At 38.9% G+C, this 72089-nt stretch overlaps 2 protein-coding genes across 2 annotated transcripts; one reads left to right on the top strand and one right to left on the bottom strand.

Moving 5' to 3' along the window:
* Positions 1-13454: 13454 nt before the first annotated feature.
* On the top strand, positions 13455-20249 carry LOC148873594 (uncharacterized). The gene is made up of 4 exons (XM_088963767.1): positions 13455-14399; positions 16585-17252; positions 18082-18770; positions 19934-20249. Exons 2-3 carry the CDS (start codon positions 16642-16644, stop codon positions 18767-18769), a joined length of 1299 nt encoding a protein of 432 aa, XP_088819893.1. The 5' UTR covers positions 13455-14399; positions 16585-16641; the 3' UTR covers position 18770; positions 19934-20249.
* Positions 14820-16112, bottom strand: LOC148873595 (NDR1/HIN1-like protein 12). Its single transcript, XM_088963768.1, has one exon. The coding sequence runs from the start codon at positions 15596-15598 to the stop codon at positions 14960-14962; it is 639 nt and encodes a 212-aa protein (XP_088819894.1). The 5' UTR covers positions 15599-16112; the 3' UTR covers positions 14820-14959.
* Positions 20250-72089: the final 51840 nt, after the last annotated feature.

Below are 72089 nucleotides of genomic sequence, written 5' to 3' on the forward strand. Positions count from 1 at the left end.
TTTTTTTTTTTTATTGGAATCGGAAAAACGACCGATGCACCTCTATTTCTCTCTCCTTAGTTTCCTGATGTGATGCAAACGATACATTACATTATTTTTATTACTTACTTGACTCGACATAGTACACGTCTTCTTCACCCAACGCTGCTACAGTGCTTACAAATTGCAGATTCCGTGAGAGAGAGAAGGAAAAAAAAAGTGCATACCTTAAAGGTTCTAGGTTGCCAATGTGATTACGTGCAATGTTTGAAACCAAAAGTGCAGAAATGGAAACATTAACAAATAATTTTTGTAGTTAACAAAAACATGTTCCAAAACTAAGAATGGGGCGGAGACCCTATTTTGTCATCCAAAACCGAAACAGAATTGTACCTCCTCCACCTCTGTTTTGTGTCCAAACCTAAAAGAAACGATGGGAATATTATCATGCTCTGCTCTTGTTTTGTCACTCAAAACTGAGAGAGAAGGGATCAATAAGAGGGCAAAGCCTCTCTTTTCATGTGTGTAAGAAAAACGAAATAAGTACCTAATGAAGATGAGGAAACTGATGATAGGGAAGATAATTTTTTTGGAAATTTTACTAATTTTATTCTACTAGTAAAACTGCATGCACATTATACATGACAATATCAAATGATGATGATGATGATAATACTTAACAACCAAATAACCTTACTGGTTAAACCATTAGCCTATTTAACCAGTAAAATGGACTATGATTAAGACATTAATTCATTTTTTCCTTGTATTTTTACAATCTTTATTTTTACTAACAATAATTCTTATTTTTCAAAGATATTTTTGTTTAATATGAATAATATATAATATTAAATGTTGATTTTTTTTTTCATAAAATTTATAAAAAATTCTATATTTTTATTTTTATTATTTAATTTATGAGATAATAAAACTTACTTATTTACCAAGAGGAAATACAATTCCAATATATTGTTTGAATATTGGTTTTTAATATTGTGGTCAAATCAATTATATATATATATATATTTCTTGTTTGCATTTTTGTAAACTTCTTATGATGAAAATAGTTGAAAAATACTTATGTTTTTTGTTTTTCTTTATTTCAACTGTTATATTTTCTTTTCCTTTTAATAATTTATGGTTTTTTAAATTAAATCGAATTGTATCAAATTTGGATATCTAACTTCTTGATCGAATTCAGATTCGAATCAATATTTATGAGATCCAATAAGATCTTTGGATCGAATCAAATTTAATCCCTACCAAACCACTTGCCTATTTTGACCTAGATAATTAAATCATTGAACCATTTGACATTGTTAGTGGGGTTATGTGTTAAATACTAATGCTTTGCATTTTTTATCCTAATTTTTATCTCATTTCTATCATTAATGAAAATAATTCTCATTAATCAATTTTTTTATATGATGAATATATAATATTATAGAAAGTATCCAAAACTACCTACAAATTTTTACATTTTTCTAGAATTTTATGTATTTTTATTATTTAATAATAACATTATGTGTTGATCCATTTTATATGGATAATTGAACCACTAACCCACCACTTAGATGGAAAAACCATTTTTTCATTTTTGGTTGATTTTAAATCATGTATTACATTTTCATCATCAATAAAAGTAATTCTTATTTTCCCATTTATTTTTGCACGTGACAATATCAAATGATGATGATGATAATAATCAGTAACCAAATGACTTTACTGGTTTAACCGTTAACCTATTTATCCATGAAAATGGACTATGATTAAGACATTAATTCATTTTTTCTTTGTATTTTAGCCATTTCTATCTTTACTAACAATAATTCATATTTTTTCAAACACATTTTTGTTTAATATGAAGAATATATAATATTAATGTATGTTCAATTTTTTTAAAATTCTATATTTTTATTTTTTTATTATTTAGTTTATGAGATAATAAAAATTACTTATTTACCAAGAGGAAATGCAAATCTAATATATTGTTTGAACATTGGTTTTTAATATTGTGGTCAAATCAATTATTTATATATAATATATATGTTATTTATTATTTATTTATAAATATGTTATTTATATTGCATTTTTGTAAACTTTTTATATGATGGAAATAGTTGAAAAATACTTATATTTTTTGTTTTTTATTTCAACTGCTATATTTTCTTTTTCTTTTAATAATTTATTATTTTTAAAAATAAATTAGATTGTATCAGATTCGTATATTCGACATCTTGATCAAATCCAGATTCAAATCAATATCTATGAGATCTAGTCGAATCTTTGGGTCAGATCAAATTTGAATATACCCTGATTCAAATATGACATGATCTGTTTGCATTCCTACCAATCTACTTGTCTACGTTGAACTAGCTAATTAAATTATTGAACCATTTGACATGGTTAGTCGGGTCATGTGTTTGACATAAATGCTCTTTATTTTTTATCTTAATTTTTATCCCATTTCTATCATTAATGAAAATAATTCTCGTTAATCACATTTTTTATATGATGAATATATAATATTATAGAATGTACCCAAAATTATTGACAAATTTCTACATTTTCTAGAATTTTATATATTTAATTATTTAATAATAGCATCATGTGTTGGTCCATTTGACATGAATAATTTAACCACTAACCCAATACTTGGATGAAAATAATTCTTATTTTCACATTTATTTTGTTTAATATGGTGAATATATAACAATAGAACTGTATAAAAATGTTTTATACAAAGCTTATATTTTTCTTTGAGTTTATATATATATATATTTAATATTCATTACTTGGTTTTAAATTTTGCATTTCATTTATATCATTGATAAAATAATTATTATATATCATGTTGATTTATGTTTATATTATTAGTATATAATATTATAGATGTGCCCAAAGTTGTTTCCTATTTTTTTGTACTATTCTATTTAATAAAAATTATTTTTAATTATACATCATGGGTTAACCTATTTGACCTGAAAGGTTGAACCACTAACCCACTCCTAGATAGGAAAATGGTTTAATTTCCCATTGGTTTTAAGTTGTATATTTGATTTTTATCAATAATAAAATTATATTTATTTTATCATACTTATTTTTTAATATGAGAAATCTATAATAATAGAAACACGTCCAATTTTTTAAAATTTCTTTTTTTCTATATTTTTATATTTCTAAATTTGTATTATTTATTTATGACATCATGAAATTATCCATTTAACCCAAATGGTTGAATTACTTACCCACGACCTAGATGGACAAATATGATTTCATTTCTAGGTTTATTTTAAAAATATAAAATTTTATTGTATTAACAATTATTGTGTATGGATTTATTAGCCGAATTTAATAATGATAAATAAAAGTATAAATGTTGGATTCAATGAGAGAGAATGTGATTTATTTAATGACTTAAATGTGAGAATTAATGAGAGGTAATTGAATGTACTTAATGGTATTCTTTTAATTACATTTTTTGTGATTTCAATGGAGATGAACTGAATTCAAGAGGAGGGGTATTTTAGTAAAGAAAAATTTCAGAAGCCAATACCTCCTTATTCGCACTTTTATAAGTAGTATATATTAGTGATAATTATTAATAACCATATTTATTTGGTAATATATTAAGTGTATTAATTAAAAGTATTTAATAGTATTAATTAATTCTAATAACAATAATTAATCAATCATATTTACTTGGCAATATTTTAGCAGTATTTATTCGGTAATATATTAATAGTATTTGTTAACCATATTTAACAGTATTAATTAATGCTAATTAATACCATAATTAGTAGCAGATCGGATATGGGTCGGTTTACGCTCAAATTCGCGCTAAATCCGATCCATTTAATTTAAGCCATATCATAGTCATCACTTAAGTTAAACGGACCGGGTAGAATAGTACAAACCCGATATGTATCCGTTTTAACATCATCTTCTTCACCCGGTTAGCATGCATAGTGTTTACTCGAAAAGAGCGAATACAGTAGATGTAAATTGGCTATGAGCATGTACAAATGGATTTTAAACATCACCAAAATACAGAAAGAAGAATAACCAATTATAATATAAGCCAAAGAGAGAAAATATGGGAGAAAAAAGGGAGGAAAAAATTGAGCATACTTGTTTTTACGATGCAAATGGGAGAAAAACTAGAGAGAAGAGTGTGTGTTGAACCAAAGAGAAGAGTGCGACCAGAGAGAAGATTGTGCGCCAATCCAAAGAGAAGAGTCGTTTTGATTTTTGGATCTGGTTTTTCAACCAAAATGTGACTTAGTGTTAGGAAAGTGGAAAAGACAAAACAGGAGTAGAAAACAGGGATGTAAATCGGTTATAAACACCACCGAATATAATAGAAACCAGGGAGAAAAAATTGAGGATAATTAAGGTGCATATGGGAGAAACCAGGGGTAGAAGATGGGAAGATAGTAAAAGTTAGAGAAGGCTAGTGAAATGTGAATGGAGTGAAGAATACTAGAATAGTGATAGGGAAGATATGAAAGCAAGAAGAGTTAGAGAAAGATAGGAATCTTTAGAGATCCATGACCTGGGTTGGGCTTGCTGGGGTGTCAATATGAGAGAGGGAGAAGGGAGTGATGAGGTGGCTTTATAAGAGACCAAGGAAGGCTAAAATGAAGAGGGTTGTTTGAGAGTTCTCTGTTGGGTTAAGGGGGAAAGTTGGGGATCAGACATGGTATGTTTTTACTTTAGTAAGTTATTACATAATTTTATTATAATATTTAAATAATTCTTAAATTTTATAATTCAAACTTTCTTTGATAGATATAAATGAAAAGTGGGGGAGAGGATAAATAGGAATTGGAGATGATTTAGGAGATAAATAGAAATTACAGATAATTTAGAAGAAAATGGGGGATAGTGGTGCCACTTGTATAAATTAGATTAGATTTTGGTAGAGAGATTTTAAGAATAGTTTTAGGAAAGAATATCTAAAGGGATAAATATAGAGAAAAGAGGGGTGGGGTTGGCATGATGGAGTGTCATTATGAGAGAAGGAGAAGGGAGTAATGATGTAGCTTCATGAGAGAGAAAGGAAGACTAAAATGAGAGGGGTTGAGAGTTCTTCGTTGTGGTAATAGAGGAAGTTCAGGCCATGACGTGTCATCATTCTATTTTAGTATATATAGATAAATAGATAGATTAATAAAAGAAAGTGATAGGTTAAGGAAAAAATGATACAACTTACGGGTGGTGTAGCACCAAGGGAACAATGTCCTTCCTAGTAATTAATGTGTCAATGTTGTAACAATTTCAATTTATTGCAAGATATCGCTCAAAATAATTAATTGATTCAATGAGAGATATGGAGACCACATGACACCACAAGATATCGCTCAAAATAATTAATTGATTCTAGAATTTATTTTTGTAACATTTTTGGTAGTCGATCATGAGATATGGAGACCACATGACACCATAACTCTCCATGTTTTCCCAAAATCCATGGTGCATCTCTCTTCTTGTAGATGATTGCAGAAGTTTGATGACTTCCTTTGTTGACTGTACACTTTCTCCTTCACCCTTAGCAGAGGTGTTCATGAGTCGGGTTGGGTTGGTAGTAGGTTTTTTGCTCAACTAAACCGATTTTGTCGATTTGATAAACAAATAACTTGAAACCGACCGATTATAAGAGAAAACCGACCCAAAGAAAATAAATTGCTCCACTAGAACTTAGTGTGCACTTAGTTGAGCTGTTAGTGGAGCAATTTATTTTCTTGATAAGAGTATTATGCATTTTTCTAATATTTTTCTTTTAGTTCTTAGATAATTGGTTCAGTGCAATGCTAGCAATTGGGATTAAAAAAATGCCAAATGTTGGGTTTGTATCCAGTTCACCTCTCCCAAGATCCCAGGACTCACATTGGGTAATGGTAATTTCTATTTTTACTCTTAAAAAGTCATGTCAAAGAGCCATTCTACCACTTCTATTTATGATTCATGAGAGGAATGAGACAAAAAAAAAAAAAAAAAAGGCAGGAAACAAAGTTGAGGAAATCCAGCCGGCATAATGCATTTAATTGTTCACGGGGATTATGTTACTAGAATCAGTGCATTATGTTGGTACTAGGTTTGGTCTGCATAACTAGTACATCAACCTGTAATAAGTATCTGGTATCATACTGTCCAACAATTTGTTAATGATTTCTAGATATTCTTGTTGGAACACATTTGGAAAATTTATTGGGTTTCATTTTATCACATATTGATGTGGGCAGCTTACTAGTTACTTCCCATGAAATTTGAGTATTTGAAGATGAATTGACATTAGGGTTTAGAGATTTTATTTTGAAAATATACTAGAGCGGTAGAGCCCTATGCGCACGGGCTGGTGTTAAAAAGATGACCATATTTTACATGCTAATAAAAATGAAACTGAATGGGTTATAATTAGCCCATGTTTTATTTTATATTTTTAATTAAAAAACCATAAAATTCTAAGGTAGATAAGGAAGCAATTATGTGAATTGCAATGTATTGCTCCTTTGAATTGCAATTATGTGAATGCCGCATGTATTGATACTTTCAAAACTTTCTTTGTACTGACTTATTGGGTCTTCTTCTTCTAGCTCTTTTAGAACCCTAAACTTACAATGGATTACTTATTATTCATACTAAAAAGTTCATAGAATTACATCACTCTTCCATATATAATTAACCTGGCCAGCAGTTTGTCCAAGTCCATCGGTTACTGAACTTAGGGTTGATCCCACATCATGTTTCTGCCTACCAAAATCTCCATGTTAACAAGTTTTAAATTACTGATTGGGATTGAAACTTCAGAAGTCCAAACAAAACAAGGCACATCCCACTAATTGATCTTTCCTCTGCTAAATGGGATCAGTAAATCCTTAAATATCTTCCATTGGAACCTAGGTGCTTTTGCTTTTCTACTTTTTACGATCTCCCACGAGTCTATATACATGAGCTTGGATGAGTGACATGAAAAGAAATCTTTCATTGTCACATCCCACCATCTATTCCAACCAAACACATCATTCCTGAGAAAACATGCTTACTATCTGATGGGTCATGTTGTACCAATTCAAAATCCTCTAGAGTAAGAATGGAAATGGTCCATTTCCGTTGTCTGTTTGGTTCAGACAGGAAGAATGGAAATAGAAATTGAAATCAGTAGGAATAGGATTTCATTCCCAAGGAAGAAACAGGAAATGGTCATCTCCTCAGATGGAGGAATGCCATTCCAACAGGAATGAGAATGGAATTTCAATTCCACCCAACTAAACGGTTAGAATCGAAATCCAATTCCAAACCCTTGTTCCTGTGAATCAAACAGGGCCTCAATTTGTCTTACTGTCTTAACTATTTTTTGAATCAAAATATTAGAAACCAATCAATTGGTTGGACCAGATAACCAGCAACATACTGGGTGTCTGCAGAACCCCAGACCGAGTCGGGAGAAGCCTCAAAGATTGCAATATTCAGCTTGGACTTATATAGTATCAGGGGTCATTTGGTAAGAGATTAAGTTGCTTAACTGAAAGTGTTATTGCTTTGTCTTTTAAATACTGTTAAAATAATTAATTAAGTAATAAAATTTTCAAAGATATAGTGATCAAACAAAATTCAGTTTCAGCCATTAAATATATAAGCTTTTCAGTTCAGCATCTTTAGCTGCTGTTATCAAGCGGCCGCTTAATGTTGTTATTTATTGCATGCATGAGCTGATATCAATGGGTCTGCCGGTTCAGTAACCCGGGCTTTATTAAAAGTCGGCAGGTTATTCATGTACGTGGGCCATAAAGAATAGAAGGGAAAAAAATTATATTCCTGGCCATATCTCTGTATAGGGAAAAAACTCACAACCATAGCTAGGTTACAAAAGAAAACATCATCTACATGGGATATTATATCAACCGTGATGTCAAAATTAAGTAATGAAAATTTAAAAATTAAGTAATGTGGGTGTATGTTAAAATTAAGTAATGAATTTTTTTGGTCAAATATATCAACCGTGATGTCAAAATTAAGTAATGAAGATTTAAAAAACAAAACTACAAAAATTACAAAAATACAAAAAAAGTTGTAAAAATAATGTAGGTGTATGTTAGATATTATATATTTATTATATTAAATAAAAATAAGCATGATAAATAAGGATTATTTTATACACATAGGAAATATTAAAAAATTATAAAAATTTTATGCCACATATTATTGCTATCATCATCATCTAAAATTGCCACGTGCAAAGTATGTATACATTTTCTAGTATATGTATTAGTAATCTAGAAAGTGAGAATAAATGCTTGGATGGATAGATTGTAAAACTAGAGAGGATAAGGTTAAAAATTATCAATCGTGATGCATTGAAACCTAGGAATAGCTCCAATAGGTGATAAAATGAGAGAAAGTAGATTAATGGGGTATTCTATAGTGTGGATGAAAAATTGGTGGGTATGAACTGGTCCACACCACATCCAGCGGCAAGGAACATCCATACCACACCACAGTCCATAGTTGTTCTAAATTGTGGATAGATTATGTGTACTAGTCTTGTGTGGACCGAACCAGTCCACACCCACGGTGGCGTTCTGTAGGTATGGTGTGAATTGGTCCATACCATACTTTTTGATTCCATATATCTTATATATATTTTATGGGAGATCTACACAATCGGTTGTAAATGTCTAATTTTTGTATTTTATATGGTAAATAAATTGAAAAAATGCATCAATAAATTCATATGTAGGCAACAATTGCATTTTTTTAAATAATTAAAAAATATTATTTTAAATGTTAAAAAATTAATATTTTAAATATTATTTTACTGATAAAAATATTAAAAAAATAATATTTAAATAATGAAAAAAAGAGTGGAGAAGGAGAACCATCAGACTTGTTCTAGATTTAACATTAAAAAATATTAAAAATTATTAAAAGATTAAATAAAACGAGAGTAATTGGACTAATATAACATAGGTGCATTAGACTGAAACCTTTCCACAAACTATCCACACCATAGTATGGGCAATCCACGAGAAAATACTGTAGACGATAAATTAGGGTGTGGCCCATCCCTGTCCATGCTATTTTGTGGACGGGGATTGTCCACACATATCAAAACACCATATTTTACTGTGGACAAGACCAAAACGGTCCCGTCCATGATATTTACACGCTACCAAATGCCACATAAGAAGATTTGATCACATGCATAAAAGACAATCTATAAGACTTATTTGAAAAAGTGATCTCTTGAAGAGGCCAAAAGAGTTGGGGGAAGCTGGTAGATATAAATGACTTGGGTGAAAATAATAAGGAATGACTTAAGCATCTGCATAATTTAACAAGAGATATGTCATAAAACAGAATTCATGTGGTCAGCCCCATAATACCTATTTTCTTGTGGTATACCTGTGATATTATCATATGATACATATGTTTCAATTTAACAAATATACAAGCATCTTTAATTGATAGAATTATTAATAAGAACTTAGGAGTTGAACATAGTTTGCTGTTAATATAGTATAGATCTTCTTTAACATTTCATCAAGGAAGATCCAATAAATCAAAATTCAAATTTAAGGAGTCTTGAAAACTCACCTAGTTCACAAATCACTAGCTAAGCTTTCAATAAGACTCTCTCTCTCTCTCTCTCTCTCTCTCTCTCTCTCGCATTTGGGGAATCCCATGTGATCAATATCTGATAATCAAGGAATGCTGGCCAATACAATGTTTTTCTAGGGTGTTAAGTTGACCCATGAGATCTTTCATTTTGTTCATTCCCCATAGAGGGTACTATTAAGAGAACTGAGAATCTACCTTCCTACATTGATTAGTTTAGTGCAACTTGTTTCTAATTTTTTTGTTAACAGTAGCATCTTTTCCCTCTCTTTTATTCCTATTTATTTTCCATTTATTGTACATATGGGAAAATATTAGGCAAAAGTAAGAAAATTTCACTAAGGTAAGGAAGGAGCTTGTTTCTCATTTGACTAGAGAAAAAGACCATGAGGATTCTAGCCTACTGAGTCTATCTCTATGACATTTATTCTCTCTTAACTATATATGAGGTGATTGAATTATTCCCAATTCCAAATTGTGGAGATTTATCTTTTGAATTTAAATTTCTTTGAGTGTTTGATTGATAAATTACATGGTTGCATGCATGCATCTTTTTAAGTCATTCAATTGTGTGGCTAGCTGTGAAGCCAAAAGTAATTTTGCTTGCAATTTTTACAACAAAACTTGCACAAACACGACAATATGCCTTGGAAGCTTTTCATGGTGACTATCTAGAATATATAAAATGGATGTGTATTGAACCCTTTTTATACATAATTTGTCACACAAAATTATGTCTCTCAGTTTGAATTATTACTGTCTCATAAAAGTTTTCATTCGAAATTCTTCAACTTTGATGATTGCAGTTTTTTTTTAATTATTGTATCTTGGAAACAAATTTATCTACAACTCAACAATGAACTTGATTACTTGAGTAGGGGCAAATAATATTTTAAGGTTAGTATTTTTAGATATGCCTCACCTCTAATTTCCTGAAATTACATCTCCAACACAAAATTCATTTGATGTTTGTTAATCTATCAAATATTATCTATTTCTGATTTCTCCAACTGCTTCAAGTACTTCTCCCTTCACTTTGAATGTGTTCGGTTGCAGTGCAATTTTATTTGTACTAGTAAAAATACATGAAAGTGCAAATGAAAATTGAAAATTTTCATTTAATTTTGTTTTGTGTTTTACTTTATTATGATTTAGGTCTTAATTTAGTTCATTTATACCACTATCAAACAAAATAAGTTAAAATTTAAAACAAAAATTGATCACAATTTACATTCAAATCATTTTCACTATCATAATTTTGCATCAATACAAATTTATTTGCATTGCAACCAAATACAGCCTAAGTGTAATCCAAACATCCAATTAATTGGTAAAGAACACCTTTTCCATTCAAGCTGTTGGATGGAGGATAATTTATGGGTAAAAAGCGAAATATTATATTTATGATATACTTTTTTTTTTCTAATTTTTCACTTATTGAAATAATTTATTTATTTTTGGATTTAACATCGGGAAAAGCAATTGAATTGCATGTTCTATGACTAGTACCATATAAATGGTATCTAGGTGGGTTGAATAAGTCAATAATTGACAACTTTTTAGAGCATCAAGATCTACCTCTCAATGGATCTCACCTAGTTCTTTAACCAGGCCAAGAATCAGATTGAACAGACCATATAGACTGTTTTTCTTGGACTATTTGAACTATTGAAGATGCAAAAGTTCTGGTAAAGCTCAAGAAAATATTCAAAAAAGTTCAGTACTACTCAGATGGTAAAAGGTCAGTTGATTGTGCTAATTCTTGTACATGGGGACCAGTTTATGTGGGTCCCCACCTTAAGCTTGACACATGAAGGGTCATGGTCCTAGGCTCCTAGACCTGAGACGCTTCAGTGTACTTAATTAGTTGAGAGCGACTTGGTTCTGCAGCCACAGGGCCCAATCAGTAAATAATGGGTCCATAAACCTTCATAACTTACCCCATCAAGTTGGGACCCACTCCTAGATGGGTCCAGGAATGTGTCTAGTCCAGATATCAGCATGATAGGTTGATCTTTGACCATCTAATTGATACATCACTTTCTCAGCTTTCTAACATCTTCTATGTAACTTTTTCCATAGTCCAGTCATGTACAGTAGAGTAAACACTTGCACCTGCATTCTATATTTCGATTTGATTTTTGGCCCATCTTATGTCCATGGAGGGGACCCATTAATATATGACGAGTGACAAGTTTTATGGGTCCCACATTTGATCGGTGCTGGAATGGAGGAATTCATCAGTGGGTCTGGTTAAGTCGTAAATCCGTATTGACTCAACTCTATCGGGTTAGGGTAGGACAGCCTTAATCAGGTTTCGGGTTGGTATTAGTTTTTTATGTTAAAAGCCTAAAACTAGGGGTGCTTATAAAAAATTGAGGCTTCGTTTGGAAAGGAGTACAAATGTAATTATACAGAGTGCAAAACTTTGTATTTTGTGTTCTTTTATTTGTATTTGTATTGTATGAATTTGTATTTATACTCTTTTCAAACTGAGCCTGAAGAACTGAATCGAATTGAAAAATGTAGTTAACCAAATTGGTCAATTAGGTTTTGGTTCTATATTTTTGAAAAAATCGAAAGATTGGTTTAATATACCTCACATATTATCTATATATTATATATATGTATTATATATAAACATATACATATATTATATTTATAATTATTTTATTTATATTTATCTATTTAAAACATATAATATATTATAAATATATTACATATATTTGTAGCATTTATAATATAATATACATATTTATAATATATTATATGTCATTTATTATTTATAATATAATATTATATATATTTATAATATATGTTATAAATATAAAAAATAAAAAAACTAAAAAACCAAGCGGTCAAAAATCAAAATTGATCAATCGGTTAATTGGTGGTATCAATTCGACTTTGGTTTGGGGATATGGAAAAACTGATAGGATCGGTTAACTGAACAGTGAGTACCCCTACCTAAAACCGATCTATTTATAGTAGCAACCAAGGTTTTTAAAATGGAACCGGATAACAAACCGATAAGGGGTTTGGTTCCCAAGTCAAATGGTCCATCGTTTGAACCAAATAAACTACCTCTTCTAACAAAAAAAATTATAAAAGGCCAAAATCATTGAATGGTTCAACCGCCTGGATCAGCAATTTCCTTACCAAGTCAATGGTTTTTAGTGAAATAACAATTATGGGGTAAAAAAGGAACCGGTCACCTGATCTGGTTTATCCGATCCGATCCGGTTTTGAAAACCATAATAGCAACATTGAAATCGGGTCGGGCGGAGGTTGTTCTGGATCAGGTTCTACTGATCCTGGGGCTGGGGTATCATTTCTTGGGCAGTTCACAGTTGGGTCAGTCCTGGTCAACTAATGGCACCATAGTAAATTTCCACAAGATCATGGCTTTTTGATGCACGCAAGTTGAGGAACATATTTATGGTGGCAGATATGTTAGGTACCTAAGCATGAAGAAGCATGAAGAAGCATCAACAAACAACAATTCCTAAAGCCAGGTCACGAGGGCATTGTAATAATAACACAATAATTAAAATTAATTAACACATAAATGACGATTACATTGGACGGTCAAGATCATCTGATCAAAACATACTTACTCAGTTGGCGGTCTGGCCTCTTCCCATAAAAGAAGCCCACGTTTGAACGTTGAACTTTGAACGTTTCTAATTCGAACTAAAAACCGCATGAGGCATGATCGCTAAGTGACTACCGGAAACCGGGAAGAGGCGGTGACCACCGGTCACGGACCTTGGATTGGGCGCCGAATCGTCATTGGATCTCCGCACCCGAGCTTTCGGAGTATTCACAACTTCCCATTTGAAGCCCTCCCACCTCTTCCTCTCATCTTTTTCTCCCAGAAAAGAAAGGAGACTGGAGACAGCCTCTGACACCGTCAGATCGGAATAAGTTGCAGTTGCAGAAGGTCAGTGCTGGTGCCGGGTCCCAGAGACCCGGCCCCACAACAGCCCCACCCCGTCGGGGACGAACGAAACAATGTAGTCGCCAACGCCACCTGGTCCACCCCCACCCAGCCCTGAGCCCTCTGTCTGGTAGCGGAGCCGTGACACGAGAAGTTCGATTACAGCTGTATTCGATTTCCTCGGCCTGTCTCTGTTATTCCCTTTTCTGTTTGATTTTGATTAATTAATGCAAATGTTTATTTACTTTTTAATAATTTCTGGTTATCCCTTCTCCTTTTAATATTTCACGTTCGAGGCTTTTCCTTCGTCATCGACGTCGTCGTCTCCTCCCCTACGTTCTCTCTTCCTCTCTCTCTCCCTCTCTTTCTCGCTTTCTGGGGTTCGTTCCTTTTTTCCGTAAATGCGAAGCTTTTAGGGTTTCGAGGGGGATTCCGGGGTGCAGTCGGGAGTTTGAGTATAACTATAGGGTTTACTGATCTTTCGGTCAGTGGATTTGGGTTGAATTCTTCGAGATATCCGATGGTTTCAGAGCTCAAAATTTGGATTTTGGGGGAGGAAGCTGTGTTCACGTGAACGTCGTTGTTGTCTTTTCGGTTTTTCAGAGGGTTTTGGGGGAGTAAGCTGCGACTCTGCCATCTCCACTTGATTTTACTGAAAAAAAGCGTTCCTTTTATTCCTTTACTCTCTCCTTCTCGAGAATTGCAGTTGCCTATATTCTTCTTTTCATTTCTTTTTTCTTCTCTTTTTGGGGAATTCTCAGCTGGGTTTCTAGCGATTTGAGCTCAGTCTTTGCTAGTGTGCGCCAGGGTGGCGTTAATTTGAGACAGTGAGAAAGAGAGAGAGAGAGAGCTTCATGTAAAGGTTCTATTCTTCTCACCTTTACTCTCTATGTATATTTATTATTAATATCAATTCTTTTTCTGCCATTTCCCTTTCTTTGTTGCAGTTTACAATTTGTGTATGATGGGTTACTTAAGTTATTACGCTTGCCTTTGCTTTAGCTGAGTAATTTAATGGTTGAATTTGGTAGAAAAAGTGAATTAATCGCAGAAGCAGGAGTAAGCAATTGTTTTTCTGTTCCATGATAGTTTGATTAGTGCTGTGAAAACAACCTATTTGGTGCTGCTTCTGATCCAGTACGTTCTGTGCAGAAGCAGAATAAATATACCAAAAAAGTGTTCATTTCATTGTTCGCTTCTGTTTATTGTTTACAAGTCTTTTGGGTATTTGCTCTGGAAACTATGATTCTACACTGATATAAAATAACAGATTGTTATGCTCTGGAAACTAATTCTGCTCCTATATAACTGATTGTAACTAGACAAGAAGAAAAGCTGGAAAGAAGAAACTGTGTGGGAAAAAGAATATAGCCTATAATTAAAGAACAAACCAGACATGAGGGTGGAAATTTTACAATGAAATCATTTAGACCTGGAGCTGCAATGTGGGTCTACACTGGTTCCATTCAATGGGAAGAACCGGAGTAGGCAAGACAAGTGACTCCAGAACTTAACAGACCCTAGGAACCCTACCCTCCACCGGGTTCTTGCGTCGCCTCTAAGATCAAATGATATTTTGTTCTCCTTCAAAGATGCATCGAGTACCTCCATCCCCTCTGTATCTAATGGGATAGACATAGATGGGACAACATATGCGAGATCTTTGGAGCTGTTCATGGGAACATCGAAGGGGATGGCTGTCAATTGGGCTATTTTTATTCCATTGAAATAGAGAAAGAAGCTTATGTCTGAGAAGGTTGCATGAGCATTGGCATTGTCATTCTCTGCCCTGATGGTGATGCTGATCTGTGTATCCAGTTGTCCAGTCTGGGAGTAGTCTAGCTTGTCCAGATTAGCTTGCACGACACTGATGAAGGGTACTCTTGGCCGGATGATCATGTAACCGATGAACACAACAAGACCTGTGACTATCACTGAAATGGCTATAATGGTGCAGATGATGGCAGCACACCATACCAAGAAATGGGTTCGTCTTTCTTGTGCACCACGAAGTGGCCCTGGCATCAGTGAATGATGGCGGGGTCTTCCAAAAGACAACATTCAGGAACTGTCTAGGTTTTTTAGTTTTATGTTGCAGCATTGGATTTAGATTGTGGGAGGTTGGCAAGAGAACTACCTTGGGTTCTATATTTTAATTTGTGGGGGAGGTTTTGGCATCTTCCTTCCCTGGTGCAAAAGCCACTGCATTCTTCTAGAGGAAATGTGTCTGTTTTAGGAGTGTCACTTACTTTATCACTGGGTAAAGAAAATACCAAACTTGCACCGCTAAATACCACATATTCGCTTTTCTTTCTCTTTTCTTGTTTGCTCATCTTCTTTTCTTCTTTTTAAAATGGGGTGTAGCATATGTGATCTTGCAGCAGATATTTCTTTTCTATCCCATGCATGTTTTATGACAAGAAAGTGTTCCATCTTCTAGTTGGAAAAAAAATTACACAGAATGATTCATCAAAGTACATACAAAATACAATAGTTTGCTCATGGCCACGGTTGATTTACTTCAACTTTTTTCTTGCGATTAAATTATTAACTGAGAGGCAATCTTCTAAAGAAGAAAAAAGAACTTTAAAAGAAAGGACTTGACAGAATGACAGGTGCAAGGAAAAACGGGTTTATTTCCTTGTATATAAGCAAGTTCAGAAAATACATTACAATTTATAGTTGCTTAGGGAGCTAAAAGTACTGATGCTTATAAAATTATATCGTTCAGAATTTGAATGCTCCCAAAATGATGACCCTGCAAGTAGGCTTGCTTTTTCTTGGAGGGTTTTTTTTTTTGGAGTCTAGATGCTGTACATTTCTTGCATTAGCTTGAAATCAGCTTTAACCAACTCCTCAGAAGGTTTTTTTTATCCTCCCTTCTCAAGACAGGAAATGGTTTCTTACTTAGCTATCTTGTTTTGGAATGAAACTTAGCTATAACTAAGGTGAAATCAACAGGTTTCCAAATCCTAACTGAAACAATTTGGTAGGTAATGTGCATCTTGGTCTCCTCTTTGATTGTTTTTTGCCTACCTTTTTAACAGGGTCCTGAACAAGTTGGTAGATAATTTCGTGTTAATGGAGAAAGACTTATAACCTGTATGGACCCCCAAGCTTTTGTCAGGTTGTCCATTGGGTCCCTGGGGCTGAGAGTCCCAGTTGCAGCTTCAAAGGCTGGTCAAATTGGAATCCACGCATCCTCCTCACCATGCTCTTGTGAGATACGTTTACGAGGCTTCCCTGTTCAGACAGCACCAGTTCCCCTAATCTCCTCCGCTGAGGCTACACCAGATCTCCATAGCATTGCTACAATCTTCTATCTTGAAGAATCTGATGTTAAAACTCTGTTGGAACCTGGCAGGCTTCATCCATCTTGTGCCTATTTAGAGATTATTGTTTTCACAGGGTGGAAGGGCTTCCATTGTGGTGTCAACAGCAAGAAGCAACAGATTGGGAAGTTGAGATTGCAGGTCAGTCCTGAATGGGGGGAAGGGAAGTCAGTGTTGCTTCATAACGGATGGACAGGAATTGGCAAGAACAAGCAGGATGGTGGTAAACCAAGAGCTGAACTGCATCTAAGAGTGAAATTGGATCCAGATCCAAGATATGTTTTCCAGTTTGAAGATGAGACAGCACTAAGTCCCCAGATAGTTCAACTTCGGGGCACCATCAAGCAACCTATTTTCAGTTGCAAGTTCAGTTGTGACAGGAGGTAAGAGTTTGTGATAAAATTTGTAACAGAAAAACATATCAGTCACCTAATTCGTAATAGCAAAATGAGAACAAAGGCATATAGTCATAAAGAACAGATAAATAAATGGAGAAACAGATAGGGGAATCAATTAAAATCATCAGAGGTTGGGAATTCATTCACCCAAAACCATTCACATGGATTACCTCCAGGTTAGTCTGACTTCTACAACCTAATGATAGTTTCTTCACCAAATACTCTCCAAATGACTATATAAACTACACCATTCAATCTGCTCCTACTTTTGATAAAAAAAATCTATTAGCTGACTGCTCAATGTGCTAAGGTCCAAAAGTCCAAGTAATTGAGGATATACATGAGACAATACTTGAAAGTTAAAGATTCTTCTGCACAGTGCATTGATGTGCAGAATGGTGTATTTTTCTTTTACTTTGAGCAATGCAATCCAATACTTTACCTTTCCTCAAAAAAAAAAAAAAAAAAAAAAAAAAAAAAAAAAAAAACCCAAAGATTATTTGATTGCTGTATTTTGGGGCTATTAGGCCTTTTGAGGCAGTCCATTTATTTATACGACACACCTGAAATCTGGAATAAAGGAGCCAGCTATCTATACGGCATAAACACTAATCATGCATATACTTTTCACTGTTTATTTTGCTTCTCCGGAGCACTTTCTTTTCAATGCAGAAGATGACTTTTAAAATTCTTGAACAACCCTCTTTTTAGTAATTGTAATGTAGTTGGTGAGGTTCATTTTAACACTACTAATATCTTTTATTTAATGAATTTTAGATGGGTTTATTATTTTCGTTTGTTGTTAAAACAACAGGGCATCTCAGCTGGATTCAGTGAGCAATCACCGGGTGAGCACCACCTATGGAACAGACCAAGATACTGACAGGCGGGAGAGAAAAGGCTGGAGGGTGATGATCCATGATCTCTCTGGTTCAGCAGTTGCTGCTGCCTTTATGGCAACTCCCTTTGTACCATCAACGGGATGTGATCGAGTTGCACGGTCCAACCCTGGGGCCTGGCTAATTGTCCGACCAGATGCCTTTGGTCCTGATAGCTGGCAACCTTGGGGCAAGCTGGAAGCATGGCGCGAGCGAGGCATCAAAGATTCGATATGCTGTCGTTTTCACCTCCTCTCTGAAGGTCAGGAGGGGGGTGACCTACTTATATCAGAAATCTTGATCAGTGCTGATAAAGGTGGGGTTTTCTTCATAGACACTGAAAGACGGACACCATCGGTGACGCCATTACCAAGTCCAAGAAGCAGTGGGGACTTCGCATCCCTGGGCCCTGTCTTTGGGGGTTTCGTGATGAATTGTCGGGTGCAAGGAGAAGGGAAGAGTAGCAAGCCATTGGTGCAACTTGCTATGCGGCATGTGACTTGTGTGGAGGATGCCGCCATCTTTATGGCACTTGCTGCGGCTGTTGATCTCAGTATGGTGGCATGCAGGCCATTCCGTAGGAAGCCTAAGAAGGGGAGCCGCTATTCTTTAAGATGGAACTAAGGTGATTGATTCCCTTTATGAAAGCTCAATTTCAGCCATTACTTCTGTTGCTTGCTGTTAATTTGGTTTAGGCATATTATATAGAACCCCCCTCATTTACTATAAAACTTTTCCATCTTATTCACGCTGAGGATTACTCTCTCTCTCTCTCTCTCTCCCCCTGGCCAGAATTAGTGACAGTTTAATCGCTTTGTTGGGCCAACCCAAAACTTGACCTGGTGAGCCATGCATTCTTAATGGAGAGAACTGAGAAGGCTGTAGGTCAGGGGGAGAGAGAGAGAGAGAGAGAGAGACTCCCAGCTTACTGAGCTAGAGCTGTTAATGGGTCTGGTCTATCCGATAGAACTGAATTGATTCGACTGATTATGTTGGTTCTTGTTCCGTGGTTTGTGTCCCGATTAGTATTTGGATCAAGACTAGTTCTTGCTGTTCTGAATCATTAAGACTCTGGTTTTCTTGTACTTTTCGTTACATTTTATGTTCGAAAATTTCATTGACCGGATGCCACATAATTTCAGTAAAAAACACTTGTTTTACAACATATAAACAATTACCTATAACAAAAAAAGGAAAAATATATTAGCGGTTTAGATAAACAGTTTAGACTGTCGTTTTTATTGAGGTTATATTGTCAAAGATGAAGTTCCGACTTGTTATTTTCATAGGTAATTCTAGATGTCAAGCATAATCGAGTCTAATTGTGTAATACCTGATTATCCCAATTGTAAGTTTGATCCTGGATTTGCTTTATATAACCAAATCGGACCCACAGACAGCTCTATACCCAGCCCTCCACCCCCTGGACTGATTAGTTCCCGACTCTTCATTTCCTAGAGCTCGTATTTAACGTGAAAAAAAAACAGAAAAAAAAGAAAGGTATGAATACCAACTGGTTTTTTGAAGCCACGCCTTTCTGGTATTCATGACGGTCAACTTAAAACACGTCTGACAAGTAAAGTTTACTGTGAAAAGAACCTCAAAATGTTTTTCTGTGAAAAGAACCTCAAACACGTCTGACAACTTAAAACACGTCTGTGAAAAGAACCTTCAAAATCATGCTTGGTTTAGGGCATATTTTGTATTGTTTTTCTGTTTATTTGTTTCCAAATGTTTTGAATTTTTCTCTGTTCTTTTCTAACTTATCTAGGTGTTGTCTAATTGTAGTCTTGTAAAGTGGGTTCCTCGCGAGCAGCATGTCATGAACTAGTGCTACTCTTGATGGAGAGATTGAACTGGAGAAGACGAGAAAGAAGAACGATGTTGTACATAAAGATGTTGGTTCATGCAGCGGAAGGCAGTTCTATTCTGATGCTATGATGACTGGGGATATGTAGTGTTTGTAAAGGAAAGTCGGGTTATTGTTATTAATGCCCATATTTTAGTAGTTTTCTGATCCGATAAAATTCAGCTGTTAGATCCAGCTTGTTTTATTGAATATTGGCCCTCCCCACAATCATGAATCAATCGGACATTCAGACCAGATAGTGTCATACGCTAAAATAGTTGAAAGGATTATCTTCTTCAGTTTTCACTAGGACTTGGAGGCCCTTGAATAACAGCTGAAATTGCTGAATTGAATGACTTGCTGCTTTGTCTTTTAGTGGGTAAAATAGTTAAATGATAAAATATTCCAAGGATTTGGTAACCTACCCATCTTCAGCTTCGGTCATTGAAAGACCCCTTCGACCTTAAAAATCTTCTTCACTGAAAGACAAAGTAGTATGTTTTTTAGTTTAGCCACTAAAGCTGTTATTAAACTGCCTTTAACCCTACATTTAGTTTTAGTTGCAGTACTAATTTTATTTGCACTGGTGTAAATACATGGGAGGTGCAAATAGGCTGAGTGTAAATTCTGGTTTATTTTTGCTTCAAATTTGACCTTATTTGTGAAAAGTATGGTAGGAAGTAAGGTGGCGTGGTCTTATCTTACATGCAAGTAGACCTGTACATGGGCTGGATTTGGGTTTGGCTTTTGCAAAATTTGAATGGATTCGATCTGGAACCCGAGAGCCTAACAGTGTAATGTCAGGACTAAAGCCCAGTCCATGGATTGGTCTACATGATGGAGGTAGGAGGTGGATTATTTGTTTGGGATTGAAGTAGGAGGAAGGAGGAAGAGGCAAAAGCCCAGTCCATGAATTGGTCTACATGATGGAGGTAGGAGGTGGATTATTTGTTTGGGATTGAAGTAGGAGGAAGGAGGAAGAGGCAAAATTTATACTGTTAATGGGTGGAAATGAGACCAAAAATACAAATTTTGTATTGCAAATCATAGTTATAGACAAATATAAAACTAAACAGGTTGCAAGATTTGCATCACGTTCGGATTTGCACTACAAGCAACTACAACCCAGGGTTCAAAATGCCTCCATGTATCAGTGCCTATTGTTCTTATGTGGCAATCTTCTAGGGCAACATTTTAAGACTTGTCCAGACCAAACAGTCAGACCGTACCGTGAAAATCGGGAACTGGTGGTCTTTTTAGTTCTTAGTTAAATGACGGTTTTGGCAGTTTTTATAGGTTGAACAGGCAAACAACCTGGTTAACTGGTAAAATGGGACCCATTAGGCATTCTACAGTACAATAATTCCTACTTCCCACAACAAAAAATATTTCTTAATATCAAAATGAAATTTCTTTTAAAGGGCATCCATGGATAGGGAGAAAGGTTTAAAATCTTGCAATATATCGGATAAGAGAAAGGTTTGAAATCACATGTTTTATAGGCTGAGCAATAATGCAATATGAAGTCAGCTTAATGTTGGGTTAGGGTTTCTGTTTTAAAATCAGCACCGGCAGGGGAGAGACCTGCCAACAGCATCGAGAAAAGCTAAGTATGTGTTTGGTTTTATGGGCGTTTATGGATAGGTCATTTATTTGTACTTTTTCACTTTAAACATTTATTTATACTTTTCACTTTAAACCTTTTTTTACTTTAAATGTTTTCTATTTTTGTTGTTTGGTTGGGTTTCACTTTAAACGTTTTTTACTCTCTACCTCAGACTAATACCCATTAAAGTGTGCCACATCAGTATTTGGTTCCATGAAACGCTGGGGCATTGGGGGAAAGAAGAATTTGACGTTTTTCCATATGCCCCATGCACAAAAATCAAAGTGTTTCAGTTTTCTACCATTTCTTTGATAAACGGTGAAACCAGACAGTTGTTTCATTTTGCTTCATATGAAATAAACGCCAACATCCATGTGGTGCTGATGTGGCGACGTTTTTCTAATAAACACCCATGGAACCAAACACAACCTAAAACCTAAGCTCCCCAGGGGAAATCTTGAAGAAGCACTACTAGATGTGGCAATTGGGCAGGTTGGATTGGGTTTGGGTTGAGTTTCGACCCAACCTATCTAACTCGCCAATCCATTAATGACCCAATTAGATAGAATTAAATGGGTTGCGTTCAACCAAAACCCACCTGAACCCAACCCAACCCAACCCAACCCATCTAGATAAAAAAATGAAAATTACATAAAAATAATAGAAATTACAGGAAATAAAATAGAAATTAAACAAAAACACAAAAATGCATAAAATTAATAGAAATTACATAAAAAGTTGAAAAAACAGAAAATGCAACTTTTATTTTGTCCTTTCTATACATGTGAAAAAACTAACGTTTTACAAAACGACCCAGAAACGGAACCGATGGCCCATTTTAACAAATTAAAAAAAATAAAAATATAATTAAAAATAAAATGATAAAAAATCATTGAACAGGTTGACAGTTCAACCAACTGGGTCAACGGGTTGTTGACTTTTTTGAATGGTTTTTGGCCAAAAACAGGTTTTGGGGTAAGACGGAACCACTTGTCTAGACAGTTCCCAGGCCAAATGGTCTGACCGTCTGAATCAACGATGGTTCAAAAACATTGATGATTTTCTTTCTCCCAAGGTTTTTGAACCACCGTTGACCTAGACGGTTGGATCGCGGGTTGAGTTGAAAAATTGACACCCCTAAGTACTACTCGTGATCTTGATCTTTGTTTTCCGACCACTCTGTTGTACCATTTCCTTCCCTGTTAATGTTGTTGTAGACAAGACAATCCTTGGTGAGTTCTGTTGAGCTTAACTTTTTAGTTTTTACATTCAACTAGCGAGTTGCACATCCATGCGATCTTCGAACGACCTTGAATCTTCATTACCAAGAGAGAGAGTCACCTTCTATTGTGCAACACATGATGTGTGGATGAAACGTGTTGGATGGTATTTTTATTGGCAGGAAATCCAGACTCGGAAGTGGCCCTACAGGCCAGAGAGATTCAACAACCTTTTCTTTTTTTGTTTTTATTTGTAGTGCGTTTGAGTTGAACATTGTTAAATTTTAAATGAGCCTCAGCCTGATGTAAATGAATTTATTCAATTCAGGTAACCTGACTTGTAGGTGTGGTTGCAAACTTGCAATTTGGGTTGGTTTAGCCCAAATCCAGGGTTGAGTTAGGTTGAATTTTGGATTGGGTTAGGGTCTTAGGGTTGATGAGAAATACGAAGTCAACTAAACGTTGGGCCAGGGTTTTTTTTTTTTTTGATAAATTGAGAGAAAATCAACACCAACTGGGGAGAGCCCTCCCAGTGGCATCGAGAGAAAGTAAAAACCTAAGCTCCCAGGGAAAATCCTGAAGAAATCACTCCTCTAATTGACCTTTGTTTGCCAACCAATTTGATGCACCATGTCTTTCCCTATTGATGTGGTCGTAGATGATCCTTGCTAAGTTTCTGTTGAGCTAACTGCTTGCATTCAACCAGTGAGTTGCACTTCCATCGGATCCTCAAGAGACCTTGAAGAATCTTTATTACCAGGAGAGAGTCACCTTCTATGTTGATAAACAGTCATTTACCTGTAAACCAAGTTTGTGGGCCTCAAACGCAACCCACATTTTAGCCACTGAAATGGTTGTGATGCCAAATTTGCCTTTTTTTCTTGGATAATTTCTCCTCTATGATTTCTCCCAACGCAACCATACGGGCAACTCCCATTTTGCTTGGCTGATGCAGAAAAGTTAATTTTGATGGCACTAGGTTCAGGTGGTATGTTGGTATCCATTTCTCCTCTATGATTTCTCACAATGCAACCATACGTGCAACTCCCATTTTGCTTGGATGATGCAGCAAAATTAATTTTGATGGCGCTGGGTTCAGGTTGGGTCCATTTGATCCAGTTTAAAATTCTTGTGACCCTTCCATTTTGGTTGCCAATGGCTCCATTTGGTTCTAAGAAATCTTTCATATGGTTCCACACCTTTGATATTATTTGTTAGGGGGATGGGGCCAGGGGGGGCATTTATTGTTAAAAATTTTTTCATTTCTATTTTCCATAAAAAACAGAAAACAGAAGCTATTTTCTCCCAAACCCAAGGAATCTTGTTCTCTAATTTTTAATTTTTCTTCAAGCATTTTATGCTACCAATTTATCAAATCCAATTGAGGATCCCTCAATGCAAGGATATTATATTATTATGGGTACCTGATGAAGGAAGATTTGGCCCGACCTCGTAATCACTCAACACGTGGCAAAAGCAATAGCTCAGCATAACAGTTTGTCAAGGTGTGAGCTCCGAAGGGAAGAACCAGCGGTCCGAACTCTCCGCAAGGAGCCCGAACTCCCAGTACGGAGCCTGAGCTTTCCCTTAGGCCCCGAGCCTTATGAACACAAAGGGCAACAACCCGAACTGGTCTGCCCCATGGCAGTTCGGGCCACACCTCTCTCCGAACTCAAGACTTCACCTCGCACACCACTCCAGCACTTCACCCAGGACACCGAACTGAACAAACCGTACCTGACACCGAAGGAGTTTGTATCCAAGGGCGGCGCGCTTGACTGACTTGGGATCTGATGCTTGACAGCCGCATTCCAACGGCCACCTGCCACCGTCACCTGACCCCGCCATCTCTAGTTACAAAGACGGCTCCGACAAGGAGCAGTGGCGGTTTTGTCTCAGTAGAGGGGATGATACCCGACCTGACAGAAGCCTAAGAGTGAGTGCGCGAAGTGGTTATAAAAGGCTCAACACCCCCCCCCCCCCCCAAGAACAAGGTATGTGAACTTTGCGCCATCTAATTTTATCTTGCCTTCAAGAGAATACTAACTTGAGCTTCGGAGTAATCTCACCGGGTTCCTCCCCGAAGATTCCTCATCTTCTCCGTTTCAGGCTCCTTGTTGCGCCAGTCGGAGGCAAGGTCATTGACAACTAAGGCCAGCCAAATTGCACACCATCAATTGGTGCCGTCTATGGGAAATGCTTCTAAAAGCCTCCATCTAAAACTCTCATAACCTCCTCTTCTTCCAAAAACTCCAACACTCATGGCTTCTTCCAGCAATGCCGGACGTGGCACAAAGATGAACACCATCGGGGAACAACTCCAAGTCCCCGTGGTGTGCATCGGACAGTTCACCGTCCCCCTTCCGGTGGATGGGATCCCCAACTTGAATGCGCCACAAACAGTGGTGCCCGTAAACCTTCCTACCATGAACGCCCCTCTTCCACTCTCTATCGAAACAACTTTTGCTGAACCAACTGCTGTCCCCTTGGCGACCCGACAGAACCAGTTTGACAACCTGATGCAATGCAAGCCCAAATGCAACAATTCCAGCAGCATCAACTCCAGCAGCACCAAGTACTACACCACCTCTCTCAACATCACTATCAGCAGCAGTTCCCCCAACTACCCCTGAACTAGTCACTACTTCCACCTTGGCACCCTGCTCCAAAGCCGGTTAAAGCCTCCCCTTAGGGTGGACGCCCTCACCAAGGAGAAGCCTCCCAACTCCAGAACCCCCCTAACGGCCAGGCTTCATCCTTAGGCCGAAGAGAAAGGAAAATCTCCCCCGCCTCGCAGCTCGCAGGCGGGTTGGGAACCTCGCCCGCAAAGTCAGCACCTCGGTGCTCCAAGCCTGAGTTCCCGTTCACAGAGAACCGATTCAATGCCCTAGCAGCAGACTACCAACATTCTAGGTCCATCAAGCTCGGCAACACAGAGGCCAGCAGCGCCAGTACCAGGCCCGCTCAACAACGAAGGCACCGACGAAGTCACCGAACTACCACCCGTGTCCTGCCCAAACTCAGAGGTAAGGAAGAGACGAGCTCGGACGAGGTAAAAACTGCCCCAATTCTCTCAGTTCCTCCCCCTCTCGCATCAGAACTCCTGGCAGTCCCCATGCCCAGAGACTTCAAGCTCCCACCTTTGGACAAGTATGATGGGTCCTTTGACCCCAACAACCACGTCGATGCTTTCCAGTCCCAAATGCACCTCGCTAGGGCCAGTGAATCATGCATGTACATGGCCTTCACCACCACCTTCAGGGGGGTGGCCCACACTTGGTATAGGAACCTAGCCCTCGGGTCAATAAGAAGCTGGACCTAGTTCGTGTAGGTCTTCACCGCACACTTCGTTACCAGCAAGCGGTGCCCCAGAATTGAGGAAAGCATCTTCGAAGTAGTCCAGAGAGAAGGAGAATCCATTCGGGGCTACATCAAGCGGTTCAATGAAGCGTGCTTGCAGATACCACGATTAGACCCCGCGGTACAGCTCGCGGTGACCAAGAGAGGAGTAACACACAAGGAGTTCAAATGGCACATGGTAGCTAGCCAGCCCGTCACCGTGGCCAAATTCCTCAAGCTCGCGGACAAGTTCATGAGAACAGAGGAAGAGATCAACCAAAGGACTGAAGGTAGGGACAAGAAAAGGAAAAGAGAAGGTGAGCCTTCCAGCCCAGGTGACAGAAGAAGCCCGGCCTGGAAGGCGAAGCCAAGCCAGCCGTCTCGAGCTCCCTTAGTAGTTCGGATGGATTACATGCCGTTAAACACGAGGCGGACCGAGATCTTGATGACGATCAAAGACACCTCATACGTAAAGTGGCCACCTCGCCTAAAGGGGAACCCAAATGAGAGAAATAAAAATTTGTACTGTAGTTTTCATAGAGATCACGGTCATAGTACCAAACAGTGTAATAATCTCCAAGACGAGATAGAGGGACTCATCCGTCGTGGATACTTGAGAAATTTTGTACAGAATAATAATAATAATAATAAGGCAGGTTGGCAAGGGAGCACAGAAAGGATGCTTCGAATCTAGCAGTAGACCAGCAAAAGCATTGCAACGACAGCCTCCGAAAGAGAGACCAATTCGGGGAACCATCCATGTGATAGTGGGAGGTTCGGTGGTAGCAGGGCGTACTTTGGCAGCAGCCCGGACGTTAGTTCGTGAAGCAGCCCAAGAAGAACAGAACCCTGCAAAGCGGCCAAAGACAGAAGAACCGATCTTCTTCACAGAAGACAATGCACGAGATGTCCACTACCCCCACGATGACACGCTTGTCATAAAACTAAGGATCAACGACTTCGAAGTTAAGCACGTACTTGTGGATTCAGGTAGTTTGGCAGACATCCTCTTCAAGTCGGCATTTGACCAGCTACAATTGCAAAGAACCGAGCTGAAGCCCGCAAACACTCCTTTGGTGGGCTTCAGCGGAGAGGAAGTCAGGCCCCTCGGGAAGATAATGGTACCTATGGAAGTCGGCACATGGCCTTGTGCGGTCAGACTCAACCACGATTTCCTAGTGGTCGCGACCCCTCCCCATACAATGCCATAATAGGGCGGCCAATTATGCATATTCTGTGGGCAGTGGTCTCCACCTACTATCTGGCAATGAAGGTCCCCACAGACTTCGGTGTGGGGGTAGCGTGGGGCGACCAGGTTGAGTCCCGCTAGTGCTATGTTGCCGCCCTGAAGGGAAAAACCAAGGCAGCCGACGACCTTGAGCTGGAGCGGCCTACGGAGCAGGGCGAGGAACGAGTTTCGCCCATAGAGGAAACGATCGCAATCCTGACCTCGACTACGGATCTGGCTCGAATGCTACAGATCGGTGCTTTCGTCAAGGAGCCTCTACGAACCGAACTGGTGAGTTTCTTATCTCAAAATTTAGATATTTTTTCATGGTTCGCGATCGATATGCCCGGTATTGACCCTGGCCTTATAACTCATAAACTTAACACTGACCTTGTAGTCAAACCCATTAGACAGAAGAAACGCAACTTAGCCCCGGAGCACTGGAGGGCGGTCGACGAGGAGGTCGAAAAGCTCTTCGCAGCGGACTTTATAAGGGAAGTTCATTACCCGAGTTGGGTAGCCAACCCAGTACTGGTGAAAAAGGCAAACGGAAAGTGGCGCATGTGCGTCAACTACACCGACCTGAACCAAGCTTGCCCAAAAGACTGCTTCCCCCTCCCCAAAATTGACCACCTAGTAGACGCGACCTCGGGACATGAGTTGCTAAGCTTCTTGGACGCCTACTTAGGCTACAACCAAATCAGGATGGACCAGTCCGATGAGTAAAAAACCAGCTTCATAACCGAGTTCGGCATGTACTGCTACAAGGTCATGCCCTTCGGACTAAAGAATGCTGGAATGACATTCCAAAGACTTGTAAATAAGCTGTTTCAGCCCTTAATTGGCACGAAAATAGAATGTTATGTAGGCTACATGTTGTCAAGACACAGCTCTCACAGGAATTAATACAAGACTTAGATTATGTCTTCTAAATTCTGCGTCAATTTAGCATGAAACTGAACCCCAACAAATGTGTCTTCGGTGTCACCTCGGGTAAGTTCCTAGGGTACATTGTCAACTGGAACGGTATTGAGGCCAACCGGGACAGGCCATCCTAGATATGAGACCACCCCGAAAAGTAAAAGAAGTTCAGAGGCTAAACGGACGCATAGCCGCTCTGAGCCGCTTCATGTCCAAATTGGCAGACCACTGTCTACCTTTCTTTAAAGCAATCAAAGGCAAAGGGTTCGAATGGACCCAAGACTGTCAGCTCGCATTCGATGAGCTAAAGAGCTACCTCGCTACTGTGCCAACCTTAGCTAGGCCCGAGGAGGGCGAGGTCTTAGAACTGTACCTATCGGAAAGCGATGAGGTGGTCAGTTCGGTACTAATAAAAGAAGTAGATCGGGTCCAACGGCCCGTCTATTATGTTAGTAAAATTCTACAGGGAGCAGAGACGAGATACCCACAGATAGAAAAGCTAGCATACGCACTGGTAATTGCAGCTCAGAAACTTCGCCCATATTTCCAGGCTCACACCGTCATCATCTTGAATGACAAACCTCTGAGGCAAGTCTTACTCAAGCCCGAGGTTTCTGGTCAGCTGGCGAAGTGGGCCATCGAGCTCAACAAGTATGACCTCCAGTATAAGCCACAAACTGCTATTAAGGCCCAAGCCTTAGCAGATTTTATCGCTGAGTGCACGTTCAGCCTCGAAGCCCCTGGGCCGGTTGAGCCTGAGATCCCCAGTTCGGGTGAGCCCGGAGCTCCCAAGCCAATAGTGTCTGAACCCTGTGAAGTAGCAGCTAGTGTGGCATCTTTCCTAATTAGGCCAAACGCAAACTGGGTTGAGGAGCCCTGGATCCTTCACGTAGATGGCTCCTCGAACCAGCAGGGCAGCGGGGCTGGAATAGTCCTATGCAGCCCGGGTGGCATGAAATTGGAATACGCAGTACGCTTTGAGTTCGCGACATCCAACAATGAGGTAGAGTACGAGGCACTGATAGCCGGGCTGATCCTAGCGCAAAAGGTAAGAGTAAAACACATAGTTATCTGCAGCGATTCCCAGCTCGTGGTCAACCAGGTTACGGGCGAATACGAAGCACGCGAGTCTATGATCGCATACTTGGCAAAAGTAAAGAAGGCTCTGCTCAACTTCTAGTCACACTTCATCAGGCAAATCCCGAGGTCAGAGAACACTGAGGCTGACGCCCTATCCCGGTTAGCTAGTACGAGTCACAACACCATGAGAACCGTGTACATAGAGGACTTACCTTGGCCTAGCATTCTCGGTGGGGCAGAGGAGCTCACTCCCGTCCTTGAAGCAGAGACAAGCTGGATCAACCCACTCACGAGCTTCTTGCTAGATGGAACCCTCCCTGCGGAATGGAAGGCAGCCAAGAGGGTGCAGCGCCAAGCAACCAAATACGTCATAATAGACGAACGATTGTACCGACGGTCTTACACGCTCCCCTACCTGCATTGCTTGCGACCTGCCGAAGCCGAGCTCGTACTCCACGATACTCATGAAGGTCTATGCGGCGGACACCTGGGGGGCAGAACCCTCGCCCAAAAAGCACTTCGACAAGGATACTACTGACCAACAATGAAGGCAGAAGCTGTCGAGCTCGTCAGAAAATGCGATAAGTGTCAGAAGCATGCCAATATCCACCATCAGCCTGCTACCGACCTCAAGTACCTCACCAGTCCATGGCCCTTTGCACAAAGGGGCATCGACCTCCTGGCGCCATTCCCACCAGCAACGGGTGGGAGAAAGTTCCTAGTGGTGGTAGTAGATTACTTCACAAAGTGGATAGAAGCTGAACCTCTAGCAATAGTTACAACCCGAAACATACAAAATTTCTTTTGGAAGAACATAGTATGTCGCTTCGGGCTACCTCGGGTACTAATCTCCAACAACGGAAAGCAGTTCGAGGATATCAAGTTCCAAGAATGGTGCCAAAATATGGGAATTTGTCAGAACTTCAAATTGGTCGTACACCCGCAGGCAAACGGTTAGACATAAGTAATGAACAGAGCCATCCTCTGCGGTTTGAAAGCACAACTAGACCGAGCTAAAGGGTTGTGGGCGGACGAGCTACCAAGTGTTCTATGGGCTCACCGAACTACGAAAAAAACCGCCATGGGAGAGACCCCCTTTAATCTCACCTACGACATTGAAGTGGTAATCCCAGTGGAAATCGAAATACCTACACTGCGAGTAGAAGCATATGACGATCAGACAAATGGAGACAAGTTACGTACCAACCTCAACCTACTGGATGAGGTAAGAGACCTCGCGCATATCCGGACAGCAGCCTACCAGCAAAAAGTAGCTTGGTACTACAATGCTAGAGTAAAGAAGCGAAGCTTCCTCGCCGGCGACCTGGTTCTCTGTAAGATCATGGTACCTGAACCTAGCGTAGGCAAACTTGGACCAAATTGAGAAGGACCCTATAGAGTAAAGAGAGTGCTCGGGGGGCATACGGGCTCGAAACCTTAGAGGGCAAACAAGTACCCCGAGCGTGGAACATCATCAATTTAAGGCGATACTACCTATAGACCACCAAGCGAAGTGGACAAAATCGCTACCGGAGACTAAGTATTAACACCAAAACAGGCCATGCAAGTGCAGTAACCCATGCAAGAAACAGATCGGGTATATGGGAGTGCACATTTCAAAAAACAACCAACACTTAACCAAAAGAAGTCATTCCATTCCAAAATAAGGGAGTGCACATTTCAACGATACCTGAAAGTCCTGTCTCGCCCTCAGAATCTGGCTCACCATCAGCAACGTTGGCCAGCTCCTGAATTATACGCATAGTGGATATGGTACTGATATCGTGCTCGGGGTACGTGTTTCGGATCATCCACCGACTTAGTTTAAAACTCCTTCTGTACGAGTCCATCATTAGCTCATCAAAGTGGGCGACGCGATGTACTCATCGACGACCTTCTTCTTAGCATCCTCAATGCCTTGGGAAAAGATTTGTGTCCTCCCTCTCCCTAATGTCCTCTTGAAGGTATTCAACCTGATGCTACAAATCCAGCCTCAGGTCCACCATATGATTCACAACAACTCCCATGGCCTGGGCATCTCTCTAAGACCTCGTCTGCCTAGTCAGTGCAGCATGAGTAGCCACCTTAGAAGCTCGGGAAGTAGCATCGGCAGCATGGAAAGCCTCTTCGACAGCTCGTGCCTGCCTCGAGCTCCTCTCCACCTGGGCTGCCAAGGCATGGATAGAAGAGTTCACCTACCAAAAGGAAAGAACAAGTGATTAAGAGAACGACAACGATAGGGATAAAAGCAAAGAAGCCCGACAAGAAATCTGACTCACCACCATGGCATGAGTGGCAGCACGACAGGCCACCTGGTTCAAAGGAATATCGGTCCACACCGTGACCTCCTCAGGGAAGGTGGCCTCCCTACTCTTCTGAAGAGCATAGCTCGGCGATACCACACTCCTGAGTTCCCCTTGGGCTCTCGAGCCTGAGGGCCCAGCTCACGTATAAGCGGACCCAGAGTAGTCTTAGCATAAGGGGCCCCTGTCGCTTCTTGCATTGGAGGAGCCACCTCGGACTCCTTGGGCGGATCCTTTGACGGATAGTCTGGTACCTCGGGCTCTACATCTTGGGGTAGCTCGGTATGAGTTCGCTTGGCGACTCGCTTCCTCCTCTTCATGCCTTGAAACAGGTGCCCACCACAAGTCCTTTCTGAGTCCATCACACCTGCAAAAAAGAGGTTGGCATCAGAAAAAACAAAAGAACAAAGCAAAACGAGAAACCTCTGTGCAAGGAGCCTACCCGAACTCAGGCCAGCCGCAATGAGCTTGGCCTCCGTCAGATACTGATGGCATTTTAGCCCAAGCTGTGCCCATTGCCTGAGGCCCTTCACCGTCTCTTTATCAAGCATAACACTGGAGTCAGGGGCGGTCATCCCCCACCCGGTCTGAAACGGCCACCGTAGTACACTTTGCACCCCGAAGTAGTCCCGCTTCCACGTTGGGACCTTGTTGGGAAGTTCATGTAAGACCTTAAAACCTGGGCGAGGAGACAGGTAACACGCCCACCTACGCCCAGGAAGGGGACCCGCTTGCTTCTTAAGCATTAAAATAGAAGAGAATATCTCCAAGTCTAAAGGAAAGCCCTGTTCGCAAAATAAGGAGATTGTCCCCACCAAGTTATGAATGGAGTTCGGGTGAAGCTGGCCGACAGTAACACCGAAGTGGTTCATGACCTCGACAAGAAGGGGGTGGAAAGGCAATCGCAGCCCCGCAGCAAGCTGCTCACGGAATATCACGATCTCTTTAGGACCGTGTTCCCAAGGAAAACTACCCGAAGGTATGAAGTAGGTGTACTCCCCAAGAAAGTTGAAATAGGTAATAAGGGATTGGAGCCTCTCAGGCGTCATGGTCGAGGGCCCAAACTTGTCTAACAACCGACCTCAACGAAAGGTGGATGCCAAACTGCCCGAGGCAACTTGGTTCGTAGAACTTGCATCAGACCCCCTTGAAGAACTGTCTGAGTTATCCGAGCTAGACATCGGGAGGAGAAGGATTCCGGGAAAGTACTCACTTGGAAAAAGGCTCGAATGGACTGCGAAAACTTGAAACATGAGCTAAAATCTTGAGTGCGAACTAAAAGCTTGGACGCGAGCTCAAGAAGCAAAGCGCAGAAGTGACAAAGCGACTGGGGTCCCCCACTATTTATACCCACAGTAACCAAGAATCAACGGCTCAGATCAAAACCAGTCCGATGACCCATAGTCATGCTGACTGCACATCTCTTGAGACCGAGACGTGACTGGCCACACGTCTCTCGAAATTGAAAGTGCACGTCACCTCACATTAAAGGCGGCAATGACACGTTTTGAAATTTAAAAAGACGCCTGCTGTCATGTTCCCCAGTGGCACGATTTTTGAAATAAATCGCGCGTTGTCACGTCTACCAATGGTGCACTTTTTGAATTTTTGAAATAAGGCGTGCGCTGTCATGTCTGTCAGCATTTGTAGGTAGGTCGGCCCGTTTCCCGTCTTTTTGGCGCTCGAGAAACCCAAAGAACCCTGACAATGCACCTCGCGTTGTCACTCAACCGATTCGAAGTACGAGACAAATCCACCTGCCACCTCGCAAACTCCCTGCGCCAGGGCAAGACTTTTAGCACGAGGAGTGGGGGGCAAAAGCAATAGCTTGACATAACAGCTCGCCAAGGTGCGAGATCTGAAGGGAGGAACCAGTGGTCCGAACTCTCCGCAAGGAGCCCGAACTCCTAGTATGGAGCCCGAGCTCTCCCTTAGGCCCCGAGCCTTATGAACACGAAGGGTAACAACCCGAACTGGCCTGCTCCATGGCAGTTCGGGCCATACTTCTCTCCGAACTTAAGACTTTGCCTCGCACACCACTCCAACACTTCGCCAAGACACCGAACTGAACTAACCGTACCTGACACTGAAGGAGTCCGTATCCAGGGGAGACGTGCCTGACTGACTTGGTATCTGACGCTTGATAACCGCATTCCAATAGCCACCTACCACTGCCACCTGACCCCGCCATCTCTAGTTATAGAGACGACTCTGACAAGGAGCAGTGGCGGTTCTGTCCCAGCAGAGGGGATGATACCCGACCTGATAGAAGCCTCAAAGTGAGTGTGCGAAGTGGTTATAAAAGGCTCCCTACCCCCCCCCCCCCCCCCAAGAACAAGGTATGTGAACTTTGCGCCATCTGGTTTTATCTTGCCTTCAAGAGAATACTAACTTGAGCTCCGGAGCAATCTCACCGGATTCCTCATCGGAGATTCCTCATCTTCTCCGTTTCAGGCTCCCTGTTGCTCCAGTGGAGGGCAAAGTCATTGACTGCTAAGGCTAGTTGGATTGCGCACCATCAGTACCCATCTGACTCCACACTCGGGTTTCTATTTGACATTTTACAAGAATGTGGTCCTGGTCTTCCTCCTCCTCATAGAAGGGTTAGTTTGAGTCTATATTAACACCCTATTCACATAATCTTTCTGGACTTTTTAATAATCTTTAGAATTATAGGATCTAGTCTTTCATCGTTTATTCGTAAGTTATAAGCTGATTTGGTTGAGAGGTTTCCATCCGTACATGCTCCCCATATTTTCTTATTGTCATTTTCCCTTAGGGATGTGGATTGCTTTTATATTGTCTATTATATCAACTAGAACTAATTCAGCTAATTTGGCAGAGCCCCATCTTTTGTTCTTTGGGTTTATTACTTCACACACCTTTAGCTCAAGATTTTTCTAATTCCAATCCCTATTTGACATGGTGTCCTCCAAAGGATTTTTATCAATCAATTTGCCCAACCAACATCTGCATACGTATAATATATATGAATTTTTCAGTGAACTTTAATGAATAAAGGCATTGTTCCCTTCATTTCTTGTTCTACTTCAAGTTCATCTCTTAATGAATTTAATTCTTATTTACAAAATATATTTTTTAAGTTTCCTTACATTTGAGGAAATAGGTACTTTTGTTATTTTAATATAGTCGAAAGCACAAGAAAATATGTTAGACAGTGTATGCTCTTAACTCCAACCAGCATGATGTATATTATGTCATTTATTGTAAATAAATAAAGTACATATTTAATTCATGTTATTGTGGTGTGTTTTTGTGTAATACCCTTAAACTAGACACATATGAGACTCGTGTTAGTTTAGAGTCTTCATAGCCGTTGAATAGATCTAGGGAGATTTATCATGCCAAGGTTGACACTTGTGTACTGCCAAGTTGGTTGGGGTGGATTGTCTCAGTTGCCAGGGTGAGATCTGAGGTACATGCAATGTGGGCTTTCTTTCTGAACCGGATCAAAATTCGATTATTGCCTTGGACCATGGAGATAGATGGGCAAAACTGGAATGTTACACCTAACCCCTAGACTCAATTATGATACTGCACTAGGTGTCGGATTAGGTTGCCTTTGATATGCCAATCAGTGAGATCCTTAGAGGGGTCAAAACCTGGGTGTGTTGGGACAGTCCGAGAATTCATTTGAGTGGGTGATCATAGTGACAGGATCAGCCCCTTTGTTGGGCAAAGTGAATGATCGGGGATGCACTCTCTCTAATGGAAACCTAAACTGCCGGTAGTTGATTTCAACCGTTGAAATTTGTTTTTGCAAAATATATTTAATATATATATATATATATATATATATATATATATATATATATATATATATATATTATGATTTCAAAATGTTTTGATTCCTGAGATCCATGTGAGTAGAGAGTGCAGCAATGTTCTTTGCAGCCAAGGGAGAGATCCTCTATTGTCGGACAGTGTTTGATCATTATGGGTTGAGAGGTTAAGTTTAAGACCATTGAGGGTAATACCTGATGGGCTAATCTTGCATCTGCCCACAGTCCTTGGATTTTCATAAGGTGGTTGAACCCAAGGACCATTTAGAGTAAATGTTGGGCCCATTAAGAGCCCATGGTGATGGACTCAGGGGTTCATTGTCTCTTACAATAAATTTATCCGGGCCTTGTAACAAAGGCTAGGCTAAACCCATGTGGCTGATGTGTAGATCAATGTTTGGGTCCCACTCCATACAAGGAGAGCCAACTGGGCAACAAGTTAAGAGGTTAAGTGAGCACATAAACTTAATAGGCCTAAAACCCATTTTCAAACCGGGTTAATTAGATTAATTAAATAGGGGTAAATCTGGGTTTGGATAAGCAAATAAGGATAAGAGGATAAGTCTTATCCACTTAAAGAGTCTAGATCCAAATAAGATTTGGATAAGGAAACTCCTAATTTAATTAGGATTAAGCTGATCTTAAACTACAGATAAATAAGGGATTATCCTTATCACTTAAAGAGTTCAAATACAAATAAAGATTTGGATCAAGAAACTCTTAATCAAATTAGAAGGTTATCTCTTTAAGGCTATAAATAAGAAAGCAGGGCGGACATGCAAAGATAGCAAACAAGACACAACAATCTGTAGAGTTCTTCCCTATTCTTTTCGCCCCTACCCAGTTTGATCTCCACTTGTGGGAGTGATCAAGAATTGTTCTTGATATTGCTTCTTGGTAGAAGAAGCAATATGAAGTTGTGCTCACGAACCCTCTACCCCATTCTTGCTAAAGAATTCGGTTCTTGCTGAAGAGTCGTCTTGCTGATCCTGTTTCACCTCACACTATGTCATCTTCAGTGGAAGCAGTATTTTGGTTTTCTCCTTGGGCGTGAACACCTTCATTGGGAGTTACTGCTACTCCGTATCAGGTATATCCCTTTCCTCCCTTTTGGTTTTAGAACTGGTCCGATTTGGTTCAAGATTGATCATTGAAAATGCAGTTTTCTAAAATAGGGAATGCAATTCCCAGATGGGAGAGAGAGAAATTTTTGAAATTTTGCCCAACCTTCATACAGGGTTTGGCCATCCATACAATGGATCTCTCATCCCTTCCATGGTATCAGAGCTAAGTTCAAATCTTGAACCGAATTAAACCAGATCTCGATCTGCGCAAATGGGCAGAAAGCGTTCTACCCGATTTGCGCAGTTAACATTTTTCTAGGAAATCAGTTCATAGTTTTTGGGCGAATGATCTGCAATTAAATCTATATTAATCTGTTTTATATTTAGAACTATTCTATATATATTGTTTTTGGATTTTGGGTTGTTCGTATGGTGGAGATCAAATTCTTTAAATGGCGCAAGAAATCTACGTACCTACTGATTTACTCTATTCATTCTTGGTCTGTAATTAATTTTATTTTGTTTTTAATTTTTAGACAGAATGTATAGGAATTCAAATATAATGTAATAATAATAGAAAACTAGGTTTTCTATTTTATTTCATTCGAAATCAAAGCAGAAAGTGCATAGGAGAGAATTTCCCAGATTCGGGTTCATTGATCTGCGATTTGCAGTTTTGGAAACTGCATACTACGAACTGATCTCTGTTTTGCAGGGTGGAAGTCATACGAACAACCATTTTACTGATTCTTGATTGTCATGCATCCGTTGTTTAATTTCATATCATCTTCTTGAATTGAATCGAGAATTTAACATTAAACACTAGACCCATTCGAACCAGATTGGACCAAATTGGTTGGATCGAATATGTGGCTCGATAGGGGCCTGTTCTCAGCCCTAAAATTTTCTATATGGGCCGAGGGATTGATGGTTAATTGCAATTTGTAATTCGACCCACATTTGTAAAACCCAATTTTAATATGTTAAAACTGCTTTAGCCCAATTCAACATAAATGCTATATGGGCCGAACCGCTCATGAAAGTAAATGGGCTTTATATATGGGTTTTGCAGTTATTTTATTAATTGGATCAATTATGGATTTCTTGCATGTGATGTATGGATGTGTGATGTGCTACGTTCATGGGCCCTAAGCATGTGGCCCATGTTGATTCGATAGTGGCTCTTATGCACACCATGGCTGAATGCACATCATTGCCATGGTGTCCTTAAGATCATTGGATGATCTCCCTACATGGTAGGCCCCACACCAACTTCCTCCCCAAGAGGAACCGTGCGGAACCCTAGCCGTTTAGGGCCCATCTAAATCTGGCTTTATGAAATCTAGTGGGAGCCACTTTGGTTTGATCTAAATCAGATCTAGGGGGTTTTTCGATCCCTCCATTAAACATAAGTGCATGTGATAGGGAATTTTCATATGATGAATTCTCTAAAGGCCTTCCATCATTAGTATGAAGGTTGTTTGTATTGGCGGGTGGGGATGCACCATGAAATTGGGCTATCCATTTGCTAATGCAATTGGCAGAATTGCTTCATGTGATGATAGGGGCATCACAGACCGATGTGGGAGGGCATATCCTAAAATGGAAGACTTTCTCATGGTACCTTGGCGTCCACGAACATGATGGGTGAGAACTTACTGAATAGAAGGGTTTAACCTAAAATGACTATGAACCTTGCCTGACAGAGGCCAAAGGGAAAGTTCATAAGATGAGTGGATGAGATCATTCATAGAAGGTGGTGGGGTTTTGCAGCTGAAACAATTGGCTCCATGCACCCTATGTGGTTTCCCACATTTCCAAAGACATAACTGTCTCCGTCATTGAGATTGGAGGGAACCTCAGAGATGCTAAAAATGGAAATGGAACATAGATTAAAAGCCCTTTTATATGATGACATGAATCAATTAGGTTGTGGACTTACAAATTTGCCTTGCCTTTACTAGAAATGGCAAACGAAAACTTCACCAAATTGTTGGATGATAATAGACTCTTAGGCCCTAATTACGCTGATTGGTTCCAAAGCCTTATGCTGGTTCTGATGTCCGAGAAATTGGACAAAATTGCTAAGAACCCTGCTCTGGATCGTCCGAGTGACAGGGCTTCTGAGGCCCGAAGAAGAGAGTATCAAGAATGGAAAAAGAAAAACTCTCTTGCCCAGTGTTATATTATTGTCTCTTTAGAAAATCTGATACAACGACAATTTGATAAAATTGAAGTGTCCAAGGATATATTGGATAGTCTAAAGACTATGCATAAAGTGCAGAACCATTCTACTCGACAAAAGGTCTTGAAATTGTTTATGACCACACAGATGACCGAGAACCAACAACTTCATGACCATTGTCTAAAGATGATGGGATACATCAATGAACTGGAGGCTCTCGGGTCAGGGCTAAATCGTGACACTAAAATTGATGATGTCCTTCCTTACATCCGTCCTTCAATCAATTTATCATGAATTATAACATAAATAAGCTAAACGTTAGCCTTCAGGAATTCAACAATATGTTACAGAGGGCTGAAGAACTGATTGAGAAGGGTAAGCCGGTAGCCATGCTTGTTGAAGGTGGCAAACCGAGCAAGAAAAAGCGGAAGGCTAAAAGGAAGGCTCAGAAGAAGGGTAGAAAAACTAAAAAGCAGAAGAAAGATAAGGCATCGAATGCCTACCACTTCTATAAACAGACTAGCTAGTGGAAGGTGAACTATCTTCAATTTTTGGAGACTAAGAAACAAGGTAATTTTGAATCTTTTATCATAGAGACTAATTTGTTGGTCACTTCTACTTCCTGGTGTATTGACCTCGGGGCTTCAACTCATGCGTGTAACTCATTGTAGGGGTTCAAGATAAGCAGAAGACTGAGTGACGGAGAAGTGACACTTTACTTGGGGATTTCTCCAACAGTTGCATCTATTGCCATAGGAACTATAGAAATAGTTTTCAGAGAATGAACAATTGTACTTAAAGATTGTCTTTTCATACGTAATTTAAGAAGAAAATTGATTCCTATCTCAAAATTGTGCATGGATGGTTATTTTATCTTATTCAGTAATGTGATTACTATTAAACGGAATAACAAATTCATCACATATGGAGAACTTGAGAACGGTCTCTATGTTCTCCATCCTTCTCTAGAAACAAACATTACCAAAACTACGTCGGAGATAATCCCCAAGAAAAGGATTCATGTTACAGTTAATCCCACGTGCCTGTGGCATTACCAACTTGACCACATTAATCTAGATTGTATCACAAGGTTGGTAAAGGATGGTCATTTGGATTTTGTAACTATAGAAGATCTTCTAACATGTGAACCTTGACTTTAGGGTAAGATGACAAAATGACCATTTACTGGTAAGCCTGAAAGATCTACAGGCACACTTGACCTTATACATACTGATGTATGTGGTCCCCTGAATGTTAGGACACATAAATAGCATGTTTATTTTATAACCTTTATTGATGATTACTCATGGTATGGTTACGTGTACCTAATGAGACACAAGTTTGAATTTTTTGAAAAGTTCAAAGAGTTCAGGCAAGAGGTCGAGAAACAGTTGGGGAGACACATTAATGCCCTTTGATCAGATCGAGGAGGCGAATATCTCTTCGCAAATTTATGGGCTACTTAAAAGATATTGGGATAGTATCACATCTAGCTCCTCCTGCCTCACCACATTTAAATGGTGTGTCAGAAAGGAGGAACCAAACTTTATTGGATATTGTCCGATCATTTCTCGTACACTCGGAACTACCCACATCCTTTTGGGGTTACGCATTAGAAACTACGATATACGTGCTGAACTGATTTCCAACCAAATCTGTTCCGAAGACTCCCTATGAGCTTTGGAAATCAAATGTGAGACACTTTAAAATTTGGGGTTGTCCGGCACATGTTAAAAGAACTAGTGCTTACAAATTGGAATACAAGACCAGCGTTGCCTATTTATAGGCTACCACAAAGGCTCTGTGGGTTACTTATTCTATGATCTAAAAGAGCAAAATGTGTTTTTCAATCGAAATGCCTACTTTTCAGCAGAAGATTACATCCTAGATAATCATCATTAGGAAGTTATTCTTGATGAGGAGAGCCCATGGGTAGTGGGAAATGTCCCACCAACTTCACAAAATAACCAACCTAGAAGATCTACCCAAGTTTCCAGATCTCCAGTTCATTACATCTATGACCAAGAAAGTTACCTGGTGGAAGCCATGATCAGCGAGGAGGATCCCGTGACTTATTCGGAAGCTATGTTGGACATAGATTCCTTAAAGTGGGTAGATGCCAAGAGAGCTGAGATGGACTCAATGGAGACAAATGGAGTCTGGACTTTAGTAGATCCGCCTCCTAGGGTAAAGGCAATTGATTGCAGATGGATCTATAAGAGGAAGAAGGGCCCCGATGGTAAAGTTGAAACCTACAAGGCTCATCTTGTGGTGAAAGAATACACTCAGAAAGAGGGAATCAATTATGAGGAAACTTTTTCACTTGTGGCCATGCTTAAATCCATTAGAATCCTATTAGTTGTAGCAACTTACCATTACTACGAGATTTGACAAATGGATGTCAAAACCGCATTCCTGAATGGAGATCTTACTGGATATATCTATATGCAGCAACCACAAGGTTCTATAGATGCAAGTCAGGAACACATGGTATGCAAACTCAACCGATCCTATTGGACTCTACTATCAAACAATTTGTCTTTGAGCTGAATCTAGATGAGCCCTGTGTTTATAGAAAGACTAGTGGGGATAAGGTTACATTCTTGGTTCTGTATGGCTTTCACAACAATACTCCATGAAAGATCTTGGAGAAGACTCTTATATCTTGAGACTTCGACTCTATAGAAATAGATCGAAGATGATAATAGGATTATCTCAATCTACTTATATTGACAAAATAGTCAAAAGATACAGTATGGAGCACTCCAAGAAAGGAAATATTCATTTCAAGCATGGAGTTACTCTCTCCAAGGGTTTGAATCCTGAGACACTTGAGGAGATTGAGGGAATGAAGGAAGTTTTCTATGCCTCTGCCGTAGGGAGCATCATGTATGCTATATTGTGCACTCAACCAGACATTGCTCAGGCCATGAGTGTGGTAAGTAGATACCAATCTAACCCATGACAAGAGCATTGGACCACTACGAAAAACATACTGAAATACCTTCAAAGGACAAAAGAGTTTTGTCTAGTATTCGATGGTAGTTCACTACAAATCCTTGGGTATACCGATGCCGATTTCCAGTCAGATCCAGATGATACAAAGTCTACATTTGGATACATTTTCACGGTGTGGTCTTGTGTAATTAGCTGAAAAAGCAGCAAACAAGGGTTCACTGCAGATTCCACAACTGAGGCCAAATACATTGCCATAAGTGAAGTTGCCAAAGAGGTCGTATGGATGAAGTTCATTCAAGAATTAGGAGTAGTTCCATCCAGCACATCACCCATTCCATTGTTGTGTGACAACACTGGAGCCATTGCTCAGGCTAAGGATCCACGAGCCCACTCAAAGTCAAAGCACATCGAGAGGAAGTACCATGTACTACGGGATATAGTTGGAAGAGGGGACATCCTGATTCAGAAGGTAGCATCAGTGGAAAATGTAGCAAACCAATTGACTAAGCCACTGACACAGAAAGTGTTTGAGAAACATGTGAAAAGTATGAGACTCCAGCTTACACTCGATTGGACCTAAGTGCAAGTGGGAACTGTTAGACAGTGTATGCCCTTAGCTCCAATTAGCATGATGTACATTATGACATTTATTGTAAATGAATAAAGTATATATTTGATTCATGTTATTATGGTGTGTTTCTGTGTAATTCTCTTAAACTGGACACATATGAGACTCGTGTTAGTTTAGAATCTTCACAGTCGTTGGATAGATCTATGGAGATTTATCATGCTGAGGCTAACACTGGTGTACTGCTAAGTTGGTTGGGGTGGCTTGTCTCAACTGCAAGGGTGAGACCTAAGGTACATGCAGTGTGGGTTTTCTTGAAACCCTAAACCAGACCAACATTTACAATATTGCCCTGGACCTTGGAGATAGATAAAAAAGTTGGAATGTTACACTTGACCCCTAGACTCAATTATGATACTGCACTAGGTATCGGATTAGGCTGTCTTTGATATGCCAATCAGTGAGATCCTTAGAGGGGTCAAAACCTGGGTGTGTTGGGACAGTCTGAGAATTCATCTGAGTGGGTGATCATAGTGACAGGATCAACCCCTTTGTCGGACAAAGTGAATGATCGGGGATGCACTCTCTCTAATGGAAACCTAAACTGCCGGCATTGTTGAAATTTGTTTTTGCAAAATATATTTATATATATATATATATTATGGTTTCAAAATGTTTGCAAAATGTTTTGATTCCCGAGATCCATGTGAGTAGGTAGTGCAACACTATTCCTTGTAGCCAAGGGAGAGGTTCTCTCTTGTTGGGCAATGTTTGATCATTATGGGCTGAGATGTTAAGTTTAAGAACATTGAGGGTAATACCAAATGGGCTAATATTGCATCTACCCACAGTCTTTGGGTTTTCATAAGGTGGTTGGACCCAATGATCATTTAGTGTAAATGTTGTGCCCATTAAGAGCCCATGGTGATGGACTTAGGGGTTCACTGTCTCTTATAGTGAATTCGGCCAGGCCTTGTAACAAAGGCTGGGCTAAACCCATGTGGCTGGTGTGTAGATCAATGTTTGGGTCCCACTCTATACAAGGAGAGCCAATTGGGCAGCATGTTAAGAAGTTAAGTGAGCACAGAAACTTAATGGGCCTAAAGCCCATTTTCAAACTGGGTTAATTAGATTAATTAAATAGGGGCAAATCTGGGTTGGGATCTGTAGATAAGGATAAGAGGATAAGTCTTATCCACTTAAAGAGTACAGATCCAAATAAATATTTGGATAAGGAAACTCCTAATTTAATTAGGATTAAACTAATCTTAAACTGCAGATAAGATAAGGGATTATCCTTTTCACTTAAAGAGTCCAAATACAAATAAAGATTTGGATAAGGAAACTCCTAATCAAATTAGGAGGTTGTCTCTTTAAGGCTATAAATAAGAGAGTAGGGCGGACATGTAAAGACAGCAGACAAGACACAACAATCTGCAAAGTTCTTCTCTGTTCTTGCAGTCCCTACCTAGTTCGATTTCCACGTGGGAGTGATCGATAATTGTTCTTGATATTGCTTCTTGGTAGAAGAAGCAATCTGAGGTCGTGCTCACTAGCCCTCTACCCTATTCTTGTTGAAGAATTCAGTTTTTGCTGAAGAGCCGTCCTACTGATCATGTTTTACCTCACACTGTGTCATCTTCAGTGGAAGCAGTATTTTAGTTTTCTCCTTGGGCGTGAACACCTTCATTGGGAGTTACTGCTACTCCTTTTTAGGTATATCCCTCTCATCCCTTTTGTTTTTAGATATGATCCGATTTGGTTCAAGATTGATCATTGAAAATGTGGTTTTCTAAAATAGGGAATGTGATTCTTAGGTGGGAGAGAAAAATTTTTGAAATTTTGCCCAACATTCCTTGAGGGTTTGACCATCCATACGATGGATCTCTCATCCCTTCAAAATAAGTATCCTATGCTTATTACCATGTCATGTGATTTATTAACCCCTCTAGATGAGAGGAGTTGAATGGCAAATAAAACATTGGAGATGAGCATTTGTCTAAAAAATTGGTTGGATGTTATATCACTAGCTATAGAAGAAAGTGTAACTTGATATTGAAGAAAAGTTTTGAGATTATTGTAAAATTTGAGATTTTTAGATTTATTTATTTCTTGTAAGTAATTTGTAATTTGTAATTTCATTTAATCATTTTATTATATGAATGGGTTACTCACATGGAAAAATTTAGGGATTCTAGTAGATAAGGGCAACTTTTCCCTTATTATCAATAAAAAGTAATATTTTTTACATAATAATCAAAATAGGTTAACTATTATTGGAAAAATATCAAAAAAGGGCAGTCGCTCGTCTTCTTCCTCTGATTCTCTATTCACCTGCTTCGACGGTGCAGGAGGGGTTCCCATGGACTGTCCAGGCGGGAAAGAAGGCAGAGGAGAAAGACGACCAACAATGTCAACTGCCCTTTCAAACAGGGCAGTGTCACTGTTGATTGTCTTCATGTTCACGAACCTCCACATGGCGATGGCCTACAGTTTACAGATATGTGTTTCAAATGCAGATAATCATGGTATGCCGATACTTCCTCCAACGTCAGTAGTTCTACTGGGTTCACATCAATCGATGTATTATGGGTTTCTTCTTCAGGTGCACAAGAGAGAGTGGGGTGTGTAGTATAGTATAGCCTCCATGGATGGGTATTTCCATTTCAACATTAATGGAACTTGAGATGTGCAAATAGCAACTTGATTGAAATGATTAAATTTCTTGTTTTCTTAGCTCGAATTTGTTTCCCAAGCCTTGTTTCTCGGTTGCTACATTTAATGCCTTACATTTATTGAATATGTCTTGCTACCAAGCCCTAAAGTTTATGATTGTCGGAGGACTTACACAGAGGCAGAGGAAGATGATCAACAGTGACACTGCCCTTGTTTGAAAGGACAGTCGACATGTTGGTTGTTTTCCTCCTCTACTGTTTTTCCCGCCTAGGCAGTCCATGGGAATGCCTCCTCTGCCCCCTCCAGCATCGTTGAAGCGGGTAAATACAGAGGTAGAGGAAGACGATCAACAGTGACACTGCCTTTATTTGATATTTTCTCAAAAAAATACCCCATTTTAGTTATTATATAAAAATAGTGTTTTTTATTGATATTAAGGGCAAAAAGTTGCCCTTATGTGATATTATCCCAAAAATTTAAGATGCTTTTTTTTTTTTTTCTTTCAATTTGTTCTTGCAAAGTTGCATCTTTCCATTATTATTTTTAATTTTGTTGTAATTTTAATTTTTCACTTTTCAATGTTTCTAAAAAAAATATACTAGCTCGTAGCCCGACCCTAGGCCCGAGCCTTGCGCCATGTTAGGCTCCCCTTTTGAGGAATTCACATAGGTAGGCATGGCCAATAAGGCCCATGGCTTGGCACAATAAGTAGGGGTGTAAATGGTATTCGAAAATCCAATTTTGAATTCGAGCTTTGATATAATCGAATTGAATTTGGATATCCTATTCATATCAGATAGCTAATCGGACTCGAATTTAGATATGGCCTAATTCGATTCTATAAATATCCAAATTTGATTGATTATTAATTTTTTATATATAATATATAAAATATTTAAATGTTTTATATAATTTATATATATAATAATTAATTTATATGTTTACATACTTTATATAAATAAAGTATTCATCTTCTATATTTATTAATTACCTAAAATAATTAAATGGTCGAATTCGAATATCGAATTTTCTAATCGGATTTGGTTCCGGATATAGCCTAGTTCGATTCAAATTTAATCCATTTACACCCCTAACAAGAAGTTCCGCTATAGTGCAGGTAGCCTATGCCACGGCAGCTTGACCCAACCCACTTACATCTCTAAATACATGGTTAATTTCTTAATTTTTAAAACAAATGACCATGGTTTAAGCCTCAACTAATATTAATGTCTTTATTAAAACAATATATACATTAAAGAGGCATAAACGGGCATGGATAAAGAAATGAATTAATGGTAACAAGAGAAAATACACATAAATGAAAGGTCATGTTAAGTCATGCCATTAACATTTTGAAAATTTCATTCATTTAGTGACTAAACAAATTTATAAAACCGGGTCCCAATTAAACCGGCAAGTTCTCTAGTTTTGAGTCTTTTGACCAGGATATATATATATTATGAATTCCGTTTTTTAAGATATGACCAAACCAATAAAGGCTCTAGTCACGATTCAAACCAATATGACCAGTCAATCTAGTCCAAATTTCTAAACACTGTATACTTGCAAGTTAGATTGTTAGAGGTGATGGAGAATAAAAATTTATTTAGGGACCTCACTTGATAGTTTAAACTTTTAGGTTAAATGGTTCATTGGCAATATTAGGGACCTCACTTGATAGCTTAAACTTTTAGGTTAAATGGTTCATTGGCAATCATCATGGGTCAAAAATATTAGATATATATAGTGTTTTACAATAAATGACATATAATATACATATAAATTTATTTTATAGCTTATATAACATAAAATAACATATATACATATATATACATTATATAAAATACCTATATGCAGGCTGGGCTAAATTTGAAATATTAGGCCCAGGACCAATCCTGAATTTTGCAGGCTTGTTGCAGGCACAACCGATAAGGACAAAACATAAAACCCAAGCCCAAACCCAGAGTTTCTTATCTGGGTTGAAGTAAACACCTCCACAAATTGCACAACTCAGGCTTGAGCCCTGATAGGCCTGGGGTGCAGCCCAACCAGGCCTAGCCTGAGCTTGACACATAATATCTCTAAATTATACATAGCCATTTTTTTTTGGATAATAGAAGGAGCTAGAAGGATCGTTCCCTCTTCTCTTCTTCTCTTTTCCCGCTACATTTTATAGCAGACCAAATGAACTATTAAGAGTTATGAAAGTGCCAGACAATCAAACCGTTCAACTTATGGCCCAACGGCTAAAAAAGTTATCTAGTCCAATCTAACAATCAAACAATTCCTACTTTCTCTACCCGCGTCCTACTCACAGTATACTGCAGCCACACATCTCAGGCGGGTAGAGTGTGGGCAGGAAGTAATAAATACTGCTTGGCATAATAATTTATATGCCACATGCTTTGTTGCCAGGGCATTGCGACTGGTGATCAGGTAGGTGCCTTTGGCTGATTGTTTCGCTCAAATGCCTTGACTTGTGGAAATTAAACGCCCATCTAAGCAATCAAGCACTTGCCCAAGTGACAAAAATAATAAGGTGGGCAGGTTCTTATAATATCATTTATATTGATGCATCTTATTAATATTTGTGTGAATACATTCGATTATATACTATGTATTATTTATACTTTATTTTAAATATTTTATTATTAAAATTTAAAAGGTTTTGTAAAAAGAAAAAGAAAAAAAAAAAGAAAGAAATAATGAAAGTACAGAGTTTTTTTTTTTCTCCATGTCAGCCGCACTTTACTTTGCCAAGAATCACTTAGACACCTTGACAACCATGGCCATATAGCATAATCTTATCGTTGTGAAAGCAACATTTACCAAACAGTTTTAATGTGTGACACACTGAATAGTAGTTTCACCAAACATGTGATATGCTATTTAAAGCATCATTTTATTTATTCCTAAAACAAGAATATATATATAAATCAAACAAAAAATGTTCACTTGTTTTGGAGAAATACATGTTTGAGAATGATAGGGCCCAACCCATAGGATGTCTTGATCCTGAAAGTCCCTACTCTACTAGCCATCATTCAAGTATATTATAGAAAGCCACGTAGGCCTAACTATCTGACACAATTTGCTAAGCAGGCGCTTGGAGCTTACCTTCCCTTAAGCACCTTATGTAAGGTGCCAATATATATATATTTTAAAAAGAAAAGCCCGTAGGCTAATTCATTGCAACAAGTCGTTCATAACTACATGCTTGAGAAATTTAAGAGGTGTGGACCAGGTGAAAGAGCTAGAGATATTACACCCCATTTTGACTAAAGTATGGGCCCATGGTTTTCAAAACCAGATTTGACTGGACGGTTGGACCGGAAAAACCGGTAATTGGTCAGCTCCCCGAGTCCAGTTATACTAGAAACTGGAAATTCCTAAAAAAGGTTGAAAAAAGTTAGAAAACCGCTGACCCGGGTGGTTGGACCACTAAACCGTTTGACCCGGGCAGCGGTTCGTGGGTTATCCTTTTTTATTTTCACCGTTTTAAATAAAAAAACAAAAAATAAAATGACTTCAATATCCCCAACCCAAAATCAAATGTTTAGTCCCTTTAGGGTTAGAACCCCATTTTTGTTCTAACCCTCCCATCCTCTCAACCCTCACACCCAATTGACCACCTGCGGTGGCCAGCACCTCCGGTGTCTGATGGTGCCACACATCGATCGATGGCAAGTTTGCAACGGTGGGTGGAGAGTTCGCAGTGGCAATAACACCACTATTGGCGATTCTGCAAGTTGGAGCAGCACTTGCAGTGACAACTTGCCTACGACCAAGCCCGAGCCCATTGACGGCGAGCCCACTGTCACACCACCATTATCGACACTCGGTAGTGAAACCGTTAAGGACCTGGAGGTATAATTTTTTTTTCTGATTTTTTTGTGAGTTTAATTGATTCTTTGACTTTACATTCCCTTGGTTTGTGAGCACTGATTTTTACATAGAGATTTAAGAGTTTATTTATAGGCAAAGGGCATTTCTTTCACTGCCGACTGCTCGATAGTTGAAGAACCAAAACATGCAGAACTGGCCCTTGTTTAGATTTGAACTTGCTTGCCTCTCTTTAACCCTTAAGGTAGATCATAAAACAGGTTTATTTAAAAGTTTTCTTAGAAAAGTTTTCTTTCTTCTAATTAGTTTTACCATAAGGAAGTTTTTCTTTCAGTTCAATAGGATAATAAACTACGAAATGACATCAAACTTCTGATTATTTAAACTTTTGAACAGTCCTATTGCTTAGAGACTGGACTGAACTAAAAATCCGAGTGATTGATGATTCTAAGAGTTCATCTGTTAGGTGCTGTTTGATTTTTACAACAGGCTCAAAATGCGATACTTTGGGAAGTTCCTTTGATTTTTCTTTTGATTTCTAAGTAATACAATGCATATTAGATTCCAACTAATAATAGGATCTCGTATGGTTCTTGATTCTTGAATACAAATATAGAACTTTGTATTCTTGTAATTTGACTTGAATTTTTTGAGGGTTTTCTTCTTGAAATCTCTATATGTTTTGTTTTATTTTTATGTTTTTTCTGTATTTTTTCAGTATTTTCTATACTTTTTTTTTGTATTTTCTATTTATTATTTTTGTATTTAAATAGTTTTATTTTTCTATTTTCTATATATTTTGTACTATATTAGTTTTTATTTAGATAGTTTTATTTTCTGTATTTTTTCCTGTTTTTATTTAATTTTATGCTATTTTTGTTATTTATAAATATATATTTTTATTTTTAATTTATTTATGATGTCATAGGTCGAACCATTCAATACAGACGGTTGAACTGCTTAACCGGAAATCGGTTCCCTGACCGGTTCTGTTTCCGGTTCGTTTTTAAAAACCATGTATGGGCCACACAATTATCTATACTAGGGATAAAGGAGACGATTGCAATCTGCGAAGATGGCAACCTCCAAGGAGCCTAAACAAGAGGGTCCGACAAGGAAAGTACAATCTTTTGTACGTCTCCTTCAATGATAATGTGAGAAAGACATAAGTCTTTTGCCATCTGTAAATCTGCTCTAAATGCTTAGGCCTCCATAACCTCCAAGTCAGCAAATGTAAGACAAATAGAGCGTGCAAAAATAAGAGAGCCATGGTGGTCTTACATGATGATACCGATACCAGAATTCCGAGTCCCAACTGCTCCATCAACATTAATTTTAATGATATGTTGAGGAAGTGCATTGTTGGTGAATAATGGGTTGGATAAGTAATCTGTTCTACTCTTCTTTAAAGTGTGTCAACTCAGAAATTTGTGCCTAGGCAGTCACTAGTACTGAAAGGGAATTAAAAGAAACCTGTTCCATAACCAACTTACACCGAGCTTTCCAAAAAAGTCACATGATTATCGAACATTGACTGAAGAGACTTAACTCATTTGATGGTGTATCGGGGATTTGAGACCACCAGTATGCCAACCATGAAGTAACAGTCCAATTGTTACAACCCTCCAAATGAAATCCCAAACAAGATCCAAACCAAACCACCCGAATTGTAGGACAGTAGAGAAATAGGTGATTCAAATCCTTAGTGTTTGAATTGCATAACGTACATGCATTATTCACTTTAATTGAAAAAACAACAAGCTGACCATGAACCGATAAAGCTTGTTGCAAGCATCTCCATATGAAACAATGAATCCGACCGAGGTGATAATTCTTTAAGATTCCAAAAATCCTTCCACAAGACATCCATGAAGGCAAAATGTTGATTGGAAGTCATAGCAGTTTCGGGCTGGAATAACTTCATAGAAGAAGCACATGTATCCATGTGGTGTCAACATCCATACTAATTTGTCATTTGTATTGGACATGTTTTGTGGCAGTTCAAGTGCAAGTATTAGACATATTTTGTGGCAGTTCAGCCAAGGATCACCATATATATTTGTTTTCCAACAATTTGCAATCATTTTTTTTTTTTTTTTTTTTTTTGCACCTTTCAATAGATCTGTCCTGGACTCCAATATACTTTGCCAAATATGGGAGTCAGAATTCCTTTTCTGATAATTCAAAAAACTATGGAAGTAATTCAGATACTTGGCTGATAAAATTTTTACCCATAGTGTACCAAGTTCGGTTAGGAAACACCAAGAAAGTTTCATCAGTAAAGCTCTATTTCTCAAGAAAATATCATGAATCCCTAGGCCTCCAAACTCCTTACCAAGAATTTATTCCAACTTTGAAGGTAGATATGAGGTTGTCTTGATTTATATCTCCACCAAAAGTCTCTTGCCACTGAATTAATTTGGTTACAAATAGTTTTTGGCAAATGTTGGGTGGCCATAAAATAGTTGGTAATGGAGGTAAGGGTGCTTTTAATTAATGTTTCTCGTCCAACATGAGAGAGAAAATTAGTCTTCCAACTTTTTAATTTGTTTTGGCATTTATCAACAAGAAATTTCCAAGTGGTAGTTCTGTTACTTGGAAATAGTAGAGGAGAGCCAAGGTAGAGCTCCTTACCTATCATAAGTGACATCCCTAATAAAGAAGACAAGTGTGCTCGTGTTCTACAAATCACGTTGCGGCTGAAATGACAATTTAGAGAAATTAATCTTTTAACCTGAGAACTCTCCAAATTGGGTTAGGATAGTCCGCATCTGCAGCATTTCATTTTCAGTTGCTCTCCCAAACAGTAAAATGTCATCAACAAAAAGTAAGTGGTTTACTTTTGGGCAGTTTCTAGATATTTTGAAACCATATAGAGATCCATCTTCTAATTTACATTGAAAAATACGGGAGAAAATATTCAAACATAAGACAAACAGATAAGGGGATAGTGGACAACCTTGTCTAAGGCCCCTTGTTGGTTTGAAAGGATATCCAAGATCACCATTAAGAAGTATAGAAAAGGAGGCAATGGAAAGACACACTTGTAGTAGTGAGCAAAAATGAGAAGAAAATCCTCAACACTGCAAGCTATTTAGAAGAAAAGCCCAATCCACTCGATCATAAGCCTTGGATAGGTCCAATTTCAACATAAAGCTTCCATGATGCCCTTGTAGTCGTTTCATTGTGTGGACTATCTCAGTAACAATGGTCCTATTATCACGAATTTGAGTATTTCGTGAAAAAGCATTTTGAAAAGGTGTAATGAGGGAATCCAAAATGCTTTTTAGCTGAAACACTATTATTTTGGCCACTACCTTATAAGAAACATTTGTTAAGCCTATAGGTTGGAGATCATTCATAATTTCAACACCCTCTTTTTTGGTGATTAAGACATTTGTTAAGCCTATAGGTTGGAGATCATTCATAATTTCAACACCCTCTTTTTTGGTGATTAAGACGAGTAGTATCATTTACCTCATCAATTGTTTCTAGAGAAAGGAATACCTGTTGCACGAAATCTATCAAATCATAATCTCAAAATGAAAAGTATCATAGTGTTTTGGAAGTATAATGAGATGTGGACACACTAAGAGGCTTGAGATCAAATCACTATAACTTTTAGTTTTTGAGAATTGACGAATATATATAGAGTTGACTTTAACCCAATCCATCATGACCCTTTTCCACTGACCCTAATGAGTTAGTCGACCCATACTGACCCGCCAATAGATTGGGTGGGTATGGGTGGGCTCCAAGGTGGATGGGTCCAATGGGTTGGGGTCATGGTTGCCAGCCCTACCCTCATGTTCGGGTGTAATTCCGCCTTTCACTAAAGTCGTGCCTTGTAAATGTAAAGGTTTCGAAACCGTCTCTCTATGACCCATGGTCTTCCACTCCATAGTGTGGTGCAGGTGATGGCGAAGACGTGGTTGGGGCCGGTGTACAAACAGGATCGTCGATCGCCCTTGCATCTGGTTGTGTACTTCGACGTGTTGATGGTGTTCTGCATGAAACCGGTGAGTGAATATCCACTGTCAAACGCTTAGTATCCAAAGCAATCATTTCTATACGAATGATATTTGAAGAACGACCTTTTATTGCTGCATGAAGTCGATGTCTAAGACGACACCCTGTAATTTCGTGACCAATGCGTGCACTGAAAGTACAATATCGTGGTAGGCATTCGTACTGTACACGAACCTGTATGGTCTCGCCATTCACTAATTTAAATGGAACTGTTTGTAACAAAGGTTCTGAAACATCCATAAGGATCTTGAGACGTGCGAACTGACCCTACTTCTCTACATCTAATGACGCCAGAGTATATGGTTTTCCTAGTTTCTAACCAACCCGACACGCTGCATTAGTGTTCAAGTATGCCACATGCAAGCCCAGAAGGTGAACATAAAGATCAACAAACATAAGAGTATAAGAATCCAGACTCTTGTGAGGTTCAGCCTTTTGCATCACGATCAAGTCATCCTCATATAACCAGGGACAACGTTCGATGATTTTATCCCTATCATACTCACTTGGGAATTTAACAAGCCAGGAATCCTTTGTGAAATCAAGAATGGAAGAGTGTGCAATCTTCCAAGCTTTAGAAAGCATCTCTTTAAGACTTATCACCTTAATAGGCTTATCTGTTAAGACTTTAAAAACCAAACTCCGCTGCTACGAGGAACGAGGAAGAGAATCCTCTAAGGTTGCTTCTACGACAATGGAGTCTTTGGGTACAAACATTCCAGAAAGATCATAGAGTAATTCTTCATCCGCCATGAGTGCATGTAGTCATCAAAATTCTATAAGGATGGGTTCAAGATCAAAGACGCTTGCAGTTGCAGAACATATGAGAGAAAAAAAAACTTGCAGAACGCAAGGGTGCAAGATTGGTTGGAGAAGGCCCAACAAGCCTTCTTATTAGGTATAGGAAGTAGGTGAACCCAACACCAGAACCCATGGGACTTGATGACAAAGTTGAGCAGTTACTGTCCACATGAAAGATGGCAACCAGTTGCCTTGCCATTGCCAAGGAGTGTGCTGGGGAGCCCAGCTTCAAATACAAGACCTTTTATTCACATTGATTGATACCCCCTATAGAGTAGTGGGACCGATGTTGTGCTAGGATACTTTGGTTGAAGAAATTGGGGTAGATTCTTTGTGACTGGAAAAACTTACAATGGATTTCCAACTAGGGGGTCAACCATGCCATATCTATGAAATTGGGCCCAACCCACTTAAAATTTACAACCAACACTCTCCACACACTAATGAAATTCTACCAGTAGTTGGACCAGCCAATCCTTATGAGGATGGGCTTAGATTCTCCAACCCAACCTTGACTGATCAGATATTGCAGGAGGTTCATAAAGCATTATGGTGCAGTGTTTTCGAACCGTTGTTGATCTAGACGATCAGACCATTTGGCTCAGGGACCATTCAGGCAACCTGTTACTCTTCACCTCTAACCCGTTTTTTGGCAAAAAATTGTTGATTTGGTCAACAACCGTTCGACCCATACAACCATTTTTGGCTGTTTTTTTAATTCTTTTTTAAATTTAATTTTACTTTTGGAACGGTCCATTCGAACTGGACCATCAAACTGCTCACCCAGAAATCGATGGCCAAATCAATTCCAGTTTTTAAAACATTGGTATGGTATGATGGTTGGATCCCTCATCCAATTTTTGCATAAAAAATCATTTGTTGGGACGAACAAGCTTAATTAACCTTTGAGCAGCTCAAAGCACGCAATCTTCACCCCATAAACCCTTGCCAAAAAGCTTTGTTATAGTCTTATAGAGTGTGACGCATCTAGAGGTGCAAATGGATCGGTTCCGAATCGGATCCTATTTTTGTCAAATTTGGATAACCTTCTATAAACTTCTTGGATTGGATCGGATTCAGGTCACCCCTATCTGGTTCGGTCCAACCTATACATATTTATATTTATAAACATATTCACTTATACAAAAGACATGTATATATTAATATATTTATTTATTTATAAATCTGTCTATATTGCATTTATTGTAACTTTTTTATAAAACGATATGTATTTATTAATATATATGATGAAAATAGTTAGAAAAAATACTTATATTTTTTGTTTCCTTTCTATAGACTTTTATGTTTTTTTTTCTTTTAATAATTTATTAAAAATTTCATAATATATTGGATCATATCCATTTTGGATATCCGACATCCTTAATGAATTCGGTTTCGAATAACCATTTGTGAGATCCAATCAGATCATTGGATCGGATTGGATTTGGATATACCTTGATTTGAATCCGATCTGATCCATTTGCATCCCTAGATGCATTGGGAGTAGGGGTGTGAATGGTTCGATTTTGGGGTGGATCCCAACCAAATCATAATCAATTTGGATGGATTGGACAAACCAATAAAACACATTGAATTGGACTTGTCTAGACTTAATGGTCCAAAATATTTATTGGATTGAATTAGACCTTGTCCATCCATAATGGATTTATATTGGATTGGGTCGGATTGAGCCAACATCAAGTCCATTGATAGAAGATACATGTGTCAATGGACCAGGTTTGGTCTAGAACTAATCTAAATTAAGACCAATTTGAAAAGATTGGGCAGTCCAAACATTGAATTGGACTAATCCAAAATGGTCCATAGTATTCACCAAACTAGATTGCAATCAATTGATAGAAGAGTACATGTGTCAATTTACCAGGTTTGGTTTAGAACTAATCTAAATTGAGACCAATTTGAACAGACTAGACAATCTAGAGTCCAGACATTGAATTGGACTAGTCCAAAATGGTCCACAATATTCACCAAATTGGATTGGGCATGGTCCTTTTGTAGTGGAGTGATATTGATGTAGATGGCCAACTACTAGTAGGGGTGTAAACCAATTGAATTCAAATTGGTTAAGGCAATATCTAAATTCGAATCCGATTAGAAAATCTGATATCCAAATTCAATTCAATATTTGACGGATATTGAAAATTAATATCCGAATTCGAATCCGATTAAATATTCGAATATTCGATTTGATTCAAATTTGATTAATTAATTATTTTAGATAATTAATAAATATATAAAATAAATATCTTATTGGTATAAAGTATATAAATTATTTATATAACTTAATTATTATATATAAATTATATAAAATATTTTATATATTATATAAGAATTAAATAATCGGTTGAATTTGGATATTTATCAAATCAAATCATATCATATTTGAATTCGGATCCGATTAACTATTCAATATGAATAGGATATCCGAATTCGACCGATTAGATATTCGAATTATCCGAATTCAATTCGATTATGTCGAATATCGAATTCGAAATCGGATTTTCGAAAACCATTTACACCCCTAGCCGCTAGCCTATTTCAATAAAGACTTGTTGGACCAAGCCTGGGCCAAAACAAAAATGCTAGGCTTATTCACCAATTCATCATTCAAACTGACCATAGGAGCCTTAAGCATTTGTTGGAATGAAAGAAGCACACCCACGATCAGTAGCAATGAATATATAAATTACTGGGCTTTGATTACATGATGGAATATAAATCTGACCTATCTAATTGTGTAGCCAATGTTCTATCCAAGTCAATGAATTAGCCCACATGGGGATATCATGGTCAAGTTGCAAGGCACTTACCACCTTCACTCAACAATTACCAACCTCAAACAATAGATTGAGCAACCATTGCCTAGAAACTTATTTGCAAAACTTCATGGATGAACAACCTAAGCTATTGGTTAGATGGTTTCCTTGGGCGAAGCTTTGGTAGAACCCACTTTTCACTCCTCAGCTAGCATGATTCCATTCAAACCCCTGTATGGAAGAGACCCTCCATCAGTTCTACCAAATAAACGGGCTCCTTGTTTAGGGCCCTATAACTAATGAAGGGTCAACATAGCCTACACCATCAAGCAATCGGATATCATGTTGGTGAGTTGGTATATCTAGGTTATAGCCCTATCACCAAGCTTTCATTGCTAGGAGGAGATGCCACAAGTTATCTCCTCATTTTTATGGCCCTTTTCTATTATTGAGAGAACCAGGGCTGTTTTAACTTCCAAAAAATACCCAACTTACCCTTATTATAACTTTCAAAACCAGCACTGGCTCCGACGGAAGCACTAGCATCTCCAGCACTGACATCTATTACTCGTAGTTGGAAATGGACGGCCAACATCTCCGGAGGTTCGGAATGAGCATCCACATAACCGATGGTTTGCTGGTTCGGAACAGTGTCTTTGGCATGGGCATCGTCTGGGTTTGAAAAGAGGATTTTTAATCAAAACATGCCTTCAGCGACTCTGTAAGCTCCCAAACAACCTGAGCAAACAACAAATCCCACACAAGTTCCACTACTTTTCATTGGAAAGCAAACCCATCTCATAGAACAGTACCAATCCCACTCCCCCGCCAAAAAGAACTCGAGATTCAGTTCAATTATCAGATCCACCAAAAGTCGAAAATTTCAAGCTCCAAACAGATAGTTTTCTATTTTTATGACAATGAAGATATGAGATCGATGAAGCAAACCCAAAAACACGTTAACTAAAATACAATAAAATTCCAAAATTCGTACAAGGTGCCTCCAGCAAAAAGAGAACCAGCGTCTCAGGTGAGATTGAGGCTTGGAGAGAACCAACGAAAAGAAGGATAGCTCTTCTTTCTGATTCACCAGAGTGGAGCTTTTGGGTTTGAAAAGTTAGGGTTTTGATGAACCAGCGTCTCTTTCCCCTTTTCTCTGTTTTGTTTTGAAAATTTGATGAAGAATAAAGGGTACAATAGTCTTTTTCTTGTCATTCCGTTAATAGACACTAACGATAAGGGAAGTATTAGTCAATTGTCAAAGATAATAAGGGTAGCGTTAGTCAATTTTCAAACAGTAAGGGTACACTTAATCAATTACCTAAACCATAAGGGTAGTTTAAGAAATTTACCCTTATTAAAAATAAAGAAAAAATGAAATCCCCCTTGCTCCTCCTAACCCCCATCCTCTTAAGGAGGCTTACGCCTCTTGTGCTTTGAACTACGCCTCATGCCTCTAGGTAGTGGAACGCCTGGCGTCACACCTCCGCGTTTTAAAAAATACTTCTTTTTGAGTGAAAATTTTGTTTCAGCAGATTTCTACTTGGTATCATAGCAAAACTTGGGTTTCTTCATGTTAGTTCATGGAGTCCTAGATTAGCCAATTGCATGAGAAGATAAAGGCCTAATCGATCTACTAAGATCGCCTTGTTCTTGGATTTTTTGGGTGTTTCAATCATCAAGAATGTGATATTTATTTTGACATCAAAATCTAGAAGAACTGGAGTGTTGGGAAGAGTCCTAACCTTTACTTCTTTTGACATGAATACCTTGACATGGTATTGGGCGTTCAATCCTTTCTGGACTTCTTTAAGTTTTTTAAAAGGGGTGGCTCAACTTTTAACCTTTACTTTTTTTTTTTTTATCAACAACTAGAATTCATTAGATAAAAGAATTTAGTTACAACACTCTAGAGAGAGATAAACAGGCTTAACTCTCTCCGAGAAGATAACAATGAAAGAAAAAGTTATAAAATAGCCCAAAACATTTGATCACTTCCCACTCCCTGCTTTGCCAAAGCATCAACAAATGCATTTGCTATTCTCCTTACCCACTAAAACTTGATTTCCAATCCTCTAGTTAGCCATTTAATGTTCCTCCTCTCATTAACAAATTTCCAAAGTCCATTACCTTCTTGTAACTAACTTAAGACCAGCTTTGAGTCCCCTTCACTAACTAACTTTTGTATATTCAATTCCTTAGACTACATAGAACTCAACTTTAAGAGAGTCTCCAACCCCAATGGGACTTGAATACAAAGCAAGCACCTTCCCATCCTTATCTCTGAAAACCCCTGTTAGTGACCACACAAGACAAACTAAAGAGCGGACAGGAGAAGAGTTTGCCACCTCCATCTAGCTATTCAACAACATATCCGTAGAAATATCAACAAATAGGTCCAAGGATTTCAGCCAATTCACCACCTTCACTGTTACTACTTCAATAAGGCTTTCTTTACTTCTTTCAACTTCAGAAAAAATTTCTGATGTTCCTTTCCTCCCAAAGAGTCCAGCAAACAACCCTCATGCATCTCCACATTATCCTTCCCCTTTTGTTTGGCCAACCAAAGAATGAGGGGATAAATAAACTTGGAATGTTTGACGATAGGGTCCACCTACAACCAAAAGAGGAAAGAAACCATTCCCAAATAGAGGTGTAAATCGGCCTGGCACGACGATCCGCGGGCCGTACAAGGCCTGGCATGACCATACGGGCCATGCTGGGCCTAGGGTTTTAGGTCCATGGGCTGGCACAACATGGCACGACCAAGCAGGTCGTGCCGCCCGTGGCCCATGGGCCGACACGACCCAGCCCGACCCAACATGGCCCATATATATTATTTATATTATATATATATATTATATTTTATATATGTATATAATAATATATAGTATATAATATATTAATAAAACCAATATTTTTTAAATAAGTATCTTTGGCCCGATGCACGACCTGACCTGCCCCAAGGCTCGACCCACGGGGAGGGTGGCACGGCCCGCACTTTGCATGGGCCACCCACGAGTCGTGCCGTGTTGACTCGCCACAGCCCACTTTACACCTCCATTCCCAAAGATCAACAAAAAAGGGGCAAGAAACTAATAAGTGGTAGGAGCTTTCACCATTAGCCTTGCAAAGAATTCACCAATTCGGAGACAAAAACCAAGAAGGCCTTTTTCTTTAGAGTACATCACAAGTATTACATCTTTTGAAGAAGGCAAGGCTCCAAACATTGGAGGAATCGACTCACCCCAAGCATCCTTAATTGGAAAGTTTTGTGCAAATAAACTGGATGAAGGCAGAAGGGACTTAAAGAAGGAGGCACAAGAGAAGGTCCTAGAGGGAGTTAGGGTCCACAGTCTCTTATCCCTTTTAGAGTGATCGAACACCAACAGGTCTAAGATCTGAATCAGACTCATGACATTTTCAACCTCTACATCCCTTAATCCTCTTCTAAACCCTAAATCCCAATCAAACCCAAAATTAGACAGAAGGAACTAGAAAACTGGACACAACCTTGCCCTTATACCAGGAAAGTGAAAACAAGGGAATTGGTCTTTCATAGGTATCTCACCCATCCAAATGTGCTCCCCAAACTTTACCTTATTCTCAGAGCAGAGGTCATACCTGATGTGCTGCAAAAAGGAAGAATGGCATGTATAGATTTCCAAGAAGAGGCACCAGTAGACCTTGCCAAAGTCCCAGTGTTCCAACCATCATCTACCTAACCATGAATACTAGAATTAGACTCGCCCACAATTTATCCCTTTCACCACCCAACCTCCACAGCCATTTCCCCTACGAGGCTTCATTTTTCCTCCAAATGTTACCTCAACCTAACCCTCTATCAGCCTACTCCTAGAGGCTGGTTCCCAATTCACCCTGTGATCCTTCCTCTCCTCCCCTAGTTCGCACAAGAAGTCTCTCATCAACTTCTCCAAATTCCTACTTATCTTCACTAGGATCCTAAAAATTGATAAGTAAGACATATGCAAACTAGCTAGTGTAGACTTAATCAAAGTAATTCTACCACCCATAGATAAATAATTCTTTTTCCAAGAGGTCAATTTCTAAGTAAACCTATCAATTACGGGGCTCCAAAATCTCTCTTTCCTTAGGTTATCCCTTAAGTGCATCCCCAAATAGTTCAGAGGTCATTGAGACATTGTAAAATCCAAAGCTTCAGCCCTCTCTGATATAGCTCTTTCTTCCATATTGACCCCCACTACACCTCTCTTATCGAAGTTCACCTTCATATTTGACATTTGTTCAAACACTTGAATCACCAACTTCAAGTTTTTGGCCCATCTCACATCCTCCTCCTCATAGAACAGAATTGTATCATCAACAAATTGTAAGTGGGTGATAGGAATGTTGTCTTTTCCACTCTCCACCCCCTCACAAGATTTCTCAAATATGCTCTCTCAATTAGCCTCCTCAATACTTTAAAGATCAAGGTGAAAAGAAATGGAGAGAGGGGGTCCCTTTGTCTAATTCCCATAATAGACCAAAAGTGATACACTACCTTTCCATTTATCAGGATGGAGTAATGACAAGTCTCTATACAACCCATGATCCATTTACACCATTTCTCCCCAAATCCCAAGCAATCCAACACTTGCATCAAAAAAGACCAATCAACCATATTGTAAGCATTCTCTAAATCCAACATGTACACAATCCCTTTCCTCCTTGTTCTTCGCAGATCTCCACACACTCATTGCCAATTAGAATTTGATCCACAATTTGTCAATTTCCAACAAATGCCCCTTGATTCTATGAGATTAACTCTAGAAGCACCTCTCTAATTCTTCTAGACAAAACTTTTGCAATGATTTTATACAAGCTATTAACCAAATTGATGGATCTAAAGTCTCTTGGATGACTTGCTCCCACTTTCTTTGGGACCAAAGCAATAAAAGTTGAGTTCAGCCCTAGATTTATCACTCCCCTCTGGAAATATTCAATAAACACTTTAAGGATATCCCACATTAGTATCTCCCAACAATCTTGGTGAAAAGCCATGGTAAATCCATCCGATCTTGGTGCTTTAGCTCAATCCATTGAAAAAACTGCTTCCCTTATTTTCTCCAACTCAAAATTTCTTTCAAACCACATCTTTTCCTCAGACAATTTTGGCCAATCTAACCCTTCTACTCAGATTCTCTAATTTAAAGGCATTCTAAATAAAGACTTAAAGTGCTCTACAAAGGCCCTAGCAATCTCATCCTACCAAGATATTGACACCCCATCTACCTTCAGCTTAGAAATCAAACTTTTCCTTCTACCATTGGCCATTGCATGAAAAAGTTTGGTGTTTCTATCACCTTATTATACTCATTTATGTCTAGACTTTTGCCTCCAGCAAACTTCATCTTTGAATAGTAGAATGTCTTCTAGCTATTTCCTAAGCTTCCAACTTTCTTGTTTGCTTCACTTCAAAATTTCAGATTTAGAAATTTAGATAACTGAAAAAACTAAACTATCCAAATTTCATCAAATAACATGCAATATATAATATGTAATATATAACATATAACATATAATATATAATATATGTAAAACAAGAGTAAACAGAGGAAGAAGAAGAAGAATTTGTTATATGTATTCATCAATCTCGTATGTATATATACAAGTTACAAATTCTATGTTAGGAAAGAAGATTAATTAAATTCCTACCAATCAGTCTACAATCAAGGTAACTCATATCTCCTACAAATCAATCCTATAATAAGGTAAATCATATCTCCTACAAATCAGTCCAACAATCAAGGTAAATCATATCTCCCTAGTATTTACTTCTTATTCTGTAACACTCCCCCTCAAGCTGGAGCATAGATATTAATCATGCCCAGTTTGTTACAAAGATAATCAACCTAGACCCATTAAGAGCCTTCGTGAAGATGTCTCTTAGTTGTTCTCTTGTTTTCACATAACCTGTGGAAATCAAACATTGTTGAATCTTTTCACGAACGAAATTGCAATCAATCTCGATATGCTTAGTTCATTCATGAAAAATAGGATTAGATGCAATGTGAAGAGCAGCTTGGTTATCACACCATAACTTGGCTGGTACTAAAGTTTTAAGACCTACTTCAGTCAGAAGCTGATATATCCACATTATTTCACACACAGACTTGGCCATAGCTCTATATTCCGATTCTGCACTTGAACGTGAGACAACATTCTACTTCTTGCTTTTCCATGAAACTAGATTCCTTCCAACAAATACACAATAGCCTGAAGTAGATCTTCGATCTTCCTTGGATCCTGTCCAGTCAGCATCTGAAAAACATTCAATTCTAGTATGACCATGATTGCCATACAAAATTCCTTGCCCAGGTGCTCCTTTTAAGTAGCACAAAATTTGTTCTATAGCTGTCCAATGATTAACTGTTGGAGAGGACATGTACTGACTCACCACACTAACTGAATACGCAATATCTGGATGAGTTACAGTAAGATAATTCAACTTTCCAACCAATCTTCTACATCTCTCAGGATCTTCAAATAATTCACCATCTTTTGTGAGCTGCAAGTTAGACTATTGGAGTGCTACATGGCTTAGCTCCCAACTTTCCTGTCTCAGACAACAAGTCAAGTACATATTTCCTTTGAGATAAGAATATTCCCTTCTTGCTTCTTGTTACCTCAACACCCAAGAAGTATTTCAACATTCCCAAATCTTTGGTATGAAATTGAGTGTGGAGAAAGGATTTAAGGGATGAAATCCCTGTAGTATCACTCCCAGTAATGACAATATCATCTATATACACAACTAACAAAATGATGTCGGCAATAGAGTGCTTGAAGAAAACAGAATGATCAGACTTACATTTCTTCATACCAAAATTCTCGACTACCTGACTAAACTTTCCAAATCAGGCGTGAGGACTCTGCTTCAACCCGTACAGAGACTTATGAAGATAGCAAACTTTCCCATACTCCCCCTGAGCAACAAAGCCAGGCAGTTGCTCCATATAAACTTCCTCCTGAAGATCCCCATGAAGAAAATCATTCTTGATGTCTAACTGTTGAAGGGGCCAATTATAAGTAGATGCCATAGAAATAAACAACCTGACAGAAGTAAGTTTATAAACAGGAGAAAAGGTATCAGAATAATCCACTCCATAAGTTTGAGCATATCCTTTAGCAACAAGACGAGCTTTCAATCGGGCAATGGACCCATCAGGATTGACTTTAACTGTAAACACCCATTTACACCCAATAGCCTTCTTATTTGTAGGTAAATTTACCAAGTTCCAAGTATCATTGTCCTCTAAAGCATTCATCTCTTCAATCATAGCATTACGCCATCCATGGTGAGAAAAGGGTTTCTTTAATAGTCTTAGGAACAGAGATAGAATCAAGAGATGCAATAAAGAACAAGAACATGACGACAAATGATTATAAGACACAAATGAAGATACTGGATAAGTACACTTACGCTTACCTTTACGAAGAGCAATAGGAAGATCATCATTAGAGACTGGTTCTGATGACAAAGGAACATGATCAGTTGAGACTGGATTTGCCGACGAAGGAGCTGGTGCAGGACATGGATCCAAAGGGGTTGGTCACCAAGATTAAACCTGTACTGTAGGTGGCTTAGGCCTAGCAAGAGCAAATTCAATAGGATGTGAAAAAGATGATGTGACAGTATAGATTAACAAATCATCATCCTCCCCCTGACTTGAATGAGGAGCAGATGGAAAGAAAGGTGTATCTTCTAGAAAATTAACATCAACTGACACAAGATATTTGTGAAGAGTCCCTTTTTGAACACGAGAATACCAAAGAAAAACACACTTCAAAGATTTTGGATCTAGTTTGGTAACATGAGGACGAACATCTCGAAAAAAGCATGTACACCAAAATACCCTAGGCTCAATAGAAAACAATGTTTTGGAAACAAAACATGATAAGGAGTCTTACCCTGAAGGACAGACGAAGAGATACGGTTAATCAAAAAACATGCTGTGGAAACTGCATCAGCCCAGAAAGGTTTAGGAACCTTCATTTGAAATAACAAAGCTCTTGCAGTTTCAAGGTGTCTATTTTTCCGTTCAACAACCCCATTTTGAGATGGTGTATCTATACAAGAAGTTTGATGAAGAATGCCATGCTGAAGCATGTAAGTTTGAAAGGATTCTGACAAGTACTCCTTAGCATTATCACTTCTCAATATTTGTACAAAAACATTAAATTGAGTTTTAACTTCAGCACAAAAAGCAAAAAATGAGAAAACACCTCAGAACGATTTTTCATTAAATATAACCATGTCATACGAGAGTAATCATCAACAAAAGTAACAAAATACTTGAACCCAGTTTTGGACTCAACTGGACACAGACCCGAAACAATTGAATGGACTAACTCAAAAGGAGCACTAGCTCGTTTATTGACTCTAGGACTCGAACTAAGACGATGGTGTTTAGCAAACTGACAAGACTCACAATTTAATGACGACAAACTCTGAAATTGAGGACAAATTTGCTTTAACACATGAAGAGAGGGGGGGCCCAACCGACAATGTGCTTCAAAAGGGGTTACAACTCCAAAACAAGTTATGGATCTTGGAACTTGTGTATCAAGGATGTAGAGACCTCCAGACTCATGTCCCTTACCAATAATCTTCCTCGTCGTAATATCCTGAAATAAACAATAATCAAGAAAAATGAGACAACAATTAAGGGTACGAGTGAGTTTGCTAACAAAAATTAAATTAAATGATAACCGAGGTAAACTAAGAATAGATGACAAAGGAAGTGATGGTGTTGGACTAATTGTGTCAGACCCAATAACACAAGATGTTGACCCATCTGCTAAAGTAATAGGAGAGATAGATTTATGTGACTGAAAGGTAGAAAACAGACTTGAATTACCTGTCATATGATCTGTAGCTCCGGAATCAATAACCCATTTTGAAGAGAGATAGTGTGTCATTACTGTCATAAGCCAGGACATATGAAGCGGGATTGCAGGAAGTTGCAGAATAAGAAAACTCAGTCTGCCCACGATCATATGACAGGTAAAGAAGAGATCTCTGAACTGGAAAGAATCTGAGATTTAGCAGTCTCAAATTCAGAAGGTAGGCCTGCTAAAAAACTCATAACAACCATATTTTCTCACTGAGCTTGTTGAACAATCACATTAGTACTAAACAGAAGCAACATATTAAGTTCTTCATATGTGTTCCTGAAATCCATGAAATAGCTTGTAAGAGATCTATTGCCTTTGTCAGCCCTATAAAAGGCTTTGCACACGCCGACGCGTGTGATTGTGGTTGAATCTTCTAGCGGCGTGTGAGACACAAGCGTAGGGCTGCTGACTGTCGGACTTTGCAGAACCTCCGACCGGTGGGCAGCACTACTTCCTGGATGGGCGGTGAGAGTAAAAAAAAACTACTCCAAGGAGGTGATCCGAAACACCCAAAAATTTTCCTCTATCACTCCTTTTCAACCCTTTCCCTTATCTCCAGTCGAATGCAGAAAAAAAAAGGAGAAACCCTAGATAGGGTGCGTAGAGAATAGAAATCTAGGCAGATTCAATCAACTCTGATACCATGTTATGATTCGGCCTGCCTTAGAATTCTATCTGTCTGAGATCGGTTAGGTAGAAAGGTGGAAGAAAGAGAGAAAGAGAGAAGAGGAAATTCTGGTTCGAACTGGAAGTGTCAACATAACCTTCTCCCAGTCGACCAGACAAAACTTATATTATTAAAATTGATTGAAAAGACATATGTGCCCTTATTTAAGTTAGGAGCACTGGTTCCAACACAACATTACAGATCAACAACATTAATCTAGGTAAAAAGACAAAAATACCCCTACGCTAACACTACCCCTCAAGTTGGTGAGTATATATCATATACTCACAATTTGTTACATATGTAGTCCACTCTTCCCCGACTCAAGCCTTTTGTAAATAAGTCAGCCCACTGATTTCCTATATTAACATGTGTAGTGTCTAGTTCTCCATTCAACACATTCTCCCTTACAAAGTGGCAGTCAACTTCAATGTGCTTGGTTCTTTCATGAAACACCGGATTAGAGGAAATATGAACTGCAGCCTGATTATCACAATAGAGCTTCATTGGAGTGTTGATGTTGTACCCTACTTCCTGTAGAAGGTTCCTTAGCCACACTAATTCACAAGTGGTGTGCGCCTGCACTGCTTCTTGCCACAACCGTATGCTTCTTACTTTTCCATGCCACCAGGTTACCTCCCAAGAAAGTGCAATAGCCTGTAGTAGACCGCCTATTAGACATAGAACCAGCACATTCAGCATTAGAATACCCTTCTATTTCAAGTTTTCCACCACTCTTGTATATCAGACCGTGACCTGGAGCCCCTTTTAAATACTTCACAATTCTCATAACTGCATTCCAATGAGGAATAAGAGGTTTTTGCATGAACTGGCTTACCACACTAATCGCAAATGACATGTCTGGTCTAGTAATGGTTAGGTAGTTCAGTTTGCCCACAAGTCGTCGGTATCTGCTAGGGTCTTCAAACACTTCACCCAAATCACTATTTAGCTTGGTATTTGTGTCCATGGGTGTTTTAGTTGGTTCGGCACCCAACAAGCATGTTTCTTCCAATAAATTAATCGCATATTTCCTCTGGCACAGATTAATACCATGTTTGAATCTTGCTACCTCTATCCCCAAGAAGTATTTCAGCTTACCAAGATCCTTTGTCTGAAAGTGATCCCGCAGATAAGTCTTCAGCCTGTTAATACCCATGTTATCATTTCCAGTAATAACAATATCATCTATATACACCACCAATAGTATTTTTCCTCCCGGAGAGTCATGACTAAATACAGAATGGTTAGCTTTGCATTATTTCATATCAAACTTCTTTACCACCTCACTGAACCTACCAAACCGTGCTCGAGGAGACTGTTTAAACCCATATATAGCCTTCCTTAGTCTGCACACCTTACCATCCTCCCCCTGAGCAACAAACCTTGGAGGTTGCTCCATGTAGACCTCCTCAAGTAAGTCACCATGCAAAAAGGCATTCTTGATATCAAGCTGATATAGTGGCCACTCATACATGGCTGCAAGAGAGATCACAACACGAACTGACCCTATCTTAGCAACTGGTGAGAAGGTCTCTGCGTAGTCAATACCATAGGTTTGGGATTACCCTTTTGCAACCAATCACGCTTTCAGGCGTTCAACACTACCATCAGGTAGATACTTAATCGTATAAACCCATTTACAACCAATAGCTTGCTTCCTGGGAGGAAGAACAGTGAGGTCCCAAGTATGATTATGATGAAAGGCAGAGAGTTCTTCTTCCATGGCTCGACACTACCCTGGAGAGGCAAGGGCTTCCTAGACATTTTCAGGAACAATAACTGATGATAACAAGGTAACAAACTGGCAATGAGAAGTGGAAATGTGAGTAAGAGAAACATAATTAGAAATCGGATGAAGGGTGCAAGTACGTTTACCTTTCTGCAAAGCAATGGGTAGATTAATCTCAGATGCTAAGGGCGGGTCTGGTGCCGAATCCATCGATGGAGATGTAGCCGGAGGAGTAGTAGTTGGTGCACGTGGGCGATGTGTATACACATGATGGATAGGTGGGCGTTCAACAAGTGGTGGAACTGGAGGCAAGGATTTGGTCACAACTGGAACAAAGGAAGGAGGATCGACAATGGGGAGTGGAAGAGGAGGAGGTGATGAGGAGGAAGAAGCATCACCAGACCCCAAAAAGAACGGAGTAGATTCAAAGAAATTGACATCAGCACACACAAAGGACTGTCGAGAATCAGGATAGTAACACCTATACCCTTTCTAGGTCCGAGAATAGCCAAGGAAGATGCGCTTGAGAGAACGGGCATCAAACTTGTCATTCCCGGGACCCAGATTATGGACGAAGCAGACATACCCAAAAACTCTCGACATAAGAGGGAACGGAGACAAAGTGGGAAACACGCCCTAAAACGGAGAATGACCATCAAGGATGAACGTGGGCATCCGATTAATTAGAAAACAAGAGGTAAGCACTGCATCACTCCAAAAAGGTTTGGGAACATGCATGTGATGCATTAGGGATCTTGCTGTTTCAAGGAGATGGCGATTCTTTCTCTCAACTACCCTATTTTGTTGTGGGGTGTAGGTATATGAGGTCTGATGTATAATGTCGTGTTGGTCCAGGTATTCCTGAAATGATGAGGATAAATATTCGTGGCCATTATCAGAATGAAAAACTTTGATGTGGGTATCAAATTGATTACGAATCTCAGCAGAAAAGTTTTGTAAAATGGTAAACAATTCATTTCTTTCTTTCATTAAATAGAGCTACGCCATCCTTGAAAGGTCATCTACAAAAATGACAAAATATATGTATCCATTATATGACATCACTTTATAAGGACCCCAAACATCTGAATGAATTAAAGAAAAAGGACTCGACACACGATTATCAACCCTTGAACTAAAGGGTACACGATGGTGTTTCCCAAACTGACACGACTCACAATCCAAAACAAAAAGCTGACTCAAGGACGAAACCAAAGACTTCAAGACTTTTAGTGACGAATGACCAAATAGGGAGCGCCACTAGAGAGGAGAAAGAGATGACTGGAGAGCTGTTGAAGTTCTACCACCACCTACGTCAAGATAATACAGTCCACCAGCTTCATACCCTCCACCAATCTTCATCCCCGTCTTGAGATCCCGAAAGACACACATAGAAGGATAAAAGGTAATGGAGCAATTAAGTGATTTGGTCAGCTTACTGACAGACATAAGATTAAAAGGCAATTTAGGAACATACAAAACTGAGGAGAGGGATACAGGATCTAGGTCAACATTACCAACACCACAGATTGAGGATGTGGAACCATTAACAAGGGTGACAGATTGTGATGTTGAGCAATGAGATAAGGATGAAAACACACTTGAAGTTCCAGTCATGTGATCAGAGGCTCTAGATTCAATGATCTAGGGATTGGGTGTGGATGCTAGTCAAGCCATACCTGAGTGAGCAAAAGTCATCGTGTTCTGTTATGATTGGATAAACCTCTCATATTCATCACGGAGAACACTCACCATCTCCTTCACGGGACTATCTGTGGGTGTAGGAGGTATCCGATCAGATGAATGATTCTCCTGTCTAAAACTGGAGCTTGAGTCACTGGTTGCGGCATGATTGACCTAGGTTGAGGGTGGACCATGTAGATCATAACAATAGTTAATGGTATGTCCATCCATACCACAATGAGTGCATTTCCTCAGGCCTGAGCCACGTCCTCTACCACGGGCTCCCCATGAATCTCTGCCCCCAGTATGACCACCACCACGATTATAAGTAGGCCCACCATTACCAATTCGGCCATATAGAGAACCACTACTACCACCACGGCCAAACTGAGCTTCCCTAGCTCCACCTCGAGTACCATGACCTCTCGATACAACAAAGGAAGATCTATCTGAGATATTAGAGTTCTTAGTAGATTCGATAGAAATCCTCCGGAGTCGAGAAAATACCTCTTCCAATGAGGGAAGAGTTGATCCTCCTAATATCTGAGCCCGTGCTGTTTCATATTCAGACCAGTCCCACCAAAAATCTAGTCACATCAAGTTGTTCTCTCTGTTGCTGCTGAATCTTGACATCAGAAGTGAGGGAGTAATAGACATTCAACTCATTACGTATGTTTCTCATGTTGGCATAGTACTCCTCAAGACTCTGATTGCCCTATTGCAGGTTAAAGTACTCTTGATATAACTAATACACTGGTTATATTGTCCTGACCCGAATACAATTTATTCGCATGGTCCCACACATCTTTGGCAATGTCAAGAAACATGAAGTTTACACTAATCCTGAGTTCCATACTATTCCACAACCATGTGATGATTTGAGCATCCTCTTGCTCCTAGTCTTCATACTCGTGAGAGTCAGTGGAGGATTTCTCCTCTCTTATGTGTTTTACCTTCTTCTTTACCTTCAAAAAGACTTCAATGGATTTAGCCCAATGTGCATAATTCTCTCCATTTAATTTAATGGAGGTCATCTGAACATTCAGGTAGTCTGTATGCACCATCACACTAGGTTTACAATCATTGTTATCTCCCTTTTTGTTATCATCGATTCTGCACACTTGCTGAATTCTATTACCACTAAATTCTACACAGTGCACACAACTAGATCACACCTGTCACACTGGTTTCAACACTTGTTGCTGAAAAGTGTGTTCATTACACCACAAACCCTACTCCTACGACTACTTGAAATCTCACCACTATATGATTTTAACTCTTCATTCGAAATACACAAAAATCAGCATAAACCCTAGCACATTACTGTTTGAAATCCTAGCATATGGTCTGAAACACACTTCCTATTTGATCCATAACAAATATGATGCACTGAGATCTCTTACCTTATCATTGAAGTAACAACCACACAAGTAGGAAATCAGTCCACACATGACATCCACTGCACCACACAGATCGGCCCTCTATTCTTCATCGATTAGGGGAGGCCGATCTTAGAAACCACAACAACCGACCACATGACCTGACTAGAGGCATAGAAACCTCCAAGGGAAGAGGGCGACCACTCCTTTTTATCCCTTTCCCTTACCTCTAGTCGAATGCAGAAAAAAAAAAGGAGAAACCCTAGATAGGGTGTGTAGAGAATAGAAATCTAGGCAGATTCAATTAGCTTTGATACCATGTTATGATTCGGCTTGCCTTAGAATTCTATCTATCTGAGATTGGTTAGGTAGAAAGAGGTAGAAAGGTGGAAGAAAGAGAGAAAGAGAGAAGGGGAAATTCTTGTTCGAATTGGAAGTATCAACATAACCTTCTCCCAGTTGGCCAAACAAAACTTATATTATTAAAATTGATTGAAAAGACATATGTGCCCTTATTTAAGTTAGGAGCACTGGTTCCAACACAACATTACAGATCAACAACATTAATCTAGGTAAAAAGACAGAAATACCTCTACGCTAGCACAAAGGAAAATAGGAGGAATATTTTGACGAGAGTTTGGAATTGACCAATTGGTTATGGTTAGTATAGTTAACCTTAGGCCAAATGGAGATAGGGGTAGCAATGAGATCAAGAGGGAGGATATAAACTTGGTCTAGGACTACTGCAAAAAGCCTATGCATACTAGAGAGACATATTGAAAGCTCCACCCACATCTTATACCACCCCAAGTCAAGAACAAGAAGGGGAATGATAATGTGGTAATTATTGGAAACTTATTAGGACCTCTTATCCAAACCGACTTGAAGGCCATTGTAGTGGCAACGGTTAGAGCTGAATTAGAGAAGATAAGATCTATAAAAAAAGAAAGAAAAGAAAAGTTCATGGTTTAAAATGTCCCCAATTTCCCTAAATTTCCACGACATATTTCCATTTTCATAATTAGCGACACAAAATTTTACTGGAATTGACATTTCCCCAATGAACACTACCAACACTATGGGGAGATAGTTTCCACAACATATTTCCATTTCCACTTCCATGGGTAGTGACATGAAATTTTATTGGAATCAACATATTCCCTAATGAACACTCCCAGTACTTTGTGGAGTCCAAGAGTATTATAACATAAGTTGGTTACAATATTCTAGATATGTGAAGTAAGAATGTTATTTTATGCCTAACTTACATGATAACCACCTTGAGCTAGCTCAATATTCATTTCAAACATGAAG

Source organism: Nelumbo lutea, chromosome 1 (genome assembly GCF_056320005.1).
Source record: "Nelumbo lutea isolate HS-2025 chromosome 1, American lotus-T2T, whole genome shotgun sequence".
NCBI classification, from domain to species: domain Eukaryota; kingdom Viridiplantae; phylum Streptophyta; class Magnoliopsida; order Proteales; family Nelumbonaceae; genus Nelumbo; species Nelumbo lutea.

Coding starts and splice junctions, on each gene's coding strand:
- LOC148873595 (XM_088963768.1), bottom strand. CDS start 15,598: ATGTTGTCTTTTGGAAGACCCCGCCATCATTCACTGATGCCAGGGCCA.
- LOC148873594 (XM_088963767.1), top strand. CDS start 16,642: ATGGACCCCCAAGCTTTTGTCAGGTTGTCCATTGGGTCCCTGGGGCTG. Junction 17,253..18,081: donor AAGTTCAGTTGTGACAGGAG/GTAAGAGTTTGT, acceptor TTAAAACAACAG/GGCATCTCAGCTGGATTCAG.